Source organism: Ceratotherium simum, chromosome 34 (assembly GCF_057802395.1).
Source record: "Ceratotherium simum simum isolate JZ-2026a chromosome 34, ASM5780239v1, whole genome shotgun sequence".
NCBI classification, from domain to species: domain Eukaryota; kingdom Metazoa; phylum Chordata; class Mammalia; order Perissodactyla; family Rhinocerotidae; genus Ceratotherium; species Ceratotherium simum.
Genome location: NC_141933.1, coordinates 10,949,971 through 11,022,059, shown reverse-complemented (window position 1 = coordinate 11,022,059; position 72,089 = coordinate 10,949,971). Strand labels below are relative to the sequence as shown.

Genomic DNA, 72,089 nt, shown 5'->3' with positions numbered 1-72,089 from the left:
AAGCTATTTGCAGGTGCTCAGGTCCAGTTCCTTCCACCTGGATGCCTGGGTTCCTTGAAACCATGTGCAAGAATCCTCTCTGGAAGTGGCCTCAAAATGTCTTTAGGGATTCCTTATTCCATTCCTTTTTTGTCTCCCTTCCCTGGAAAGGAGAAGCAGAGATCAGAGCCCCAGTTCTTACTGAAGTGGGAAAATGAAGAGTCAGTGAGAAAGACAAACATTTACCATTAGAAAATGCAACTTCTCCATGTCTCCAGCACAACTAATGACTCTGCAATTTTATTCTGTTAATTTACCATTGATTGAGCACATAAACTCTACTTGCACAGGGCAACAAGGAAAGGAATAAAAATATTAAGTTTGCTGTTCTCAAGATGTGCAGAGTGGAGAAGACTTAAAGCAATTCAAAAGAGGTGAACTGGTTAATATTAGATACCTTGTAGTAAAGTAAATGAGGTCTAAGCCAACACTTTACCATTTGTTTGGAAAGGAGGGGTGACAGTGTCTTTAACAAAATAGGTCCCATTCAGCCAGGCAAACATACTTGAAATGGAAGAGAATGTCCAATAAATGCTTTCTGAGGTTCAAATATGTTGATAATTAGGAGTGGTTTCTTTAGTCCATTCAGATCACCCAAGTCTCAGCATTGTGCATGGGGCCAGACCCTGAGACTCCCAGGGCAGATCCTGAGGAGATCCACAGGTTGTCTTAGAGCAGTGCTTCTCAAAATATATTCCCCCACACGAGCAACATCAGCATCATCTGGGAACTTGTTTGAAATGCAACTTCTTAGACTTCACCACAGATCTACTGATAGGAAACTCAAGAGGTGGGCCCAACAATCTCTGTTTCATCAAGACCTCTAGGTAATTCTGATGCATGCTATATCTCAGAATCTCAGCCGTGGAGTGTCTCTCATATGTTGACCAACAGAACCTTAATTTGCTGTTTCCTGGAATATTGGTCCCTAGAATAATTTAAGACAACATGTATTGATGTCAAATCTAAAGAGAGCTCTGTGACCAGATCCTGGAGTGTCCCCCCACCTGGAATGTTCATCTCCCAGATGCCTCAGGCTGTCTCCCTCACCTCCTTCAGATGTAGGCTTAAACATTACCTCTTCAGTGAGGTCATTCCTGTACATCCTAATTAAAACTGCAACCCCACCCTACCTCCTGCCTTTGTTTTTCTCTATGGTATGTATCACCTTCTGATATACTTTATATTTTACCTCTTTATTTGGTTTTTTATTTCTCTCCTCTCGCTAAAATTAAGCTTCATGAGGGCAGGGATTTTTATCTGTTTTCTTCATTGACGTATCCCCAGTGCCAAGAATAGTGTTTGACAGAAAATGTGTTTTCAACAAGAGGTTTAGGACTGAATGACCATGATTGTAAGAAGTGGTCACTGGGAGGACCCTGTCAAAGGACAACCAATTAGGGAACTGGGTTCCTGGGCAAATCCAGGTCAGAGATGATGAAGTGGCAATGGAATTGAAGAGAAGATGGATGCCAGAGTCCAGGTTCAAGAAAGAACCATCAGCAAAACAAAGGGAGCTGCAGTGCGATCTGACTTGCATTGCATCATATTTTTACCCTCCAGGGTACTACAGTTTACTGTGCAATGTGGGAGAAAAAAGCAGAAGCACTGGGTGCTGGAAGCAAGTGAATGATTCCCTTCAATGGAGGAGCAAAGCCTTCTCTATGAGGGGACCCAAAAATCCCACTGACCCTGAGGTTCAAAGCAATATCACTCCCAGAAGAACCTGCATTCCACTGAGGATGGAGAGTCTATTTGGTGTATGAGAATGGAAGGAGACCATAATTATGAAATATCACTTAGCCAACAAGGGAAGGAGAAGAGATGGATCTGGTGGAGGGGGTTGTCAACAGGATGAAACAGATGTGTCTAAATCATGTTCATTGGTTTGCACATAAATGGCCACACTCATGGGAGCCCAGACAAGCAAGCATTTTACTAAGGTTTAGGGATATGGGCACAGAGGAGTAGGGAGGACATGGAAGGGATGCTCAGCTTCTGTGGACCAGATGGAGGTACCAGAAGAGGATCAGATGATGCCTACATCCCTTCCAGCAGTTACAGAGAGGCTCCAAACCCTTCCTGAAGCACAGTTGGGTGGAGTCAGCAGCTTCGGGCAGGATGCTCAGGCTTAGGGACACAGCAGAGTTTCCAAGACTGAGTTCCCACTGATGTATCAGCTAAATCTGAATTTGGGAGAAGGAAATGTGTGAGCCATGGTGATGAGGAGAGATGATGATACTCTGTCCTGGATCCCAGGCCCAATGTGATCCAGCCCCAGGGACTTTTTCCAACCTTGCGTAACTAATACTCAGTGCTCACCACGTGTATTAGATTCCCATTGCTGCTGTAATAGATTGTCACAAACTAAGTAGATTAACAACATGAAATTCTTATCTTACTACAGTTCTGGAGGTCAGAATTCTAAAATCAGTTTCACTGGTCTAAAATCAAGGTGTCAGTAAACCAGCATTCCTTCTGGAGTCTCTTGGGGAAAATCCATTTCCTTGCCTTTTCTAGCTTCTCGAAATGCCTGCAGTCCTTGGCTCTGGGCCCCTTCCTCCATCTTCAAAGCCAGCAACATAGCCACTTCTCACCTCTCTGACCTCTGCTTAAGTCCTTACATCTGTCACTGACCATGGTGTTGCTGGATCCCCCTTATAAGAACCTTTGTGACCCATCGGGTACCCAGATAATCCAAAATAGTCTCCCATCCCAAGATCCTTAACAGAATCACATCTGCAAAGTCCCTTTACCATGTAAGGTAACATTTTCACAGGTTCCAGGGATTAGGATGTGGATATCTTGGGGACCATTATTCAGCCTACCACACTCCATAACAAATTCCATTTGAATGTGAGGACTTAAAAAAATTGCAATTCCTTGACCCACCAAACAAGTTCAGGTATCCTGTTGAACACCTTTTGCTCAGATAGTAGAAACAAATGAACTAATGGATGAGAGTCAAGCTACGGCAAATAAACAGAGCACAGCATATGTTTTTCGATCAGTCAGTCAACAAGTCTCTGTTGAGGGTCTGGTGCAATCTCAGAGGAGAAATCTGCAGTTTCTCTGAGGCACACAGGAGAGTGGGAAGTTATAAGAAGAGGTCAGCTACGTACTGGCTCAGACATACACACCCATGTTGAACTAGGATGGATAACATTGACTGAGTCCTCACCTGAAGCCTCACCTGAGCCCTCTTCTGAGTCCTTGCTTGGTCACTCCCAGTCAGGAAGAGAAATATACCTGACCTGCCCTGAACCAGGGGAATGGCTCTAAGAACCTAGTTTCCCTTTCCCTCAACCCCAGGCTGACCACCTAAAATATAAGGGGAAACAGATTCATCTGATTCCCCCTCCGGCCCAGCATTCTGTATTTAAAGGACCAGAAAACAGAACTTACCTGGTGGACCCTAAATCTCTCTTTCTCATCTTCTGGGAAGCCCTCCTCAGCACCTGCAGACAGAGCAGGGCAATCCTCATGGTCTTATCAGGCAGAAAAGGATTGAAGAACTTCAACATCAGGTTGGATGAGTCCAGAGCAAATGAGCTGGCAAAGGGCAGCAGGTGGCCACACTTTGTCCCTTCTGAAGGGAAATCTGAGAGTAGATTGGGCAGAAGATTAGCTAGAAGCCCCCTTCTCACACACACACACACACACACACACACACACACGCACACACAGAGTCAGCTTCATGCATTCAGTTGAGGGATGGAACAATCAGGGCTCTGTAGAGTTTACATTTGAAAGAACCACTACAGACCATCTCATTCCACACCCTCAGGAGATGAGAAGTAGAGAAGCGACTTGCCAAGGCCACACAGCCATTTGGTGAAAAAAGTGGGACTTGGAGGAGGATTCCTGGTTCCTGGTTCTATGCCCTTTCTACAGCGACATCCCACAGTGAGTGTTGTCGCAGAAGCCCTGAGTCAAGACACACTCTCTCCCTGTGTCCTCATCTCCCAACAGCCCCCAGTGCACACGAAATCCAATGGTCCATCATGAACACAGCCCTGCCATGGGGCCTCTGCACTACTTCAGCACAGACTCAGCCCTGAGATGACTCCTGTGGTAGCCTGGTAAGCAAGTGTTCCTTTCAGAGGAGCAGGATTTACCAACAAAAGAGCTGCCAGAAGCCAGCAGAGGAGCCAGCACCAGAGACACAGTCCACTTCATTAGAGGGTGGGTGGCACTTTCTCCCTGCTTCCTGGGCCAGCTGCAAAGGACACTGAAGTGGAATGTAGACACAGACTGAATTAAACTCTTAGAGCTTCCCTGGCGCTCCTCCCTGAGGAGCAGGTGAAGGGGCCTTCCCTGAGAGGGGCTAGGAGTCAGGTCCTGTACTTGTTTCATGTTGAAAGACTGAGTGTGTGTGTGTATCTGTGTGTGTCTTGGTCTGTGTCTACATGTGTGCTTGTGTGTCTGTCTGGCGTGTCTGTGTGTATGTCTGTGCATGTCTGTGTCTACATGCGTGTTTGTGTGTTTTTGTGTGTCTGTCTGTCTTATGTGTCTCTGTGTGTGTGTCTACATGTGTGTCTATTTGTGTCTGTGTCTGTGTGTGTGTCTGTGTGTATTTATGTGCCTCTGTGTCTATGTCTACATGTGTGTTTGTGAGTGTCTGTGTGCCCGAGTGTATATGTCTGTGTTTCTGTGTGTATTTGAGTGTGTGTGTACTCACACAGGAGGGAGGTGCTCTCAGTTTGCTAAGCAAATGGGGTGTGGTTCAAGAAGGTCAATGTGGCTGGGTGCCTGTCAGCAGAGGGTGAAAACTGGGGGGAGATTGGTCAGAGACCATAACTACAGCAACCTGTGTGCTCATGGGCTGGTACCTGCCATGGCTGCAGGATTTCGGGGTTTTTCTGAGCCTCAGCCCTAAACTCTGGAGCTGAGATACCCCAGTGAATCAGACTCCTCTTGAGCCAGGTGGCTTTCCCACACTGAAGGAGGAACATGGTACAGCTCATCAGAAACTGAAGCCCCAAGGTCCCAGAAAGCAGAGAATGGTGGAGAATAAATGCTAGTGAGAACACACCTTCCAGGTCCTGACCACCAAGAGTCCTGTGGTTCTGGGGAAGGTGGCCGGGTCAGCCAGGGCAGCTCTGCTGAGGGACCTCTGGGCTCGTGGCTTCCTATATGGATGATTTCTAGGTGAGTACAGTGTGCCCCATGGAGGCCTAAGAATGAGAATCTTGAGTAAGCATTTGCTGTGGTGGCCAAGCCCAAGGGGGTCACCCTGCTCCCCGTCCCCTGGACTCAAGAGGGGCTGACACAGATGCTGTCCTGCTTCTCTAAACAGCTTCCCCTGGGTCTGTGACCCAGAATGCACAGCCAGGACAAAGGGAATCCATCAGCTCCAACTCTCCATGTCTCTTCTGCTTTCTCAGCACGGGCTCTCTCTTCCGCAGTGTCCTCTGACCCTGGCAGATGCCTGCAGTGGCGGCTTCACCTCTGGCAGCTTTATATCCAACAGGAAAGACTTGCCCAGGAACTGAAACAAAATGCCACAAACGAGTCCCATCGATTCTGATTGTCCCAACTTTATCATGCGTAGTTCCAAGTGACAATATGGTGCTCTGATTGGCCAGGCCTGGGCCAAGTGCCTCTGACCCCACCCAGAAGCCAGTTTTGGACCCAGGTGCAGGAGAACCATAGGACTGAGAGCGGAGGGTGGGGCAAGCGGTAAGGATAGCCGGGGGCCACGGGGAAATGGTGTGACCTGTCTTAATGCAGCAGCATCTTTGGATGGCCGCCTGCCTTGTGTCTCATCCCACTCTGATCCATTCTGTGCCTGTATTCTTTGATTCATCCAGGAGGTATACCTGAGAACTTTCCTTGGGCCAGCCCCAGTGGGGCTCCTGAGGATACAGAGATGAACAAACCAGACCTGATCTTCATCAAACCCAAATACCTCCACCCGGCCTTCAGACCACCATAAACCACAGATACCACATGTGACCAGGTTTCCCACTCCCTCCAGCCCCTCAGCCAGTCCACCTTCCTCCCTGACCCCCGCTTTCTATGCCCACACCATCTCTATGTCTTGCTTATCCCACTCACCCACGCTAAATGCCTCATTTCTGTCACAGACAGAATTCCTATCCCGGCAACCATACCAATATTGGCACATTATAGTGAGTAGGAGCCAGAATTCAGAGCCAACCCACACAAGGTGTGTGACCTTGGCATGTTATTTAACTTTTCTGGGCCTCAGTTTCCTCACCTCTAAAACAGAAGATTATACCAGAATCTACCTCAGAGGAGTAACTGTGATGACGTGGTGTGTTATTGTCTGAAATGTGTCCCCAGAAAAAGAGCTGCTGGAGTCCTAACCTCCAGTACCTCAGAATGTGACCTTATTTGGACAGAGGGTCTTTACGGAGGTAATCAGGTTAAAATGAGATCATTAGGATGGGCCCTAATCACTATTCCTTCATTCCTTCTCAGCAAACCATCAGAAGCTGAGAGAGAGGCCTGCAACAGATTCTCCCTCACAGCCTCGAAGGAACGAACCCTGCTGACACCTTGATCTCAAACTTCTGGCCTCCAGAACTGTGTGACAATAAATTTATCTTGTTTAAGCCAACCGGTTAGTGGTCCTTTGTTACAGAGCCCCAGAAAATTAATAAACAGTCATAGCACAGTGTACATGCTCACAAAGCACGTGCTCAATAAACACCTATGTTGCCATTGTACGGGAGGGAGATAAATCCTCTACTCTCTAGATTCTTCTGGCTGGGATACAAATTAAATTGACATGAGGCAGAATAACAGGAGAAAATAAAACAAACCTTTATAACATGCATACATGGGAGATACTCAGGAAAACTGAGCAACTAGCCAAAATGGTGGAGGCTCTCTTCTTAAATACCATCTTCAGCTAAAGACAAAGGAGGATGTTGGGGGTGGGGGGAGTCAGTTATGGGAGATTACCAGAAAAGCACAGTAAACAAGAGTAAGATTATTGTGCAAATTTAAGTCCTCATCTTCCACATTGAAAAGAGTTTTTAGAAATAAGGTCATCCCCACTTCTTCCTGGTATGGAGAGGGAGATACCTTTACAAATAGAGATTTCCCTTACAAATGTAAATGTCTCTTACACAGGGTAAATTCTACTACTCAGAAATTCTCCCATGTCTGCAGTTTTTAAAAGTAACCAGCACAAAATAATCCTCATGCCAAAGAGACACATTTTAGGGTGGCCAATTCTGATCCCCCATATTATTAACACAGAGAAAGCAAAACTCACTGTGTCCAGGACTGTGACATAATCAACTATTTGCACACAAATCCAACTCATATGAGATCTCTTGAGCCAGTTCAAAGTCAATGTTGATAATCTGTTGGAATTTGCAAGTTAAGCAAGCCTCAGAGTGGAGGCAGAATTGTCCAGGAATTGCAGTTTGGAGATTTAAACAAAGGACAAGCTCATGGGTGAAAACTATTTCCTAAATAATACTAAAATGTTATTTGTACTTTTCACTGTGTTGACATTTGCACTTTGGTGCAAAAGCAATGATGGATATAACTGCTGATGCCTTTGATTTCAGGTTTTAACTAACCTTTAAGAAACTACTAGTCACATTTGAGAGAAGTACCAAAGAAGACTATCTACAATTGCTTGGAAAAGGCTATTAAAATACTTCTCCCTGTTCCAGCTGCATATCTGTGTGAGTACAGATGTTCCTCATATATGTGATCAAAACAACTTATCACAACAGATTGCAGAAGCAGATATAAGCCTTCAGCTGCTGTCATTAAGTCAGAAATTTAAAATATTTGCAAAAATATAAAGCAATGACACCTTTCTCACTATTTATTGTTTTGGAAAATATATTGATTTTCATGAAAATGTTTTTATGTTAACATATAATCATTAACTTGCTTTTCTAATGAATTAATAAGTAGATATTTAATTTCTAATGTGGTAAATATTGATAACTATAACCCACGCAAAAGCTCTTTGGGGCTCACAATAAATTTTAAGAACGTACAGTCCTGAGACCAAAAGTTTGAGAATTACTGAGATAAATCCGAAAGTCGGCCTAAGGTCCTTGTCTTTTAGATGGAGAAAGGGAATCCCAGAGTGACATGAGTCCATATGTGCTGCCCACAACCTGGAGAATCCTGATACTAGTCCTGGGACCTTCACATTAACGGTGCACAAGACGGTTTGGAGCCATGTGACTAACCGGGACTATCTGCCAGCCTCAAGGACCTCTCCAGAAAGATCCATCTCCTGACACATTGGCTCCTGCCCCTGCACCTTCATTTTCCCTGCCTCTGCCACCCCAGATCTCCCATCCAGAACAGCTGAAAGCAACCCCTACCTGACTACAAGCTCAATCCATCTCACAATCTGGGCTGGTCTCTCCCAAGGCAGGAATTTGACCTACAGCCTCCGTCCTCATCATCAGTTCAGCCTTAAAACCTGACCCTGTCATGCGTGTGGTGCCTCCTGGTCTCCGTCCCTGGCAGACTGGAGTTCTGTGCATGCTGGGCCCAGGTTGGTCAATGTTCCCAGCATCCTCAGGAAGTCTTTTTGCCTTCAGGACCTCATGCTGATTCACAACACACACATCCTCATGTCAGGGACTCACCTGTGTTCCTCTAATTCTGTGCCCCTCACACGACCGCAGCATTTCAGAGAAGGGGCTGCATCCTGATGTCATCCCTCCCTTCCCAAGCTTCATCTGTTCCCAAGTCTGTGCTCCCGCTGTGAGTAGGCTGAGGCATCATCCACCTACGTCAGGCCCCCTAGTTTTCTCTATGTTGAGCATGATATGAGAGACTGTGTGGATTCAGTTTCCCCCAAGGCAAGGAGAGAAGGATGAGACTTGCTGGGAAGTGGATTGGGGTTGTTACCTTCAGCAGGTGCCCAAGACTGAGATGTTGGTACAGCTGGTGCCCTCAATAGTGGAGTGGAGCTTAACCACCACCAGTCAGACATTAACAAAAAATAAAGGCTCTATTCTCAAATGTTTCCTGTGGTCTCACAGACTGAATTCATGAAGCCAGGGGAAGCAACATGTTTATACCAAGAAATGGTGAGGCCAGAATCCTGTCCTCGATGCCCTGGAGGCAGAGCCAAACCATACTGCTCTGGAGCTTGATAGGTGTTTGTTGACTGCCTGAAATAACCTTAATATCCCTCAAGGGTGTTATGTGATATTTACAGACCTTTTTTCACACCTGATATACCAGTCAGGGTACTTGATTACACACAAGAGAAATCAACTCCAGCTAACATAGACCAAAAAGAAATAAATTGGAAGGATAGAAGAGTGTTCAAGACATTATGATGATATAAGGAACTGTTACAATGCAATAATAAAAATACAAATAACCCAACCAGAAAATGAGCAAAGGATCTGAATAGACATTTCTCCAAAGATGATATACAAATGGCAAAAAAAAAAAACATGAAAAGATGATCAATATCATTAGTCCTCAAGGAAATGCAAATCAAAACCACAATGAGATTCCACCTCACAAACACTAGGATGGCTATAATCAAGAAGACAGAAAATATCAAGTGTTGGTGAAGATATAGAGAAATGGGAACACTCATACATTGTTTATGGGAATGTAAAATGGTGCAGTCTCTTTGGAAAACAGTCTGGCAGCTCCTCAAAACGTTTAACATAGAGTTACTATATGACTCAGCAATTGCACACCTAGGTATTTACTCAAGAGAATTGAAAACACATGTCCACACAAAAACTTGTACACAAACGTTCATAGCAGCATTATTCACAACAGCCCCAAAGTGGAAACAACACAATTGTCCATCAACTGATGAACAGATTAAAAATATGCTATGTCCATATAATGGAATATTATTGTTCCATTAAAAAAATGAAATACTGATACATGCTATGTCACGGACAAACCTTGAAAACATCATGCTAAGTGAAAGAAGTTGGACCCAAGAGGCCATGTATTGTATGATTCCACTTATATGAAATGTCCAGAATAGCCAAATTCATACAGCCAGAAAGCAAATTAGTGGTTGCCAGAGCCTAAGGGGAGAGGGAAATGGAGAGTGACTACTTAATGAGTACAAGGTTTCTTTTCAGAGTGATGAAAATGTTCTGAAACTAGATAGTGGTGATGCTTGCACAACAACATAACTGTACAAAAGCCACTGAATTGCACAATTTAAGTGGGTGAATTGTGTGGTATGTGATTTGTATCCCTAAAAAAGTTGTTTAAAAAGAAAGAAAGAGGGAAATCATGAAGAGGAGGGAGGACTAGGTTTACAACACGTCAGAACAAGTGAGGCTGGACAGAGCCAGGATCTAGCCATGAGAACGATCTTCTTAGGATGTGCCCCTGGTGCTGGCACCATCAGACGCTCATGGCAACACCACTGGAGTTCATGGGCACTGGATTCCCATGTTCACCACGGCTACTGGGAATATTCACGATTGTTCTGGAATGTTCTTCTCATTCCCTCAAAATTGAAAATCTTGGACAAGAACACACAGTTGGCAAACTTGGGCTGTGTGCTGCACGTCCCAGCACTCTATGCTAGAGAGCTGGAAAGGTGACTCTGGCCCCTCTCAGCTTCCATAATGGGAGGAAGTGCACTGCCTCCCACCTGTCTTCAGATTCCCACCATATAAAGGTCCAGATGTTGAGCAGCCAAAAAGTGACAGTTGTCTACTATATCTCAGAAAAGACAGTCCTTCTGAGAACCTGGAGGTGCCCACACCCAGAAAGCCAGAGGCCCTGCTCCTCAGATCATCACAGTTACAGATCCATAAGCATTTAACGAGCAGACTCCTCAATGCCGACCTCTGTATGAAGCATGGTGACTTGAGATCTCACTTAATTCTCACTGTGAGGGCTCAATTCTTATCCCCATTCTACAGATCAAGCCCACTGAAGTTCCTTGAGGGGCAAAGAACCATTCCCATATCCTTCACCTAAGCAGGTTTAGCAGCCATTCCTCCAGCTCACAATGCAGGTTGGAGACCATGTGAACACACATGCTGCTCCCCACCTCGCCTACCTGACGAACCTCCATGCATTCTTCAAGCCTCCGCTCAAGTAGCTCCCAGAGCTTGCCTTGATGGAGGGTAGGACTGGCCAGTCCCACCTTTGTATCCCCACTGAAACCGGCGGCAGGACAGAGTACTCCCTGTCACCCTGGAACTTGCCTTTGTGCTCCCTGTCCCCAGGACATGCCCAGGCTCCCAGCAGGAGCCCAGGGAGAGATGTGTCAGGTGAGATCAGGGCAGGAGGGGTGCCAGGATATAAGCAGCGGGCACCAGAGTTTCCGCTGGCCTTTAAACATTGTCCACTGCTAGCTCAGCCGTGAAGGTAACCTTGGCTTTTCTGATCCTTGCACTGAGACTCTTCACCTCTCCTGAGTGTCCTCTACGGTCAGATGTCTCTCACAGCCAGAACACAGGTCACTTTGACCTTCACAGCTCCATTTGACCTCTCGAACAAATTCTTGAGACATCCTGATGAGGCCTTTCTCTGTTACACAAAAGAAATCCCCAATATTGATATAGAGGGGCATGGAAGACCAAATAGTAACCATGTGCCTGGGCTTTGGGGACAGAGACTGAACTGGAAGATGAGTACACCATCTATGTGCTGTATGATTTTTGTCCCTAAGCCTCTATTTCCTACTCTGTAAAATGGAGACGACTGCCCTGCAGGACTTTGAGAGGATGAACGTGGACAATGCCGATGAAGTGCTCATCATAATGCTTGGTGCATCTTAAGTTTTTAGTTAATGGAGCTACTAATGATATTATTCTTGATGATTTTTGTCATGCTTTATAATTAAAGTATGCTTGCTTCTACATACATCAGTGGCTCCCAAATTAGAATCCCCTGGGGAGATTTTCAAGTTCCTATGCCCAGGCTGCACCCCATACTGATGACATCAGAATACCTGGGGTACCACCAGGCAGCAGAGTTTGGGAACCTCTGGCATATAGCATCTGGCCTGGTGTCCCTATAAGGTTGGCAGGATGGGTGTGCTCACAGCAACATAGCAGATGAGGAACCTGGGGGTCAAAGAAGGAATTGTCATCCCGCAGGATGATGGCCAGGCTGAGGCAGGATGGGCCCTCAGAGCACTGGAACTCCCACACACAGTGGACACGTTCCTGTGTGGATGAGCTCTGCTCTGAGCCTCAGATCTGCATCAAGCTTCCACACTTGGCCACCGTCCCCCAGCACAGGCTCTTTCCTCCCAGAGAGACTCCCACAGAGGAGAGGGGAGTGACCACCAGCCTCCTAATGTCACAGACACAGTGACCAGTGGCCATCAGGAAAATATCTGTGACTTCTGTCCAGAAGGATCGAAGACCACACAAAAATCCTCAGATGTCTCAGTAAACGGGGATATGGTCCTAAAGAAACAGACTTACTTCAGATAGCAACTGTCTTGTTAATGATTTTTGATACAGATATAGAGATAGAGACAGATACAGATATAGAAGTAGTAGATATAAAAGTAGATATATATACCTTCATGGTTAAAGTACTATAATTTTTGTCTCACTTGAGTACAAGATAAGTGTGAGCCCTGTGGAATAAAATGAAATTTAAAAAAGACCCCTGAGAACAAGATGGACTCTGTGTGGCTAACCAGGACCTAAAAAGAAAATGGAGTCAAGTGGCCATGGTGGGACCAGGACGCGATCACATACTCTGTTCTCCGAAAACCCACAGAACATACTCGTAAGCTTTTGACTCTGCCAAAGCTCCTGATTTTACAAAAGTCCCTGACAGCCACCTGGACCTAACCCATAAAGCTGTGACCTGCATCAACCAATCAGGACTAAGCAGGCTTGCATCCCTCATTTGCATAAGTGGACCTGAGTGGGAACCTGGCAGGGAACTTTTTCTATAATAACAGCCTCCTTCCTTTGTTCTCCTGGAGGTACTTTGGGTTTGCTGCTGAAGGATACACCTCCCTGGTTTGCAAACCATATAAGCACTTAAGCTTTCCTAACTAAATTCTTGTATTTCAGAGATTTTCGTAGACAGCCTCAAAAGGACTGAGAAATTGGTGAAGAAATTGTGTGGAAATAACAACAACAAGACTGAGTACAACATACCTTTATTGCAATACCTGTATGTACAAACTGCATTTTTGCTTTCAAGCTGTCATGTATTACGTATACAAACTTCTTTTCATTGTTCCATTGATGTGTTTTTCTATCTGTGAAAATAATTTGGGAATGTTGGGTTGCAACGAATCACATCATAAGTTTTCCCCTTAAAAGTATAGAAATGGTTTTTCATGTAACAGCTTTTCGTTTAGTGGGCAGGGTTTTTAGGAACAAATTAAAGTGGTTATGCAAGACATTGCATCATGGAGATACCATTCTTTAGAAATTTTGAAAAATAAAGAACAGCCCATGGAAGACAATGGAAGTCACCCAGATATAGTCAATGTTAACTTGTAGGACACATAACGTCGAGTCTTTTCCCATCCATCCATCCACACACAGGCATCTGTACACTGGTGTCTTGCTGCACAAGTGTGGTCATACTATGTGTGCACTGTTCCCTTGACAAGGCATGATGGCCCTGTTGCCATCATGATGAATGGGCCTAACTCTTTTCCCCCAGCCTCTATGTGCAAAAAGTTGAATGAGTATATCAGAGCTTTCTCTGAGAGCTCGTTTGCTGACTTCCTGGCTGCCACTGGTTCTTTTGAGTCCTCCTCAATAATTTTGTGGCTCCTGAAGATGTTCAAAGAGGAGGCAGAATTCCCTTCCAGCTGAGCAGAAAGCAGCGGTAGCCAACATGGTGGTAAGCCCATCGCTCTGTATCCCTCTGCTCTCCTTTCTCACAGCAACAACTGAATCAGGGCTCAGTGCTGGGGAGGATGACCCCAAAGGGAACTGGTCTAGAGAACCAAAGAGGAACTTGTCAACTTCGCTGTATATCATCAACATGCAGCTGGTGCTAGGTGTGAGAATCTGACCGTTACGTTCTTCCCCTGACCAATGGTGATCCCAACACCCAAAGTTACAGGAGCCCCGAAATGTCCCCGGCTGCATGGAGTCACTTAGAAAAAAACAAAAATAGTATAAATCTGTGTTTGGCCCTGATAAATTCTATAGCTTCTTTTGCCACTCCCTGTCACTGCCAAATCGCAGGACACCATGCCGTGAATACCTGCTTGCCCCCGCCTCACCACTAGAACCTGGAACAAGGGAAGTGAGCCAAAGAAAGATGTGAGGCAAATGTGCAGTGGTAGTTACTGCACTGGCTCCCACTCCACAGGGAGCCACAAAGAGACATAGTTTGCTCGGCAACTGGGACTTCTCCAGATAGGCAGTGAGGAGAAACTATGCCTCGGAGTCCAAAGTGGGAGAGAGGAAGGTGCAGAATTCATCTGCCCAGCTCCCTCTTACTTCCAGTTTCCCATGAGTCAAAATTCACCCATAGAAGACTTCAATTGTCCACACTTCTGGGATTTGTCATCTGTCCGGCTCCGTCGGTGATACCAGATACCATGCCCTGCAGCTAGGGGGAGTCGGAAAACTCTAGGTGAGCCACAGCAGTCTGGGGCACAGTACCATCAGGGCAAGGACTGGATAGTCCCCAGGGATTTTAGAAAAGTCTGGATACCTTCAGCCAACAAGAGGCAATGGAGGGAATCCTCTGATGTTCCTCATGTCTGGACAGGCATTGCAGCAGAGTTGACTTAGAGCAACACCTTTGGAGTCAGGGATTCCTACCTGATTGCACACTCTATACGACCTTGGGCAGGTGACTTCAACTTTTGGAGTCACTTCCCATAAGCTTAAAACGAAGATGAAAATAATACCACCCCAACTTGGAGAGCAGATATGATTGAAGAACACAGCCAAGGCAAACAGCTTGCACAGTGCTGCGCACACAGTAGGTGACTTGTAATTGACAATTATCCCTATTCCAAACTGTTTCCCAGGAAGCAGTTAGATGGGTCTGGATGACAAACCCCACGTCCTTGGCCCTGACGAGAGTTTACTGCTGTGTTGTGTTCTCTGCCTGAGTCGCTCTTCTCAATCTGTTTCAGCAAAACATGAGGCAAAACTGTTGAAGGGCCAGAGGCATCTGGTCCTGAGGATGGTAGCATAAAAGAGATTGCTCTTCCCACCTGAGCCCCTCAGGTCCCCTGAGTGGGAACACGTTCCTACTCCCGGGAGTGCCACCATCTTAATCTGGACCCACCTCACCATTACATTTCTTGGCTTCTCTCAATAAAAACACTGCAATTGCATTCATGGTGAGTCTCCTTCCCTCTGGGGTCTCCTTCAGAGGTGGACGCTGTAGAGGTGGACCCAGCTAGGGCTGGGTGCTGTGGATGGAAGGGGATGGCATGGTGGCTGAGGAGAATAAGGGGCATTGGAGTAAGAGGGAGAGATTTGAGGGCCACACAAGTTGTCCCTCCAGGGAATGTGGTGGTCACCTAGATGAAGCCAGGCTACCCAAGTGGCTACTAAGTCAAGTCCTTTTTAGCCCTTGAGGGGATCTCTGATGAAACGCTGACCAGATGAAGCTACCACCACTCTCTGAGCTTATAATTCCATGCATCGTCTCAAATCTATCCATCTCTCTTGCATGCATGTGGCCATAGTGCTGCTCTCAATTAATTTAGTCCAATGGGATTGCAAAAATGCAAATACCAACAGGACACGATCCCTGGGGCAGGAGCCTTCTAAGCTGGAGTGTTTCCCTGCCATTCCTGCAGTGCCAACTGCTCCCTTCCAGCCCTTTCTGCCGCTCCCAGCACCTCCATGAGGTTTCTGAGTTGAAGCAGTGACAGGAGCCTCAGAGGAGGTAATCCCGTACTTATTCTGTCACAGAACCCCAGGGGCAAGCGTGATAGGAGCCCTCAGAGGGCCCTGCCTCTGTTAGTCTCAAATCACAATTCAAAGACACATATACACTCGAGTTGCCTGCTCTGATGCTCTGGGACGGATTCCCCACCCCCACCGATCCCTCCAGGGACAAGAGACAGAGATCCAAAGAAATATCACAGCACCCCTGTGTCATCGCCGCCTCTTCCTTGACATGTAGCCCCAGAATGGCTATCCTGAAATTAATGTGATATGATCAACTTTCCTACATCTTAATAGCAGAGGAATGGGGAATATTTAAAGAACAAAGTAACGTAGGCAGGTGTGTATGTGCGCGCACCTGTGGGCAAATAAGATTAAAAGTTCATGGATTTAGGCAACTAAATCTGAATGAAAGTGTCAGCCTTCATGTCCACTTTTTCAGGTTTATTAAATTGCAATCAAGGCAACTACGAAATGAAAGTGTGACTATTTTAAAGCAGTTTAAAAGCTCCCCATTACAAGAAAATGAGTTCCCATCCTCCTTCCAGCACGCTGGGGAGATTGCTTTGGAAAGTTGGGATTTGTTTGGGGTTGGCCATGTAAGTTATTTTGTACTTTGCTGGTTGGGGGCAAATGAGGTTGTATTCCTCACTAAGGAACACAAAGCTGGTGCCTCAGGCCTCGAGGAGCTGAGATTCTATAGTTCTAGGAGCTGCCATTCAGTCCTACAGATGCCCAAGGGAACCTCAGAGTTGAGCTCCAAGCGGCTCAGACAGGACAATGACCTGAGATCTGGGTAGAGTTTGCAAAGCTTTTTAATACAGGTGACAGCTGGCTTCCCTTCTCACACCTGCTCTTCCTTCTTTCCTAAACCTTCTGGAGGAACGCTTGCATCATGGAAGCCCAGAGGAGCAGAGGCTGCATGGCTCTTGCCCAAGCAGAGCTTACCCAGCATTCACTGTTGCTCAGAAGACTAAGCTGCAGGGGATGCCCATGGCTCCTGGCTTGGGCACAAGCCCAGATGGAGCACAAGCCCAGATGGATCCAGAAAGCAGCTGTGCCTTAGTCTACCCGAGGGAGACAGGAGAGCCTCATGGGGCAGGTAAGGCTGACAAGGGCCTGACAAGAGGAAAAGTGTCAGGTAGGCAAGGGTGTGGGGTTGGCATTCATGGATGGGTCACACCGAAGCAAGAGAGGGCCTAGAGGAACCTGTTTCATTCATCTTCACTCCAACCAGGTGGTGGGGATCATTCCCAGTTCTCTTCCTGGGAACATGGTAAGATAGGTTATCTGTACCATCCCACTCTTGGCTGAGGGGAAAGGGAGAAGATGCTGAATTACAGTGACTTTTAAAAAGCAAAAAGTTTTAAATTTTGATTGACTTTTTCTTTTATACCAATCCAACTGATTGACTTTTTCTTTTATAGTTCATACTTTTCATGCCATGTGTAAGAAATCTGTGCCAAACACAGAGACGCTAAGATTTTGTCTCACTTTCTTCTAGAAGTTTTATATTTTTAGCTTTTACATTTAGGCCTATGATCCATCATGAATTAATCTGATATATGGTGTGAGGAAGGATCAGAGATTTTTTAATATATCCAATTGTTCCAAGACGATTTATTGAAAAAATTATCCTTCCTATACGAAATTGCCTTTCCACTTTTGTCAAAAACCTAGTGACTATATATATGTAGTCCTTTTCCAGACTCTATATAGTTCCACAGATCTATCTGTCTGTCTTTACACCAATACCATACTATCCTGGCTTCTGTAGCTTTGTAATAAGGCTTGAAGTTGTGTAGCATAGCCGCTCCAAATTTGTTCTTATTTTTCAAAGTTGTTTTGGCTATAGTAGGTCCTTTGCAGTTATATTTTGAAACCAGGTTTTTCATAAACTTCTACCAAAACAAGTCTTTTTGGACTTTGGTTGCAATTGTAATGTATCTACAGACCAGTTTGGAGGAAATGGACATCTTAAGAATATTGAGTTTCTACTCCATGAACACTGAACATATCCCAGTTAGGTCTTCATTAACTTAATTTCTCTCAGCAATGTTTTATAGGTTTTACTGCACAGATCCTTCACATCTTTTGTCAAACTTACTCCTAAGACTTTTATAATTTTGGACATTATTGTAAATTGCACTGTTTTTTGATTTCGATTTCTGATTGTGCAAATGGTCCTGGAACAACTGGACATCCATCCATATGCCCCCAAAACCAAATAAACAAAAAATGTAAACCTCACACTTTAAAAGCAATTAACTCAAAATAGATCATAAATCTAAATATAATATGTAAATATAATATGTAAAACTGTAAAACATTTAGAAGAAAATATAGGAGAAAAATCTTTGAGACCTGGGGCTAGACAAAGATCTCTTAGACATGACACCAAAAAGCATAATCCATAAAAGAAAAAAACCTGATAAATTGGACTTCACCAAAATTTAAATGTTGCTCTATGAAAAACACTCAAGTGAATGAAGAGACAAGCTGTAGACAAGGAGAACACACTGCAAAGGACGTATCTGACAACAGATTTGTGTCCATCATACATACAGATTCTTAAGCTCAACAGTAAGAAAACAAACAACCCAATTTAAAAATAAACAAAAGATTTGAACAGACACTTCACCAAAGATACACAGATGGCAAATGAGTACACACAAAGATGTTCACCATCACCAGCCATTCGGGAAACGAAAATTAAAATCATGAGGTTTCACTACACATCTATTAGAATGGCTAAAATTAGAAATGCTGACAATACCAAGTGCTGACAAAGATGCAGAGCAACTGTACTTTTATGCTGAATAACAACTTTTTCTCACACTATATTAATATGCTTACAAGAAGTAATATTTTGACATTGTGGCTTTAGGCAAAGACACCAGTTGACTCAACAGTTTCTAGTCAGAGAACATACAGAATAAATTTGAATTGTGCACCATATTAGAATGAACTGTATAAAATGTTTTTCTTTGCATGGGTGGAATCCTCTAGATTTCAACCTATTGTGTGTGTCACTATTTCCCCATTTTTTAAAGCCCTCTTATATTTAGCCTTTATTTTGTCCTAAAGCAGGGGTCAGCAAACCTTCTGTAAAGGGCCATAATAAGTATTTTCAGCGTGGTGGGCCATAAGGCCTCTGTTGCAACTTCTCAGCTCTGCCCCCAGCAGAGCAGCTAGAGACAACAGGCATTTGTTTCTATTGGGTGGGTTCCAATAAAATTTGACAAAATACTGACTGCAGTTTGATTTGGTCCACAGGCCCTAGTTTGCCAACCCCTGTTCCAGGGGCTGGAGCAGCAGATAAGGAGCCAGCCGTCGCACATTTGGACCACAGCTGGCAGCTAGCGGGCAGGACCAGGGCCAGCTTCCACTGGCACTAAGCATTTCTTTAGCAGCTGCCTGGTTTTGATGGAGAAACATCTCGACTGCTTCAAGCACTGGCCCCAAGGCAGTTTCAAGAGACATTCGCTTTCTAATCAGACCTCCCACGTCAACACATCTCATTCTCAAGTCCTTTCACGGTCCCTGCAGCAAGGGTGGAGCCTGAGGCGCAGAGGAGCTGAGGGACTGTCTTAAGTGGCAGAGCTGTGCCAAGAGCCCAGGCCTCCTGACTTCAATCCCAGGTCTTTCCCAGTAAACAAGCGCCCCTTTACAAACAGGGAGCTCCCCAGAGAAAAGGAAGTATCTTCACCTGCCCCATCGTGAAAGGAACTGAAGTGCTTCTCAGGCATCAGAATCACCCACTGCATCAGATCTCTGGGGGTGGGACTCAGGTGACCTTGGAGCACACCCAGGAGGAGGAACAGTGCCTTGGTCCTCCAGCCCATGCAGGGGCCCGAGACACATGGCTGCAGGGCCAGGGTCCGGAGCATCTGCTGAGGCCCCTAGTCTTCACGATACCCACAGCAGGTTTGAAGGAATAGACTTTATTAATCTACCTCTCAAACACTAGAGGCTAAAATTCAGCTGAATTATAACCATCTATTTACAGAGTGCTGCCTGCGGGCCAGGCGGGGCTGGGCCTGGTTCTCCCACAAACCCCCACCAAATGCAGCCTCCGAACAGGCCTGGGCCACTTTCCACTGCAGCACACAGAGGACATTTATACACATGACCAAACCCTTGGCAATAGAAGACCAGGCAGGAGGGCACCAGACCAACAGAGAGACGGACAGACAGACACAGACGGGCTGAGACTGCCGAGAAGGCTGGTGGGCCAGCCTCAGTGCTTCTTCAGGCTGTAGGCCAGGCTGCTGGGGACCCTGGTGCCCTGCAGGGGTGGCGAGTTCCAGACGGTAGAGCTTGTGCGCTTGTGGTAGCGGGGCTTGCTCTTCTTGAAGATGTCTTCCAAGTCCAGCGGGAGAATGGTTCCAAAGAGCTCGAGAAGGTTCGGGGGGTTGTAGTACTGGTGGATGATGGCCTGGCTGAGCTGGGTGCCTGCAGGGGAACACGGAGGGCGGGGTCACTGCCTTGGGGCTCTTCATGAGCCTCCCCAGACCCCACCCCACCCACAGAGCCCTTGTCACCCTCTCCACCCCAGCATGCCCCACCTCCTGCCACATCAGCTCCTCTCAGAGCCCTCCTCCTCCCACCCCAGCACCAAACACTGACAATGCTCTTACTGCCCAGTCCTACTGCCATCCTCTGGCAGCCTAGCCTGAACACAGGTCCTCAGGAGCTCACATGGGCCAGGCACTCGGCTGAGCCCTCGCTGCACGACCTCAACCACCCGGGAGGCAGGTCCTTTATTCTCCCCGTTTTATAAGCGCTGAGATTTGCCCAAAGGCACACACTAGTAACGGCAGAGCCGGGGTGTGAAGACAAGTCTAGCGCCAGAACTCAACTGATGAGGTTGGCCTCAACTGCTCGGTCAGCTGTTTATCTCCTCAGCCCACAGCCCCCACGGGGCAGGGTGCAGGCTGAGGCGGCCTCTGGGCTGAGGCTGTGGGTGGGGCACAGCCTGGCCGACGAGGCTGAGGAGGACCCTCAGGGATCAGGAGGCAGAACGTGCACACAGCGCTCACTCTGCACCAGGCGTTCCTACACTAACTCACTTCATCCTCAATGACCCTTCTCAGCTGGGTCCTATTGTCACCCCATTTCACAGATGAGACAACAGAGAGAGTTTAAGTAAGCTGGCGAAGGTCAACCACAATTAAGGTGGCTTGCCGGCCGTCTGGCTCCCTGGCCATGCTGACCTCTGCCTGCTGCCACCTCCCAAATGACTTGATGCAGGTAGTTAAGGAGACTAAGTCAGATTCCGGTTACTGTGGGTTCAAATGAGGAGAAACTCACAAGAGCAAGTTGTCTTCTGTGGAGAGGTGAGCCCCTGTGGGGTTCTGGGCCTTCCCTCTGGGGAGTGAGCCTGCACCCCACCCTGACCCCTGTCTCAGCAAACTCTGTGAAGCACCCACTGCGTGCACTGGCCCCTGCTCGGGCAGGCTTTGCACCCAGGCCTTAGGCAGCACGGTCACGCTCACCCTGTTTAAATGCTGGGGTCCGTAGACCCCAGGGTCAAATCCTGCTCAAGAGCCCCCACCCAGGCCTCAGGGCTTTCCTGCCTTCCCCACTGGCTGGAACCCCCAGCTCCAGCTCTCCCAGCTGCCTGAACCCCATTACCACTCTTAGCTCTATTCCCACCCCAGGGCGTTTTGGGTCCGAGTCTCATCTGGCCTGTTGGGCGGGACTCCAAGGAGGGGCCCAGAGCCTGAGCCAGAACACCCAGCACCACGCCTGCCCGCGGCCAGCCGCAATTGAATACGTTTGTTGAGAACAAAGGCGCCCAACCTCATAGACCTGGTCCTCAGATGAGCCCCCTGGCCACTGGGTGCCCAAACATCCCTGGGCACATCCAAGGCACAATGCAGCCTTGTTGGGCCAGCACGTCAAGCTGACAGCCCACAGGTACCACAGCCTCCCGACACCTGCAGCGACTGGGCCACTCCCTCCAGGACCCAAGAAATCAAAGGTGAGGACCCAAGTCTTCTGGAGGGCTCTGGGCCCTGTTTACCTCTGGCCCAGGTAGGGATGGGCTTCCAGGGATGAGCCTCATCATCAGTGGAGTCATCGCTGTTCAGATCCATCCTGTAGTTATCTGGGTTGATCTTGGGGGGCGCCCTGTGCCCTTGTGGAGTCATTTGATACGAGGTACAAGCTGGAGACTGGAAAACACAAACATGGCCGTCAGCTCCCCCTCTCCTGCACTCCTCACCTCTTACCACTGAAGAGTGCTGGGGCTCTGGTCACCTCCCTCATTTCACGGGAAAAATAAAATAGTTCATAGGTCACTTTTTTTTTTTTTTTGTGAGGAGGACCAGCCCTGAGCTAACATCCAATGCCAATCCTCCTCTTTTTTGCTGAGGAAGACTGGCCCTGGGCTAACATCCATGCCCATCTTCCTCTACTTTTTATATGGGACGCCACCACAGCATGGCTTAACAAGCGGTGCGTCGGTGCGCACCCGGGATCCGAACCGGCAAACCCCGGGCCGCCGCAGCGGAACGTGCGCACTTAACCGCTTGCGCCACCGGGCTGGCCCCCATAGGTCACTTTTTAATGTAAAAAAGTCACACCACATACACGACTCTGTATCTTCCCTTCTCATGGTAAAGTATGCTGCAAACATTCCTCCAGGTCAGTGTATCAGTGTCTCCTTTGAACAGCTCAAGGGTTCTGGGTACTCCACGATTGTAATTTAAACATCTGTTATAGATGAACCTTCAGCTCACTTCCAAGCTTTCAACATCTTAATCTACGGTGCAGTGAAAACCCTTCCTCACACTCACGCACCACGTAACCATGTTTCGGTCAACAACGGACCACACATGTGATGGTGGTCTCATAAGATCAGTACCATACAGCCTACGTGTGTAGCAGGCTGTACCATCTAAGCACGTGTAAGTAAACTCTATGACGTTCACACAACAACAAAATCGCCAAACGACCATTTCTCAGAACACATCCTGTCGTTAAGCAACACAAGACTGTCCTACACTCTGTAACAGCATTAAACTGGAAATAGTCCAAATGCTTGTCGACAGGGACTGGTTAAAGAACTTCTGGTACAAGTAACTGTACACAGCAGTCAAAAATAGAGATCTACAAGTGCTGAGACACACAGATGTCTACCATATACTAAATGAAAGCAAAAAAAGGGAGGAAAAAAACCAAGCTGCCAAATGGTATGCGTTATGGTATATAAATGTTTGTATCCCGCCAAAATGTGGAGGTGAGGCCTTCGGGAGGTGCTTAGGTCACGGGGGCGGAGCCCTCATGAATGGGACTAGTGCCCTCAGAAAAGAGACCCCAGGGAGCTCCCTCTCCTGTTCCAACACGTGAGAACACACGGACATCTATGGAATCTGGAAGATGGCTCTCGACAGGCACTGAATCTGCTGGCGCCTTGATCTTGGACTTCCCAGACTCCAGACTGTGAGAAAATAAGTGTTGTTTAAGCCACCCAGTCTGTGGTAGTTTGTCATAGCGGCCCGAACAGACAAAGACAGTACGTAGAGTCTGTGCCCATTTAAAACTATGTGTGTGTGTGTATAAAACGTTTACGTGTGTAAAAATATAGAAAGCTATACACCGGATTTAGAGTTTTCCTCTGAGGGTACCTTTCTATTACTTTATACTCTTTCGTAAAGTTTTGGGTTTGTTTTTTACAACAAATTCTTTTAGAATAAGAAAGAATATACATATCAAAAATAGTAAAAACAATTGGACCAACTGAACCCTTCCTTTTCTTGTAATATATATGGTCCTATACACACAAACACATATACACATATATATACCCTGTGCCTCCAGCTACTGGGAGGAGAACAATCAGCGCTGGGGGGCCCCCTCCGCTCTGGTGCCTGGGTCTCACCTGCACGTCCACGGTCACGTTCAGGCTTTTGCTGGCCGCCGCCGCCGCCTCCTTGGCTTTCTTCTCCCGCTCCTCCTGCAGCCGCTGCTCAGCCAGGCGCTGCTGCTCCTCCTGGGACCCCACAGCCAGCATGGGTGTTAGAGACCCTGTGTGTATGCTCTCCCTTCCCCTACGCCAGCCCCACTCATCAAAGCAGCTCCTGCACCAGATCAGGCCTCCCCAGCTCGAAGCTCAGCTCAGACCCCGTACAAGGGCGTGGACTCCCCACGCAGGAAAGGGCAGCTTGCTGGACCTCTCGGTCATCCCCATGAGCCCTGCAAGGCTCCTATCAGTCCGGGTGGGGCATGGGAGTTCTCTGTAGGAGGAACAAATCGGAGTCTGCTTCTTTGCTGCAGGCCCAGTTGCCTAGCAGGGACCTGGCACGAAAACAGGCACGTAAAGCCACACAGCCTGCTTGCTGGCATATTGGAAGGCATGCCGTCACCTCATCCACCCCGAGGGGACCAGCCTCCTTGCAGGAGAGACAAGTTCAGGGTCCACCTGTCTGGCTGCTGGGAACCCCTTGACCTGCCAAGCCCCGTGGCAGTGCTACTCAGGCCCTAGACTGGATACAGAAGCCCTCCTAGAAGGAGGCCCTTCAAAGCGGCAACGGGGACCAAAGGAATGAAGGGGCTGCAGCCTTAGAACCCTGGAGACCCCAGCTCTCCGGGGCTCCTTGCTCACGGCTGGTGGCCCAGCTCAGCTCTGAGGTATCTGAGAAGAGAACAGCTTCTGTGGCCTTCTTTCCAGAGGCCGCCATTGACAGTTCCACCACCACCCGGCAAGACTCAGCCTTCACCCACGGTTTCCCCCATTGCTCCGCCCGCTCAAGGCAGGAGCTCAGGTCTGTGACACAATAAATCTCAGTGGCTCTGGGGAATGGAGACAACTTGTCTGTTCTCTTTGCAGCCTCAGACCCTGAGGGGGAGCCCGATCCTGGGGAGCAGGGAGGGAGGTGGCTGTGGGGAACACCTCACACTGTGGCCCTGGTGACCAGCTGTAGGTCATAGCCTCTTTGCTTGGCTTCCTCCTGCCTCAGGGAGGCTCTGCGACTCATCCTCTTAGGAGCAGAGTCAAGGGCAGAGAGGGCTGGCTCTGCAGAGGGAGGAGGCCCGGCTCCAGGACTTCTGGACGCCTCCAGCCAGCCACTCAGTGCCCCTGGCTCACCTCTCACCTCCCATCCCCCTTAACACTCCTGCTGACGAGGTTAGTGCTTCTACAGGTGTCAGTTTTGCAGGGACAGGGCGACAGCAGGGAAGTGCTAGGTGGAGCTGGGTTACCGGGACAGGAAAAGGCTTTACTCACAACGAAGCTGCACTGTGGAAGAGTGAGACAAGGAAAAAGCCAAGAGTTAATGCCAGGCCAGGGGACGTCCAGGAAAGCAGGCCAGGCTCCCGGCTCTGCCCGAGTCTGCTTGGAGCCTGCACCCTCTCCCACAGCACCACCATCTACGCTCAGCTCACCCAGCCCTCAACCCCAAAGAGTGAATGAATCCACATGCGTTCCTCACCTTAACCACTCAAACCACGGGGAGTGTGGGGAGGGACAGGCAGGGTGGTGGCCAGCTAGACCAACTCTGCAACCTCCCAGCCCAGGGCCCAAGACCCAGGGGTCACAGTGTGCCGGCAGAGCCTCTAGGCTGCAGTGTAGAGCCCAAGAGGTCAAGACAGTCCCCAAATGTCACGGCTGACCACACTGTAGACAGACCTGATTCAGTTGTGGGAAGGACCCCACAGCACTGGACAGTATGAGAACTTATTAAGTCACGGTGTCATCTCTACATGGATCTTCCAGCCCTGTCACAGGAGTCGTGAGCCCCGTTGCTCACTATGATGACCCAGAGGCCCCGTGGCAGGTGGAGGCTCCGGTCAGCTGTCCCGGCTGGTGGGAAGACAGTAGGTTGGCCAACTCATGTGTGAGCCCAGGAAAACCCTCAGACTTGAAGAGGTGCCACAGAGTCTCCACTGTGGCCCTTCATCTCCAGTCTAGGGAGCTACAGGTTACCAGAGGGTCCTTTTAAAGTGTCTGTAAACATGTCCATGTTAGTAAGTCAGAGAAGATCTGAACTTCCTTAGAAAAGTCCGTTTACCCTCTCACAGATTCTTTCACCTGATGTCTGACTCTAAATGAACTCTGCGACGCACTGCGGTTCACCTGGACTTCTCTATTAGCTCTGGGGCTGCTCCTGTCTCACTTGTACAGACCTCCACCAGGCCCTTCCCTCCTCCTTGCCCCTTCCCTGGTCCTGGGGGGAAGTCTCAACCAAGAGAGCCCGGGCAGTCGGTCTCCTCCGGATCCCCCACGGCTTTCAGGCTGCAGCTTCTGTCGCCGCTGTGGGTCTCCCACTTCCAAAGGCTCCCCGCACTGAGGCCATTCCTGTCGTGTTAGCATCAGGTTGTTTCTTCTTCCTAACCTAAGATAAGGGGACTGTTCACGAGGAAGGCTCAGCAGGGTTTGTCACCCTCACTAGTCTTACTTTGACCTTAATACAGGCATTTCCCTCATCAGTTCAGAATCCGCCCCTCAACCAAACACTCAGATACTTATTTTTGTTTAATTTTATTTTATTGGGGTCATATTGGCTTACATTATGTAAATTTCAGGAGTACATCATTATATTTCAGTTTCTGTATAAACTGCATCATGTTCACCACCAACAGTCCAGTATTTATCCATCACCATACATATGCGCCCCTTTACCCCTTTCGCCCTCCCCCCACCCCCTTCTCCTCCGGCAACCACTAATCTATTCTCCTTATCCATGCGTTTGTTTATCTTCCACATATACTTATTGATCAAGGCAACAAAAGGAGTGACAGACTGCAGAATTTTTCCATTTCTAGATCTAATTGATTAAGCTAAGTCTCCGCACCAGGCAACTGTACTTTACCTCCAAGCTAGCATCTAGAATACAATCTTCCAGGGGCTTAGGGCAGGTCAGTGATACAGGTGTCATCAAGATCAATTCCGCAGTGCAGCTTGCCATCCTTGACAGCCGCCCAGGGCATGGATGCAGAAGTCCACTTTACTGCCCAGTCTCCTGCTTTGCTGACTAAGATGACGCCCCCTAAACCTTTGAGCCTTGACTTCATATAACCCAAGGAAATGTCAGCAGCCTCTTCTAATGTCTTTCCTGAAAACAAGGAAAGGGGGAGAAACAACACGTTATTGAAAGGAATCTGATGGGAAAACCATTTGCAGTATGAAAAACCAAAGTGAATAATAAAGATCATGGTAAATAATTTCTGTTTGAATGCTTCAAAGAAGGAAGTTCAGCATAACAGGCCCTCCTTGCACTGAGATGGAGCCCTAACACCAGCCTGAGCAGAGCTGCCCTGTCTCCCAGACCCAGGCTCACAGCTTCTCTACTGATCCTTCTCCCAAGACACACAAGACAAACGGTATTCTATTTGCATCCTCTGCCCATTTGTTGATTGGATTGTTGTTTTTTTGTTGTTGAGTTGTATGAGTTCTTCATATATTTTGGATATTAACCCCTTATCAGATATATGATTTGCAAATATCTTCTCCCAGTTGGTGGGCTGACAAACGGTATTGTAAATGCTCTTCTTTCCAGATCCTAACAGAAGATGGGAAGGAGTCAGAACAGTGTTAACCTGAAAATAGTGTTAACCTGAAAGCAACATCTACAGCAAACAAGAAAGGGCTTCATATACTTCTCCATCTATTTACAAACAGCTTCTCTTTACACATCTTCAGACCGTATGAACTTCTTCTACGTACCTTGTTCTACGTGGAAGAGAGCAAGTCTGGCCAGATTCACCTTCATGATGCTTTCCCCATGCCCCGTCGTTGAAATGGCTCCAATGTCATTGTCAGCATAACCTCCAGATCCTGCTCAAAGAAGGTGACTGGTTCTAACTGAGCATCAACAGTCAAGAAATTCAAACACATACCACAATCTAATGCTACATCCCTATTAAATCCCAAAGAGTGCCAAAGTGTAGATGAAGATGAGATTAGCAGCCATCACTTGCAATGCACAGGGGGACCAGTAAGCGCCATGTGACTACCCTGCAATCAGGATGAAGGGAACCTCGGGGGTGGGAGGCCTGACCTTTCATGCAGCAACTACAGCAGGACAGCTCTTCCTTTGCCCCAAAGCATATCTACCCAGCCGGCACAGGGTGGAACACATACACCCCCCACTCACCCACTCCTGGGAATTAGATAATGTGCTTCAATGTTAATGCAAAGAACACTGCGATCTGTAATATCTCTATAATATCAGTATGTCACTTTCATGGCACTCAAATATAAAAACTGCAATTTAAATTCTCAGTTTTCTTCGTTCATTAATTTGAGCTCAGGCCTGGGAAGAGGTTTTGCGTACTTACTTAGTCCTTTGGGAATAAGTCTGCAGATGCTGACACAGGGACTAGAGAGAAGAAAGGGGCACTATGGGGTAGTGTGGGGGTGATTTTAGCATTCCCCATCTCCATCTCCCTCCCAGGCCATCCCAAAGACATGCAATCTAGGAGAAACAGAGAGCCAACTACAAATGCCCTCTCAAAGGAGAGCCCTGAACAACTCCTTCCAGCCCAATTGCCACTCCCAGAAATTCTGAAGCTGCCACCAAGAGGAGGAGGGAAATGAAGAAAGAAAAGGAGAGGGGGCGGAGAACAGAGGATGAGAACTTGAGGGCGGGGGAAGGAAGAGGGGGCAGTAGTCATCCATGAAGCCCACCTATACATGGTGTGTCCCCTACTCGGCCAGCCATTTTATTAACGATGCCCCCTGTAGAGGTTGCATAAGCCACGTCTCCTTTGCAGTCCAAGGCCACAGCACCCACAGTTCCCAAGTTTCTGGCAAAAATAAACAGAGATAAGAAACACTCCCACAGATAACAATGTAGCTTAACACCACTCAAATTCCCACATTGTATGTTAATGGAAAATGGGACACATTTTGATTCCAACATTCCCGACTCACAGAAATGGCAAAGCAAGTCTGTTTGCTTTCTACTCCACGTCAGTGAGATTGCTAGACACTCTGTCAGGCCCCGACTTCAAGAGTACATCCATTCCCAGCACCATCATTTTCCAGCTGTGTAACTGACTCAAGTTTTATTCTCTGTCTCACTTTCCCCGTCTATAAAATGGTGAGAAAATAATTGAGCACACCTCAACCTTGAGTGTGCATGAGAACCCCCTGGCTCCCCGGCCTCCCCCAGAGGTCCTGAGTCGGTAGGTACAGGGTGGGACCCAAGACCCTGCATTCCTGACAACCTCCCAGGAGACGCCGATGCTGCCTGTCCACAGACCCCCCCTTTGACTGTTTCACGGGGCTTGCTGTAAAGATGAAATGTTCATTTTTTCTGTAACATTTTATTATAAATTTTCAAGTGAAAAAGTAGAAGAAATTGTACACTAACAGTCATATACCCCCAACCTGGATTCTATAATGAGCTATATTCCAGGCACCGTTGTAAGTGCAGGGACACAGCAGTGAACTCAATGGACAAAGTCCCTTCTCCTGTGCAGCTTGCATTTGGGGCAGAGGATAACAGGGCAATAAAAATTTCAGGTTTAATCAAATAGCAATAAAAACTAAAAGACTACAGCAGATTATGGGGAGAGTCATGGTGGGGAGGTGCTGTTTTATATAGGGCCTCTCTGAAGGAAGTGAGGGGCAAGCCATGCCGACTGCCAGGGAAGAATGTTCCCAAAGCAGGAACATGCTTGCCAAGTTCATGGAATTTCAAGAAGGCCACCGTGGGTGGAGAAATAAGGCGAGGGAGAGTGTAGGAGGGTCAGATGGGCAGTGAGCAGCCAGATCACTGCTAGAAGGCTCTGACAGGTGGGTGACCATCCATCCTGGTTACCCAGGACAGTCCTGATTTATGCCTGTTGTCCTGGCTTAATTAATAATGTCCCTTTCATTCTCAAAATTAAATTCCAGTTTCTGTTCTTAAGTTCCAGTTCCTTCTAACAGAAACATGGAGATATGTTCACCCAAAAATGTTCACAGCAGTACTATTGGTAAATAACAGCAAACTAAAAATAACACAAATGTTCACCAAAGGTTGAGTAAATAAATTGCAAGATATTCATGAAATGGGATACAGTGCAATGAGAATGAACCATTGCTATGTGCAACAAACGGATGAATCTCAGAAATATAATGATGAGAAAAGGGACCCCAAAAAAGCACAGACTATGATTCCATTTAAATCAAGTTAACAAACAGGCAACACCAATCCACGGTGTTAGCAGTCAGGTAAGTGGTTACTTGGGGGGAGGCTAGTGAATGGAAGGGGGCATGACGGGCAGCTTCTGGCAATGTTCTATTTCTTGATCTGGGTGCTGATTACATGGGTGTGTCCACTGTGAAAACTCATCAAGGAGTACACACATGATTTATGCATTTCTGCATATATGCTGTACTTCTACAAAAAATTTATCGTAAGATAATTATTCTCACTATTGTGTTGACTGAAGGAGACAACAGTGGAGATAGAGATGTTACGAGGCTTGAAGAGACGGTGGTTTGTGTTAGGGTGGACCCAGTGGAGAGGGTGAGAAGTAGGCTGGACTTGGGACATTTTGAAGGTCAAGTTGACAGAATTTGCAGGTGGACTGGATGTGAGAGAGAGAAATCACGAACAACTCTAAGGCTTCTGACCTCAGGAACTGAAAGGATGCAAGGACCATTTACTGAAATGCAGAAGACTACTAGGAACAGATTTTTGTTTTGTTCTTGGTGTGCGTGGAGGGGAACAGGTGGAGAAAGAGTTCAGTTTGGGACAGAAGCCTGAGGTACCTTTCAGGCAATCACACAGAGAAACTGAATCGCAGCTAGAGGTAGCCTGGCATTCAAGGGGCTAGAAAGAGAAATCTGGCATTCTGTTTAGAAGGAACAGGAACCCTATCTTCCATCATACACAAAAATCAACTCCCAATAGCTAACGACCTAATTATAAAACATAGAACAAAATTCTTCAAGAAAATGTAGGTGACTATATGTCTCAGGGTGGGGGCTACCTTCTAAGTTTCTGGTCTTACAAACTCTACAAGAAGAGGTAGGCTATGTATTTGATTTAAAAAAATTAAAACTTTTATATGGCAAAAATACCACAAGCAAGACTAAAAACAACAGATTTCGAAAAATTTCTTAACAGAGAAGATAGCTTTAGGACTGACAGGGAATGAAACAACTAAAGAGAAAAAATGATCATAGGACAAAAATAGGCAAATTCATAGAAAGCAATGGGCCATAAATGGAAAATGCTCAAACTTGTTAGTAGTCAGGGAAAAGCAAATTAAAGTGATAACGACATCCTTCTCGTGTGTCAGATAAGGAAAGGGGTCCACCCCTAACATTTCCAAAGGGTTAAAAATGGAGACCCACACACCAAATGTTTTATATTGAGAAGTTATAAATATGTTCTATCCTCTTAGTGTGATAAACGTACTATAGTGTTCATATGACTGAAAGCTGACAAACTACCAATGATGACAATTTAATTACTATGATAAATTACCTTAGATGATATTACTAATTATTTTAATTTGATTATGTAAGTCACAATTGCTTATTATAGTCACTTTCATCATCTCTTAAGCAGTATTTAGATCCATGCAGAATATCTTAGGTTCTCCTTTCAAATTTCAATGCTGGTATATTATAAAGAAAACTGAAAATAGCACTTGTTGGATTTTGTTCAAATCTCTCTTCAAACGGCACTATGCTTTGATTTATAATGAAGAGAAAAACAGCCTCTACCAGAAATTGGTTTCGTAATTATTTGTACATGAATCTTCTCCTTCAGATTAGGCAAATATTTGTTTTCTTGTTTCAATTTCCTTATATTTTACTGGAATGTCATTTTTCTTGTGTATTTCACATGCATTTTTGCTTTTGTTTTTCTAAACTTTAAAAAGAATATTAATCTGGGCCTGCCCCATGGCTTAGTGGTTAAGTGCGCGCACTCCACTACTGGCAGCCCGTGTTCGGACCCCGGGCACGCACCGACGCACCACTTCTCCAGCCATGCTGAGGCTGCGTCCCACATACAGCAACTAGAAGGATGCAACTATGACATACAACTATCTACTGGGGCTTTGGGAGAAAAAAAGGAGGAGGATTGGCAATAGATGTTAGCGCAGAGCCGTCTTCCTCAGCAAATAGAGGAGGATTAGCATGCATATTAGCTCAGGGCTGATCTTCCTCACAAAAAAAAAAAGAATATTAATCCTTTAAAAAGTGAAATAGCCAAACACACTTTTTCAAAGCTTTTGTTAAGCTTATCAACAGAAATTAACAGTTCATACTACATTACTGCAGATAGCGCAAATTCAAAATTACTTTCACTTCCTGTTAAAGCCCATGACTGCTCTTTGAGGATATTCTGTGGTTTTGCTTAACTCTTTGTATCTAAATTCAATTTAAGTACTTGAACAGCATTTAGTTGGTACTCCCACCACAGGTCTGAGATTTGTTATAAGGTCCGGTATGAGTTTAATCAAGCTGTTCCATACTTGGGCGTATCTAGAAAATCGTGTACCGGATCCTCTACTGTCCCACAACATCATCACTGTTGGCACAGCGGAGGGCCTGTGTCCTAGAAACAAATTCAAACTGTGAGCTGTTCATCACACAGAACACTTCTGGATTCTTGGCCAAACTTCGTGCTTGTATGCCTTTTATTTACCAACCACGTTAGCTCCATTATCACAGGCTTGCCTTCGACAGTCTTTTAAATGTTAGTTTTTCAACATGCCTTCTGACCATGGTACATTCTAGCTGAACTGAGTATTTTTTTAAAAGAATTTTATATATGATTTCATCTCTCGCTTTATTATCCATTAAATTAATCTGTTTGAATTCTCTATCCTAGATAGTGGTCATTAGCTTCAATATTTTTTGTCCTAATTACATGTTCGGCATTTTACCAAATTTTGAAATACTTTTTACTAAACCTAGAAATTTTCCATTGTTTTTTGTAAACATTGTGTTGGTAGTGCCATGAAAAGCATCATTAGGCTTGCCCAACCATCGGAAATATTATATTATTCTTTCAAGAACAGTACATCGATGTTTTCCAGCTTTGTCTTTTTCTGGTATTATCATTTGCTGTTTATTCAGTCTTTCCCCCAATTCTAGTAACTGCGTGTGTGATTCCTTGTGACTCGCAATGAAATCTTCCTTTACTAAAGAACATGAAGTTGCAGAGATTTCATCTGAACTGTTCAAGTTGTGGATTTGGCAAGAGTAATATTCTCACCAATTTTCACTGTTGTGATAAATAATTAAATCTTCACTGAACAAGTAATTTGTAATATCCTGTTTGTGAATTTTATGTGAGTCATCCTGGAAGGAGACTGCTTACTTTTACTGTTTTGTTTTTAAAAATGCAAGAAGACCATTTCTTTGAAGATTTTTTGCTTCTTTTTTCCTTTCAGTGTTTTTTTCCTTTCATGAGTTCCTCTTAAGTATTCTTTTTCTACCAAAATCTTGACTTACACTCATTTTCAATAATCTAGGGATTAAAAAGTAAAATGTAATTATATTGAAAGTGTACAAACTTAGAATATATTTTCATCAAAATTAAGAGCAAATCCAAAAAAAGGTAATTTGCAGATATAATTTCAAAGTTAGTTTTTTCTAAAATATACAAAATTATTAATATTAAAGTCAAAATATGAATTATAATTAATGAACACAATATTTTAAATCAAAATTATTTAAAGTCTGAAAATGTTAACATATTTTTGAAAATTTCAATCTTCTAAATATTTTTGTAAGAATAAAACCATTCATAATTCTAATATTCAGTGTCCATTTAGTTGCCGACATGGCGAGTTGGTTCTTCATGCCGGTTCCGTCTAGACCTGTGCTGTCCAATACAGCAGCCACTAACTACATGTGGCTACTGAGCACTGGAAAAGTGGGCAGTCCACAGTGAGGTGTGCTATAAGTATAAAATACTTATCTGATTTTTAATATTTAGTATCAAAGAAAGTAAAATATGTAATAATTTTTTATATTGATTACATGTTGAAATGATATTTTGGGTATATTGGGTTAAACACATTATTAATTTCCCTTGTTTGTTTATTTATTTATATATTTATTTTGCAAGGAAGACCAGCCCTGAGCTAACATCTGTGGCCAATCCGCCTCTTTCTGCTAAGGAAGATTGGCCCTGAGGTAACATCGGTGCCCATCTTCCTCTATTTTATGTGGGACGCCTGCCACAGCATAGCTTAATGAGCGCTGCACAGGTCTGACCCTGGGATCCGAACCTGCGACTCCTGGGTCGCCAAAGCAGACTGCGGGAACTTAACTGCTATGCCACTGGGCCAGCACCTGTTTATTTTTTTTTTAACGTGGCAATTAGAAAATTTTTAAATTACCTATGTGGCTCTCGTATTTCTATTGGACAGTGCTGGTCTAGACCAACATACATACAAATTTAAGAGTAGGAGGAATCAGCCCTCACATGCAAGTCTTGCAGATACTATACTAATTCACAAATACCTCCAGAAGCACAAATTGAAACGTACAGAAAATGGACACTGGGCACTACTGGGAGACAATACTTAGTCATGCAAGAATTTATTTGACAAGTTATTAATTTGTCTTTTTCTCTTCCCTAAGTCCTTCTGCTGTTCGATTCTTCCCCACACTCCAAAGCAGCGTCCATTTCTGACGTCAGCAGGAGCACAATCCATGAACCTTTAGACTCAGGTGCCCTTTGCTTCCCAGACATAGAGCAGGAGATGCAGAGAAGCATTTTGCTGGGGGCTGAATGATGTTAGTCACAAGAGCGGATGGTGAGGGTTACAGGTCATGCTGCGCCACTGCTGAGTGACAGAGGTGCCCCATGTGTCTGTAATAAACCAACTGTTTTGTGATATGAGGGTCCTCTTAAGTGCAAGGCTCAGGGCAGCAGCCCCTCTTGCTCATATCTAAAAGCAGTACTGGCTGGTGGAGATGCGTGTTTTTGCAGAACTTTTGGAAAGCAATGTGGCAAGATCTATAAAAGTGTACATGAACCATTGACAAAGCAACCCCATTCCTGTGACTCTAGCCTATAGGCACAATAGCACACTTGGTAAGGTTATCAACAGCTATCAACATATGGCCAATCTTATAAAACAGATTCTTAACCTGGGGACACATCAGTATTACCTGGGAAACTTTTTCCTAATACACCTGCCTGGCCTCTCTACCTCAGATCTATTAAATTAGATTCCTTAGGGAAGGGGCTCAGATAGGTATATTTTGAAAAAGCTCCCTAGGAGCTTTTTAGATATTACAAATCTAAAAAAGTATGCAGAGTCAATAGATTATATGCCATTATAAACTCCCAGGCCATATTCAAATTTTATTTTTTAAATTTTGCTTTAAATAAGGGGGGCTTTTATTTGGGATTTTGAAATCTGTAACAAAGAAAACCATAATTCAAACTTATAAGAGTTGTACTGATTTCTCTGCGCTATGAAAGAGTGCTTAAGTAAGTTCACAGGGTACACTAGATCACAGAGAACCTGTTTAGCCTACAGTAGCTCCCCCTTATCTGTGGGGGATACGGTCCAAGACCCCAGTGTATATCTGAAACTGCAAATAGTACTGAACCCTATATGCTATGTTTTTTCCTACACAAACATACCTATGATAAAGTTTAATTTATAAAATTAGTTATAGTAAGAGATCAACAACAATAATTAGTAATAAGGTTGGCTTTGGCGCCATTATTAAAATGAAGATTACTTGAACACAAGCACTGCAATATCATGATTGTCATTCTGATAACCGAGACAGCTACTAAGAGGCTAACGGGTGGATAGTGTACACAGGGTAGAGATAATGAACAAAGGGATGAATCACCTCTGCGGCAGGACAGAGTGGGATGCCAAGAGATTTCCTCACACTACTCAGAACAGAGAGCAAGTTAAACCTACAAATTGTTTATTTCTTGAATTTTCCATTTGATATTTTCAGACTTTGGTTGACTGGGGGTGGCTGACACTACGGATAGCGAAATTGTAGATAATGGGGGACTCCTGTACTTAAGATAACAAACTGATCTAGAAGCATCCAGATAGTTAATACATTAAGACAAGGCATTCTCCTATTAAATCATACTGGAGAAGGAACGAAGCCTAATCTGAGTTACTATTCATAGGAATAATAAATGAGGTTAAATTTGAGAATCAAAAGAGTAGTTTTTCACTATTTAGAGTGAATTATTTTGTATGAAAACTGAAACTACCAAGTGATATTAGACTTATTTCTTGTGTATAATCAGATATTTGTCGAACTTTCACACTTGAATGAATCCCAAAAAACATGAGCCACAGATGACACTTACTTGTGAGAGTCTAATTTCTGAGCATCTTTCTCATGCTTCTCCTTTTCTAGGAGTTTTATGTTTCTCTCTGTTACCAGCTGCTTTCCAGGAACCTCTGGAATCCCCATGGCTGCTGCAAACTTTGCTGCCCCTTGGTCAGTGAGAAAGCAATGCGGTGTCTTGAGACAGAAAGAAATGGAAAAATGGTTAGTTTTTTGAAAACGTTAAAATCTTGTTAACTGGTCTAACCGTGTAGAAATAATTACTTCTCTCTGACCACAATGCCTCAAAAATGCAAATTTCACTGGCTTGCTTTTCTGGATGTTGAAAAGAGCCTGGCTCTCTGAGTTTTTGTATTTTCAAAAGAACTCAAAAATGATAGACTATTACTAGGAATGCGACTAACATATGATCTTGAAGTTAGGGAACTTAACCCATTTTTATTTAGCACATGCTATTCGAGAATGGGTCTGTTCAGTTTGTATGTGTTATATGTGTTGAGAGAAGGCTGAAGAAAATACAGCAAGATAACATGAAAAAGTAATCACTGGTTAAACAATTACTAGTCAAATTACACTGTCAACAAAGTTAGAATCTTAGTTTATTTGAGAAACTTAAATAACATTGCTTCCGTTCTTGTATATAATTTTAGGAGAACAGTGATCTCAAGTATTTCCCTATAGTCAGACCCCTTGTAGTCACTGAAGTACACAAGTAACATTCCTTAGGAAAAGGATGCTTTATTACCACATATACCTTTTCCATAACGAGCCGTGCAAGTTTAATGGGATTTGCTACACAGCGGACTGCAGACACGGCTCCTGCAGACAGGTCTTTTCCATTCATGATACTAGCATCCATTTCAACTTCACCATTTATGTTCAACACAGATCCACAACCTAAAACCAAAAAGAAGTTGAAAAACAAGAACTAAGAATTTAGAAATGGGTTCAGTTTCCTCTAAGCTGCCTACTTTAATTCATCCTCTACTCCATCACCAGAGGAATAAATTTTAAAACACAAATCTGACTTGGCACCCCATGACCTACAAAATAAAAAGTATGAAGCCCTTCCTGGTCTGGCCTCTGACTTACTTTCCAGCTTCATCTCCTCTCCTTGGCCACACTTTACTGAAATATCAGCTTTCTCTGCAAGTACCATAAGCTCTCATTACTCTGTGATTACTCTTTTACTCCTGCAGATTCTGTTATCTTTATCACTAGCACACTTTCTCCAAATTTCTCTGCCTAGATAATGCCTAGAAGTCTAGCTATTCTTAACTTCTTTGTGCCTGTTTTCTCATCTGTAAAGTGGGATAAGAACAAAGCTCAAGAATATTTGAAGGATTATAAACATATCCAGCACTAACACGGTAAAATTCACCGTATGTGGTATCCAATAAGAAACTACCAGGCACACAAAGAAACAGGAAAATGTGACCCATAATGAAGAGAAAAAAACCCAATCAATAATAACAGACCCAGAAATGACACAGATGATAGAATCAGTAGACAAGGATGTTAAAACAACTGTTATAACGATATTCCATATGTACCAGAATGTGGAGGAAAATATAAAAGGACCTAAATAGAACTTCTAGAGATGAAAAAAAAGTCTGAAATGAAAAATACACTGGATGGTACTATCACCAGATTAGACACTGCAGCAGAAAAGATTTATAAACTTGAAGACACAGCAATAGAAACTATCCAAAATGAAAACCAAAAAAGACTTAAAAAAGAAAAAAAAAAAAAAGAACAGAGCATGACTGAGCTCAGGGACAATTTCAAGAAGCCCAATGTAAGTATAATTGGAGGCCCCAAAACGAGAGGTGAGACAGAGGAACAAAAAATATATTTAAGGAAATAATGGATAAAAAATTTTCAAATTTGATGAAAACTATAAATTCACAGATCTGAGAAGCTCAATAAACTCCAAGCAAAAGAAAGATGGAGACAAATACATGCAGGCACACCATTAGGTAGAGAGGCAAAAAGATAAGATTGATAGCATATTTCTGTCAGAAATGAGGTAAGCCAGAAGACAGTGGGGCAACATCTTTAAAGCCCTGAAAGAAAAAAACTTGTCACGTTGTAATTCTATACCCAGTGAAAGTATCCTTCAAAAAACGAAAACAAAGACTTTTTTAGACATACAAAACCTGAAAGAATTCATCAACACCAGATGTACAATACAAGAAATGTTAAAGGGATGTTTTTCAGGCAGAAGGACAATGACAGCAGATAGTAATCAGGATCCACACAAAGGAATGAAGAGCACTGGAAATGGCTAACATGTGGATAAGCAGAAATATTTTTCCCTTTATTTTTACAATATCTTTAAAATATAACTGCTTAAAGGAAAAATAATAACAATGTATTGAGTAATTTATAACATACACAGAAATAAAATATATGACAACAATAGCACAAAGGCCAGGAAAGGAGAAACACAGGTATGCTGTTACTGTGTTATAGCACTATGCACGAAGTGCTGTATTACTCGAAGGTAGACTCTGACAAGTGAAAGATGTATACTATATACTCTAAACCCTTAAAAATAGAAGTCTAGCTACTAGGCCAACAAAGGAGGTAAGACAGAATCATAAACGACATTCAATTATTACAAATGAAGGCAGAAAAAGAGGAAAATTGAACAACGAATTGATTGGACAAATAGAAAGATGACAGATTTATACCTGCCCTACTAGTAATCACATTAAATACAAATGGTCTAAACATCCCAATAAAAACCAGAGATTGTCAAATTGTATAAAAAGATAAAACACAATCATATGTTGCCTATAAGAAATCCAATTTAAATGTAAAGACACAAATAGGTTAAAAGTAAAAGAACGGAAAAGTTATACCATGCTACAATGAATCAAATGAAAGCTGGAGCAGCCATATTAATATTGGGCAAAGCACACTTCAGAACAAGGAACATTAAATAATACTAAGGACATTAAGTATTAATAAAGGGACCAATTTACCAAGAAGACAAAAATCTATGCACTGAACAACAGTTTCAGAATACATGCAGCAAAAACTGATAGAACTCAAAGGAAAAATAGACAAATCCACAATTACAATTAAAGATGTCAACACTGCTTTCTCAGTAATCAATAGAAATAGACAGAAAATCAAGATATAGAAGATATGAAGAATGTTATCCACCAACTTGACCTTACTGAGATTTACAGAACTTTCCATCCAACAACAGCAGAGTACACATTCTTTTTAAGTGCCAACAGGATATTTACCAAGATAGACCACCTTCTGGGCCAAAAAACAAAGCTTACAAAGTTTAAAAGAATGTAAATCACACAAAGTAGGTCCTTTGTTCATAACAGAATTAAATTAAAAATTAGCAATATTTGGAAAACCCACAAATATTTGGAAATTAAGTATTAGACTTCTAAATAACCCATCGTTTAAAGAGGAAGTCACAAGGGACATTAAAACACATTTTGAACAGAATGAAAATGAAAAGACAACTTGTAAAAACCTGTAGGATGCAATCAAAGCGTACTCAAGAGTAAAATTTAAAGGACTAAATGCTTGAATTCGAAAAGAACGATCTCAAATTAACAACCTAAGAGGAAAAAGAAAGGCAAATTACTCCCAAAGCAAGCTGAAGAAAGGAGAGAATAACGATAAATCAGTGAGATTCAGAACAGAAAAACAGCAAAAGAAAAAACAAGAAAATCCACAAAACTCTCCCCAAACCAAAAGCTAGTTCCCTGAAGCTCTCTCAAAGAAAGAGATAAGCTGAACAGTCCCATGCCTATTAAAGAAAATGATTTTACATAAAAACTTTCCTTCAAAATGAAACAAAAAACAAACTTCAGCCCCAGATGGCTTCACTGGCAAATTCTACCAAATATTTACAAAGGAATAATACCAATTTTATACAAAATCTTCAAGAAAAACAGAAAAGGACGGAACAGATCCCAATTCATATGAAGCCAGCATTACCCTCTTATTAAAACTAGACAGATATTATAAGAAAAATTACAGACCAGTATTCCTCATGAATACAGATGCAAAATCCTCAAGAAAACACTATCAAATCAAACCCAGCAATATAGGAAAAAGATAACGCAATACAACAAAGTGGTGTTAATCCCAGGGATGCACACTTGCTTCAAACCTCAAAAATGAATGAATCAATGGAAAGATATTCCGTGCTCTTGGATTGGAAGAATTAACATAGTTAAGATGTCCATACTTCCTAAAGCCATCTATAGATTCAATGCAATCCCTATCAAAGTTCCAACAACATTTTTCACAGAAATAGAACAAAGAATCCTAAAATTTATATGGAACAACAAAAGACCCCAAATAGCTAAAGGAATCCTGAGAAAAAAGAACAAAGCTGGAGGTATCACACTCCCTGATTTCAAAATATACTACAAAGCTATAGCAACCAAAACAGCATGGTACTGGCACAAAAACAGACACACAGATCAATGGAATAGAATCGAAAGCCCAGAAATAAACCCACACATCTATGGACAGCTAATCTTTGACAAAGGAGCCAAGAACATACAATGGGGAAAAGAAAGTCTCTTTAACAAATGGTGTTGGGAAAACTGGATAGCCACGTGCAAAAAAATGAAAGTAGACCCTCACCTTACACCATACACAAAAATTAACTCCAAATGGATTAAAGACTTGAATGTAAGACCTGAAACTGTGAAACTTCTAGAAGAAAACATAGGCAGTACGCTCTTCGACATTGGTCTTAGCAACATCTTTTCAAACACCATGTCTGACCGGGCAAGAGAAACAATAGAAAAAATAAACAAATGGGACTACATCAAACTAAAAAGCTTCTGCACAGCAAAGGAAACCATCAACTAAATGAAAAGACAACCTAACAATTGGGAGAAGATATTTGCAAACCATGCATCTGATAAGGGCTTAATCTCCAAAATATATAAAGAACTCATGCATCTCAACAACAAAAAAAACTAACAACCCAATTAAAAAATGGGCAAAAGACCTGAACAGACATTTCTCCAAAGAAGATATACCGATGGCCAACAGACACATGAAAAGATGTTCAAAATCACTAACTATCAGGGAAATGCAAATCAAAACTACAATGAGATATCACCTCACGCCCGTCAGAATGGTTATAATTAACAAGACAGGAAACAACATGTGTTGGAGAGGATGTGGAGAGAAGGGAACTCTCATACACTGCTGGTGGGAGTGCAAACTGGTGCAGCCACTATGGAAAACAGTATGGAGATTCCTCAAAAAATCAACGATAGAACTACCATATGATCCAGCTATTCCACTGTTGGGTATTTATCCAAAGAACTTGAAAACACCAATTTGTAAAGGTACATGCACCCCTGTGTTCATTGCAGCATTATTCACAATAGCCAAGACTTGGAAGCAACCTAAGTGCCCATCAAGGGACCAATGGATAAAGAAGCTGTGGTATATATACACAATGGAATACTACTCAGCCATAAGAAACGATGAAATCCAGCCATTTGTGACAACGTGGATGGACATTGAGGGTATAATGCAAAGTGAAATAAGTCAGAAGGAGAAGGTCAAATACCGTATGATTTCCCTCATTAGTAGTAGATAATAACAACAATAAACAAACACATAGGGACAGAGATTGGATTGGTGGTTACCAGAGGGGAAGGGGGGAGGGAGAAGGGTGAAAGGGATAATTCAGTACATGTGTGTGGTGATGGGTTGTAATTAGTATTTTGGTGGTGAACATGATGTAATCTATGCAGAAATAGAAGTATAATGATGTACACCTGAAATTTATACAATGTTATAAACCAATGTTACTGCAATAAACAAAAAATTAAAAAAAAAAATGAATCAATATTCCCCTATCAAAAGACAAAAGAAAAACCATATGGTTATCTCAATAGATGCAGAACAAGGATTTGATAAAATTCAACATCCATTCATGACAGAAAAAATCTCAGGAAACTAAGAATAATGGAAGCTCCTCAACCTGAAGAAGGGCATCTGTAAAATCCTACAACCAACATCATACTTAATGGTGCGAGACAGAGCTTTCCCTCTAAGGTTGGAAAAAATGCAATGATGTTTGCTCTCTCACTTCTATTCAACGTAATACTGGATGGTCTAGCCAGTGCAATAAGGCAAGGAAAAGAAACAAAAGGCATAAAGATTGCAGATGACACTTATTACATAGTTACAATAATCAAGACAGTGTGGTGCCAGCAAAAAAAAACAGACAAACAGACCAACTGAACAGAACAGAGAGCCCAGAAACAGACCCACATAAACATAGAGTAAACTGATCTCTGACAAAGGAGCTGGGATACTGTGATTTATAATAAATGTATAGTTCGGTCTTTGTCCACTGTTCCTGGCTCACAGCTCCCCAAACTTTGGAATTTCCTAAGTGACAAGAGCAATGGGAGCATCTTTTGTTATAATATTTGGTTTTTTGTCCTCAGTTCCTGAAATCACTTCAGAGCCATAAAGGTGAAATGGGTGTCTTGTTATTCATAACAAGCCCCTTTCCACCACAACTGGGTTTATGTTAATGAGGTGACTTTTGGGAATCCCCTAAAGATGGGGGGCTGGTTGCCATGGGAACCAATTATGATTTAAGGGTTGGAACTCTGAGCCCCACTCCCTGATTTCCAGGGAGGGAAGAGAGGCTGGAGGTTGAATCAACCACCAATTGCCAATGATTTAATCAATCGTGCCTAAGTAATGAGGCCTCCCTAAAACCCAAAAGGATCAGGTTCAGAGAGCTTCCAGGGTGGTGAACCAGAACACTTCCATGTGCCACCATGCCAGGGCCCAAACTCCACAGGGAAAGAGGACCTCGCCCTGTGTATCTCTTCATCTGGCTGTTGATTCGTATCCTTTAATACCCTCTGTAATACTGTCAACCAGTAATCTAGTGAGTTAACTGGTTTCCTGAGTTCTGTGAGCTGCTCTAGTAAATTAATCAAACCCGAGAAGAGGGTCATGGGAACCTCTGATCTATAGCTAGTCTGTTAGAAGCACAGGTTATAACCTGGACTTGCAGTTGGCATCTGAAGTGGAGGGCAGTCTTGTGGGACTGAGCCCTTAACCTGTGGAATCGGATGCTATCTCTGGGTAAACAGTGTCAGAACTGAGCTGAATTACAGGACACCCAGCTGGTGTCTGAGAACTGCTTGTGGGTATGGAAAAGCCCACACACAACTGGGTGCAGAATCTTAGGAACAAAGGCAATACAATGGAGCAAAGATAAGTCTTTTCAACAAATGGTGCTGGAACAACTGGACATCCGTATGCAAAAAAACAGAAGTAGATACAGAGCTTATACCCTTCCCAAAAATTAACTCAAAATGGATCAAGGACCTAAATGTAAAACACAAAACGATAAAACTAGATGATAACAGAGGAGAAAAATCTAGACGACCTTGGGTTTGGTTTTTTAGATGCAACACCAAAGGCATGAACCACGAAAGAAAAAATTAAGGTGAACTTTGTTAAAATGAAAAATTTCTGCCCTACGAAAGACACCATCAAGAGAATGAAAAGACAAGCCATAGATGGGGAGAAAGTATTTGTAAAAGACATATCTGATAAAAGACTGCTATCCAAAATGTGCAAAGAACTGCTAACACTTAACAATAAGAAAACAAATGACCTGAGTAGAAAATGAGTCAAAGACCTTAAGAGACACCACCAAAGACGGCAAATGAGTGTACAAAAAAAATTCAATTGTATATTCATATACTAGCAATAAACAATTGGTAAATGAAATTTTAAAAAGTACTATTTACAATAGCACCAAAACACATGAAATAATTAGGTATAAATCAAACAAAATATAAGATTTATCTGCTGAAAACTACAAAACACTGATGAAAGAAACCAAAGACCTAAATAAATGGAAGTATATACTGCGTTCGTGGATTAGAAGGCTCAGCATTGTTAAGATTCCAATTCTCTCCAAACTGATCTATAGATTCAATACAATCCCAATAAAAATTCTAGCAGAATCGTTTTGTAGAAATTGACAAGGTGATTCTCAAATTTGTGGGAAAGGCAAAGGGACTAGAATAGCCAAAACAATCATGGAAAAAAATAGAGTTGAAAGATTCTTTACTACTTGATTTTAAGACAAAACACAAAAAACTATGGTAATCAAGACAGTGTAGTATTGGAGAAAGAATACACACATAGATGAATGGAACAGAACAGAGTCCAGAAATAGACCCATAAAGTCAACTGATTATCAACAAAGGTCAAAGGGCAAGTCAATTGAGAAAGGATTGCCTTTTCAACAATTGGTGCTGGAACACTTACCTAAAAACTGAACCTTGGAACTGTTCACTAAAAAAGGGAAATTTTACTATATACAAATGGCACTTAAAAATATCCGTTAAAGTGGTATGGTATTAGGCTAGTGGATTCTAAACCTGGTTGTACTCAGAACCACCTGGAAATCTTCAAAACAACCAAAAAATTCCTAGACTCCATCACAGATTTTTATCTTAACAGATGTTACATTATAAGGAGTTCAGGAAAAAGGTGGATAAATTAAAATCCTATTATCTCAAAGACTCTTTGAACAGCTTATAAAGTTGTTAGTAGGGACAATAAATTAACTATTTAAAGTTCTGTGTAAACATTGCTCAATTCCAGTGAAAGCAAAGGGTCATCATTTGGTTCCCAATCTAAGCAAGTCTTTAAAGAATATTTCTAGCATTCAAACCTAGAAGTTCAATTTTTACAGTACTGGTTTCTAATAAACAAACTACTTTTTAACAAACTAAGTATTATGAAACAAGCTTTAAACATAAAGTGAAATCCATACTGAAATGTGAATACAATGTAAACAATGTTATTACAAACACTCATATAAGCTGTGTTATGAATACTAATTATTGCCACTTAATAACTATCGGGAGTCAGCTTTTTGTATGAAGTTCCCAAATAGTTCTTCTAGAGGATTACTGCAGAGGCTGCCGGAAATACTGTTTGCTTGTATTGATCTCAGCTGGGAAAAGCAAATGGAAAACAGAGCTAAACTTAGACAGTAAGCTGTTAAAAGTCCCACTTTTCCCCCCAAATCTTTGATATCCTTCTTTTCAGCCCTACTTTCTTCTTCCTCAACGGGTGAATAGCAGACATCTGGGAAATCAGAAGGGAGGCGCTCAGAAGGCTCTGGGGACAGAGCAAAGAAACGAGACTTAGCTGCTCAGTTCCCTAATCCATACTTCCCAATTCATGCAGATGACTGATCTGTTAGAGAAGGTAGGAGACCAGAAGGACCTGGCCAAACGAAGGTCCTGAGTGAAAAAGAGGGGGGTTGTCATCCAAAAGGCCCCAACTTATAACAGGCAAACTGTTTAATCAGCCCCGACTGAAACAGCGGGCTGCTCCCCCTGCTGGCAGGGGAGAGCATGTAGTAAATTCTGGCTCAACAAACAGCCACAAAAATGCAGTTATGCCGCACTCTACCGTCAGACACACTTATGCAATTTTTCTTAAGTGTTAAAGAATGCTTAGCAGAGGCAAGGGGACAGAAAAATACTCCGTAAATATCTGATGACTAATAAGTTAAGATTTCCTGAAATTCTTTTCCCTGACAGATGTTGGGTGGGCGGTGTAATTCCAAGAAGTACTTTAATCCCTAGGTTTTAGGTTTTCTATTTTACAATAAAAAGGAACTGAGTGTCTTTCAGCAAGTTCCTTAACCCTTTTGTGCCTTAGTTTTCTCATCTGAGAAACGAGCATGATAATTATACCTAACTGACAGGACTACAGTGCAGATTAAATGAGTTAATCACACAAATTTCTTAGACCGCTGTGTAGTACACGGTACACAGAAGACGCTCATAGTAGTTACGATGATTATTACTCTAAAAAAGGATTGACTGAGTGAAACAAGCCAAACACAAAAGAATACACTCTCATGACTGCATTTATATGAAATTCTAGAGAATGCAAATTAATCTATAGTGACAGAAGCAGATCAGTGGATGCCTGGTGCTGGGGATGAATGGGGGATTAACTGCAAAGTCCCACGAAGGAACTTTTGGGGGTGATGGAAATGTTTTACATCTTGGTTGCAGTGTGGTTACACAGGTATATACATTTTTCAAAACTTAAAATGGGTACACTTTATGGTATGTAGTCTATCCCATCTCCCACAAAAAGATGTAATAAAAGAGCCTCTTAGTATGTGAATTCTAGGAAGCAGGTTAAAGAAAAAAGGGTGAATTAATGGGCTTTAAAATTCTTTAAAACAACTTGGTCAACAAGCAAAAGGAGAAAAATCAGATCTCTTCAGCATATTAAGTTTTACCACAAAGCTGATTAGATTCATTGACACTTTAGAAAAGTTCTATTTATTTTTCAGGGAGAAGCTTAAGCTGATTAGGCATCATTTACTAGTTGCAGGGCAAATTTACCCGCGTTGAACTCCGGATCATCTTCCAGGACGGTCACGGCTCCTTCCACGGCGTCAACTGCGCTCCCTCCCCCCTTGAGGATGTTGTAACCAACGGTGGCGGCTCTGACGATGCCCTGGCGCACCTGCTCTGTCCGGTCCTTGTCGACAAGGTCGATTGCACCACCGTGGACCACGAGCACAGGATTCATGCCAACGGATCCTAGGGATCAGGAAGATGAAAGCGTCATTGCAAACCGATCCAAGAAAATCGCACCGGGCATCATCTCCTTGGGACACTCCCTTGGGGACAAGGTCCAGTTTCTGCTCCGCGAGACCGAGGGGGTAGGCAGGGGAAGAGATGGCTGGGTTTGAAGTTTGCAAGAAAATCCCAGAGTGCCTCCCTGGCGTCTCATGTGTCGTCGTCGTCGTCGTCCCCCCCCCCCCCCCCCCCGCCTCAAGGAGGTGGTGGGGGCTCCGGGATCCAGAGCCCATGCCCCCTCCTCCAGGCTGCCATCTAGCCTCAGTTTCCCCTGAGAACCCTGGCTCCTGTCTGGCGCTGAGCCACTGGCCAGGAAACCGAGAACGAAAGAGTGAAAAATGGTCCCTAGAGCAAAAACTTGGAGTGAGAAAAGCTTTGCTAACTGCAGCTGTGCATACTCAACACAATCAACTGATGTTTAAAACTAACCCGGTCTTTCCGTCCCCTGTTAGTATACATGAGGGAGCTGTTTTTCCCAGGAAGTTAAGGTCCAGAGTCAAGATACAGTCTCACAAGGCCAAAGGTAGGCTGAAGATAAAAAACTAACCAGAAAAGTCCAGACAGGCAAGGGAAAAGAAATTCAGTCTTCAAAGCCGAACGCAGGCTAGTGGGAAGGCGCCAACCAGCAAGGTCACATGGCTCTTCCTCCCCTACCTAAAACCTCAAATAAAAACCCCTACCGTTTTCCCTTCGAGGAGGTGGATTTAAGTTTTAACTTCCTCTACATGTCTGGCTGCCTTTCGATAATAACGCTCGTTCCTTCCCACAAGCCTGAGTTCCCGTTATCTACCCTCCTGCACCGTGGTTAAATGAACCTGTGTTTGAGTTCGACAACAGCTTCTGCTCCATCCGCTCAAGGAAAGAGGCAGAATTCACAGCCTCAAGCAGTCTCCGGAGACGGAGGGGATGGAGAGAAAGCGGTGACTGTGTTTGAACTTCGCTCGAAAAGCCCAGAGCGGTCCCCTGGTGTCTCGCGTGCTCCCCGCCTCCTCCGGGACCCGGAGCCCATGCCCCCTCCTCCGGGCTGCCATCCGGCCTCAGTTTCCCCGGAGAACCCTGGCTCCCGCCCCGTGCTGATCCACCGGCCGAGGGGGAGCGGGGAGGGAGCTCGGAGACAGCGCTCCAGCCCTCGTCCCGGGCTCCACGTCCGGCCTCGGTTTCCCCGGAGACGTGTCCCCCGCTCCCATCCCCGCCGAGGGGCCCGGGGCGGTCTGAGGGCTGGACCTCGTCAGCACCCCCCGGCACCGGGGCGGGTGCTTCCCGGGTCTCGGGCGGCTGCTCCGGCAGGGCCGTCCACTTACCGACGACGCCGCGGAAGGCGGACTCCCAGCTGGTATCCTAACCCGCACAGCCCACACGCTCGGCGAGGCAGTCCCGGAACCCGCTTGGCTCGCAACAGCTCGGTTCTCAATGGCTCTGCGCCTGCGCACGAGGGCGCGGCCGCCGCGCGGAATTACCGTAAAGCCCGCCGAATGGCCTCCGCACAGAATTACCGTAAAGCCCCGCCGCTCGGCCGCCGCGCAACTTCTAGCACGTCTGCCGGGGTGTGCACTCCTGGCCTGACACTAGCTGTCTACCTCCCAGAACAGGGGCTGGGCTGGCCCTCCACCCACGCGAGCATCGTAGTGGGGTGAGGGGAACCCCTGTTCCTCCTTATGAGGCTGGGCGGGTTGGTGGTGTTGGTGGCAAGATGGGTAATTCCATGTGCCACGGTTTTGTAACTGAAAAATTGAAAAGCAACGCTGCACGAACTAAAATCCTTACTCTTCCCGAGATGCTTTGCAGGCTTGCTAGCGTGGGGGATCAGAATTTGCCGCCCCAAAATGTGTCTCTTTGGCTTGATTATTTTTAAGCACAAAAGACTCTGAAAGAAACTTTGACCTTTCCCCTAACTACCTAAAAGAATTTAAGGTAAAAGTCCTCTCATAAGTTAGGCCATAAGTTAGGCGCAACAAAGTCCTTTACTTTCTTAGACTATTTTTGGGAGTGAACTTTCTGGATCTTGTGAGAGCTGCTGCTTTTGCACTCTTTTTTGGACATGATAGACTGGGGGGATCCTTGCTAAGCACATTTTTATATCAAAGTTCTCTCTCTCAGGTGGCTTTGTCCATAGGCAGCCAAGCAAATATTTTATCAAACATTTGCTTTTCGATCTCCATGTAAATTGCTTTCCTCCCCTTTGAACTCCCAAACCACTACTCCCAACATACCCATTTGTCTTTAGCAGAAGATGGTATTGAAGGTAGTGGTTTCCACTATTTTGGCAAGTTACTCAGTTTTCTTGGGTTTCTCCCACGGGGACATGTCATTAGCTTTGTTGGATTTTCTCCTGTTATTCTGTCTCACATAAATTTAATTGTTAGATCAGCCAGAAGGACCCAGAGACTAAAGGAATTGTCTTCCTCTGCTACAGTTTGGCAAGGAGGATGGGAGAAAACTCAACTGGCTAGACACGGCTGGTTGTGGTGTGGGACTACTGCAGCTGAGAGATCCTGGACCCCTGACAAGAGCCAGCAGGAGATAATAGTTCTTACCACGTCAGTCTCCCGGATCTTTGCCTGCAGGGTCCAATGGAAGCGAGAGTGGTGATTATTTTTTCCTTTTCTAAATTTAGATTAGCAGGAGAAAATATTGGTGACGCTAGCTCCTTGGCCTCAGTGCCTCTGGGAAATTTGGTTTGAGTACTCATTGGTTTATTGATCCTTGTCCTCCAAGGGATGATCACTATTTTTCCTTGTCTCTGTCTTTTTGTCATTTGTCATGAGGTTTTTCCTATTGTCTTGTTCTATGTCTTGACAGCTTGGCTTTGTGACCTCTCTGGTCTCCACCATCTGGAGGATGCATGTACAGGCATGCATCTTGGCGGCCAGTCAAATGGACTGTGGTTCCAAGATGCACTCTCTTTGTCTGGCTGTGTCACCTCTCAGGGGACATAAGGGGTCCCAGTCCATGGGGCCTTTATCATCTCAACCTTCATTGCTTGTTAGTGCACTCTGCCTGCGCAACAAAGTCCTTTACTTTCTTAGACTATTTTTGGGAGTGAACTTTCTGGATCTTGTGAGAGCTGCTGCTTTTGCACTCTTTTTTGGGGATGCTTCTTGCATCCATGGGTAAGCCATACAAGGCTTATTGGTTTGAGTTGCTATTAAGATCCTACTCATCAATGGCCAGACAATGAATCATTTAAATTAGAAAAACTTCTAAATTGGAAAAAATTTTTAGAGAGCTCACATCATAATTGTTTTATTGGTACCTATAAGAAGAGCAAATTAAAAAGAAAATACAAAAAAATAATAACTAGCTTTAAGACCATGACTCAGGCTACAATTATATTGAAAAAACCTTAAATGTATAATGGTTGATAGGATTATAAAGGTTGGAATATTTGAGCTAATATTATATGAAGAGGTTATATCCACTTTGCCTGAGTGTTTTTTGTTGTTGTTGTTAATCTGGCTGGGAATGCTTTCCCTACCCAATATTATAAGATGGAGACTTGTCGATGAAGTCCTAATGAAAGCTATGTTTAGAGGTATAAGAGCTGATGGAATTAAGTATTACATTTCTTTTGCATGATTGTATTATAAATTGTATTTGGAAATAGACATTGTGTCTCACTAGGGGAACGTTCCCCCAGTATTGATATTGTAAAACAGCATATAAATCTGCTCTTCAGACAATGTTAATTAAACATACTAAAGGAAGTCAATAGGGTTGTCTGAGCCCATACAATGTGAGATATTTTTCTACCTTTGGATGGTATGGTCAAAATTAAGAGCTCTATTTAATTGACTTAAAGTAAGCACTTATATAAATTATTTCCAAATGTAATAGAAACGAACTCAAATGTCTTTCAAGTTAATGTGATATAAAATAATCTTTGGTAAATGGGAGCTTAAGTTGTTGGTTTGATTAAAATAGGCATGTCCTCAGAGTTATCAGCATTGAATATGGTGCAGACATGCAGCTTAGGTTTACTAGTAAGATAAGCTCATGTTGTCTCTGTTACAAATTTGTCAGCAAAATAATAACTTAAAATGATAAACTAATTTTGTCTAATGTCTTGTGAAGTTTTTGTGAGTAATCTGAACATAATTATTAGAAAAAAGTAACCTAAATAGATGTAAATAAGATGAAAGTCTTGGGGTGAACTTTTTAACAATAATTATGTGTTATGGTATATGTACTTAAAATAACTCCAAAACCTTTTGGTGACTTGAAACCTTCGAGTTTTGTTAAATTAAGTTAAATAATAGAAGTTTATTAAGTATCTAGGTCATTTCCAAATAAGGTAAAACATTAGATGTTAATCACTAAATATAGGTTTATCTACTTTTGGCTTCTTATTACAGAGAAACCAAAAGATATCTGGGTCTATTAATAAACATGTCTTTTGTTTTATTGAAAAGATTGTACTATGAAGTAGCATGTTTCTAGAAATTAGAAAAAGTATTTATAAACTTGCCAATCCACAGACTGCTAATGTAAAAGACAGTGCATAATTGCTTACTTCTTAGTTTTCACTTAAAAATAAGATTTCTAAGGGTTAAAATTCTAATTAATATATGTTATTAAAGCTACTAAAAATTAATAAGGAAAACATATTTGCATTTGAGGAAAGTAACATGTATGTTTTCAGTAAAGAAAATATAAGAAATAAAGATATTTTGGGGGCCGGCCTGGTGGCACAAGCAGTTAAGTGCACGCGCTCCGCTGCGATGGCCTGGGGTTCACCGGTTCGGATCCCAGGCACACGCCGACACACCACTTGGCAAGCCATGCTGTGGCTGCGTCCCATATAAAGTGGAGGAAGATGGGCACGGATGTTAGCCCAGGGCCAGTCTTCCTCAGCAAAAAAGAGGAGGATTGGCAGATATTAGCACAGGGCTGATCTTCCTCACAAAAAAAAAAAAGAAAGAAAGATATTTTTTTTAAAAAGTTTACAGAAGGTTTATCAAAGAAAAACTCTAAGAAAAGAGTGTTGTGCATGCTCAAGTTGGCTAAGATTAAAATCAATTTAATTAAGTGAGTTTTAATATCAAAAGTAAGCTGGTGCAAAATTAGAATTTGGTTTTCTCTCTCTCTTAAAGGGATAATTTTCATGGACTTTAGTCTGCTCTTGATAAAGAAATAAAAGGTTTGCCTATGCCTTTGAGTAAATCTACATAAAAGAAAAAGAGTCTATGTTTTGTCAAAATAATTTCCTATGTTCAAATAGGAAATAGAGTTAATAATTGATCGTACCTACATAAGGACGCCTCCTTAAAATCCCAATAGTATGGGGTTCAGAGAGCTTCCAGGTTGATGAACACATCCACATACTGGGAGAGTGACATGCCCCAGCTCCATGGGGACAGAATGTCCTGTGTTCAGGACCCTCCCAGGCCCCAACCTATGTATCTCTTCATCTGGTTGTTCATCTGTATCCTTTGTCATTTCCTTCAATAAACTGGTAAATGTAAGTAAGCATTCCCCTGAATTCTGTGAGCCACTCTAGAAAATTAATTGAACTTGAGGAGGGGGTCGTGGGAACCTCAGGTTTGCAGCCAAGTCGGACAGATGTTGTGGATAACCTGGAGACCTACTGCTTGTGATGGGCATCTGAAATGGGGAAGGGGAAGTCTCATGGGACTGAGCCCTTACCTGTGGGATCTGACATTGTCTCCAGGTAGATAGTGTGAGAATTGAGTTAAATTGTAGGACATCCAGCTGGTGTCATGGAGAATTGCTTGGTGTGCCTGTGTTTGTAGGAGAACCCCACACATTTGGTGTCAGAAGTATTGTGAATGTGTAGAGTAAAAGAGATATACAGGAAAGAAAGACAGTAGTAAGACTAGTTTTTTTTTTTCAATATAAAGTTGAAAAAAGATTTATTAAAGAATATTAAGAATTTCTGGGTGCTCTGAATCCACAGAGATGGGAATAATATCCAACCATGCAATGGGGCTTACTCTAGACTCTAGAGAAAATGCCTTCTCCACCTTCACTGGGCACCTTCCCTTGGGACTGGACACCTGTCTCTCCAGCCCTGCCTCTCCTGACCACCAGGCACCTTTGCGACTGTGCTTGCTGGAGGATCAGTCCCCTGTGCCACTTTTTCTCTCTGCTCACTTCTGAATCCAAGACCCATGTGGAAGCCTCTGATTGGTGCAACCGAGGTCACATGCCCCCTTAGCTGCAAGGAAGTATAGGAATGCAACTTTTGGAGTTTCTACTGTGGAAAGGCAGGATTAATATAAAAATATTGCCAAAATATAGGGAGAATGTCAAACGAATGTTGGGTGGCTACAAATGACAGATACCCACTACCTAACATATGAAAACTACCGGTAAAAATAAAAAAGCAACAAAGTCAAAGGTGAGATATTGTGGCATAAATTATTTGAGTGTTAGAGGATTTCAGAGAAGGGAAAGGAACTTGTGATTGATGGTTTGGCAGAGGCAACTTGAAGTAGACAAATCTTGAATTTGCTATGAAGGAAATCAAGGATTTGAGTTGGGAGAGGAGAAGTAAACAGAGGAGGGCGTTTCAGGTGGGAGACTTAGCATGAACAAAGGTGTGGGGAGGGAGGGTGCCATATAATTTGTTGCCTAAACCAGCACACTTGAGGGTGAAGGAAGCACTCTGAAAACTTATAGTCAGACAATAGTCATCAACTGGATTTGATCCAGGCAAACTGGTGCTGACCCCTGTGGAAAGGAGAACCCCTAGCCTTCTACCCCTATCCACAAGTAATTGAACGTATTTCATTACTCTTGGGAATTCCCTTCACTCTTGGCTTAACTTCTCTCCCTACTTTAAGACTCAGTTTAGGGGCTGCCCCCGTGGTGTAGTGGTTAAGTTTGTCACACTCCACTTTGGTGGCCCAGGTTTGCAGGTTTGGACCCAGGGCGTGGACGGACCTACACCACTTGTCAGCCATGCTGTGGCAGCGACCCACATATAAAATGGAGGAAGATTGGCACAGATATTAGCTCAGGCTAATCTTCCTCAAGCAAAAAAAGAGGAAGATTGGCAACAGATGTTAGCTCAGGGTGAGACTCAGTTTAAATGAACCCCCTCTGTGAAGCCCTCCCCTTGTACCCCCCCACAGGATCAATCATTCCCCCACTATTTTAGTTTTCTATGGCTGCTGTAACAAATTACCACAATTTTAGTGGCTTAAGACAACACAAATCTATTATCTTACAATTCTGGAGGTCAGATGTACCAAATGGGCTGCAGGGTTGTGTTTCTTCTGAAGGTTCTAGATAGGAATCCATTTCCTTGCCTTTTCTAGCTTCTAGAGGCTACCTTTATTCCTTGGCTCATGGCCTCTTTCTCCAATTTAAAAGCTAGTTGTCTAGCATCTCTAAATCTCTCTCTTCCTCTGACCTCTGCTTCTATTGTCACATTGCCTTCTCTGATTCTGACCCTTCTGTCTGCTTCTTATAAAATCCATTGTGATTAAATTGGCCCCTCCTGGATAATCCAGGATAATCTCCCCTTCTCAAAATCCTTAATCTCTTCTGCAAATTCCCTTTTGCCATGTAAGGTAACATGCACAGGGATTAGGACATGGACGTCTTTGGGGAGGCCATTATTCTGTCTACCACACCCACTGCTTTGAATGTGATTATTTTAGCACGTCTCAGTTGTTGTGTGCTTGTTTCATCATAACACAGCTCATGACCACTTGAGTTCAGCTAGATGGGGATGGGCACCAAATTCTAGGCAAGCAGGTTATAAAAAGTCACACAAAAGTTTGAAGCGAGAGAGCCAGGACTTGAATTCCATCCTTCCGTCTCCAGGTCTTGTGCTCTCTCTGTCCTAAATGGTTTAGCATTTCCCTGTACTCTAATATTGTAACTCACTTAAATTTTGGGGGGGAAGAACTAAGATGTAAATAATAAATAAAATCCTGTGTGTTCTACTAATCTATTACTAAATGTATGTTTTGAATTTGTATATATCTATATCTTTTTATCTATCTATCTAGTTCTCTATATATCATTTTCTCATCCTAGACTGTGGGTTCTCCTGGGGCAGAGGTTGTGTCTGGAACGCACCTGGCCTCTTTGGCACAGGCTTTTTGCCAAGCAGGTTCTCAATACATTTGTGCCATGGCTGATGAAGATGAGGAACACGTGATAGCAGAGTATGACTCTCAACTCTTTTCTGATAGGATGAACAAAACAGTCCTTTGGCTGGGAATTTATAGACTAAAAAGAGTGGCAGCGTCTCTTATTGTCCTTACCAGCGGTAGATGAACTCAATCAGGTGTCCTCCAGGGCAGCCTCAGCCATCCGTTCCAGTCCAGAGGTCGGGGATGCAGTTAACATCGCTCTGGCCACAAAGAGGCGATGTTCTCTTAAGGATCGCCTGGTGGAGGACTTGGTGATTATAATGTTGGCCACTGATGGGAGCCTTCTTGGTCTCGGGTCACTCTTGTTTGATACAAATAAGATCACGCCCCGTGTCGAGTTTTGTAACTCTCTCTTCTCATTCAGTAATACATCTTGGACACCGTTCTATGTCAGTGCACGTATACCTGTAGGTGGTTATTTAGATTGTTTACAATTCTTGGCAATTGTAAACATAATTGTGATGATCATTATGATACCTACACTGCTTAGAGTGGGGCTGCTTGTAACCCACCCTTCCCCTTTCCATCGAAGAAGGGTCTTCCTCTTCTCTGAAGGAAGATTGGCTTACCTGACTGTGAAATTGGGCAATGGATTATTGGGCATGTGAAACAATACCCCTCCTTGGCTCTCTCAGGAGCGAACCTACCTGCAGGTTAAGTCTTTTCTCCTCTCTGCTCCTTCCTTCTCCAGGAAGTTATCCTGTGGTATTAATTGTCAGTTGACAATCTTTATAACACTCTCGAATGTAGGTAAGTCTGTCATCATGCTCATTTTCCACATTCGCATATTACTGCCCTGCTCCTGCTTCCTCCACGTCTTTAAGCTCCCTGGGGCAGGCCTGGAGATGGAGGCCAGTGGATGTTAACTGTTCAGCTGTGCTTGGGAAAGTTCCTTTTGGCCTAATTCAGCTTTATGGAGCTGATCTTTTTTTTTTTTATTTATTGATGTTTTAATGGTTTTTAACATTGTGAAATTTTGGGTTGTACATTTTTGTTTGTCCATCACCATATATATGACTCCCTTCACCCCTTGTGCCCATCCCCCACCCCCTTGCCCCTGGTAACCACAATATAGTTTTCTCTGTCCATGTGTTGGTTTATATTCCACATATGGGTGAGATCATACAGTGTTTGTCTTTCTCTTTCTGGCTTATTTCACTTAACATAATACGCTCCAGGCCCATCCATGTTGTTGCAAATGGGATGATTTTGTCTTTTTTTATGGCTGAGTAGTATTCCATTGTATATATATACAACATTTTCTTAATCCAATTGTCAGTCGAAGGACACTTGGGTTCCTTCCACTTCTTGGCTATGGTGAATAATGCTGCAATGAACATAGGGGTGCATAAGCCTCTTTGGATTGTTGATTTCAGGTTCGTTGGATAGATTCCCGGTAGTGGTATGGCTGGGTCATAGGGCATCTCTATTTTTAATTCTTTGAGGAATCTCCATACCGTTTCCATAGATGCTGCACCAGTTTGCATTCCCACCAGCTGTGTATGAGGGTTCCTGTTTCCCCACATCCTCTCCAACACTTGTTGTTTTTTGTCTTGGTGATTATAGCCATTCTAATGGGCATGAGGTGATATCTTAGTGTTGTTTTGATTTGCATTTCTCTGATGATTAGTGATGTTGAACATCTTTTCATGTGCCTATTGGCCATCTGTATATCTTCTTTGGAGAAGTGTCTGTTCATTTCCTCTGCCCATTTTTTGATTGGGTTGTTTGTTTTTTTGTTGTTCAGTTGTGTGAGTTCTTTATATACTATGGAGATCAACCCCTTGTCAGATGTATGTTTTGCAAATATTCTCTCCTAGCTTGTGGGTTGTCTGTTTATCTTGATTCTGGTTTGGTTTGTCTTATAGAAGCTCTTTAATCTGATAAAGTCCCACTTGTTTATTTTTTCTTTAGTTTCCCTAGTTTGGGTAGGCATATCATCCAAAAAGATTCCTTTATGACCAATGTCAAATAGTGTCTTGCCTATATTTTCTTCTATGAGTTTTATAGTTTCAGGTCTCACCTTCAGGTCTTTGATCCATTTTGAGTTAATTTTTGTGAATGGCGATAGCAGATGGTCCACTTTCATTCTTTTGCATGTGGCTGTCCAGTTTTCCCAACACCATTTATTGAAGAGACTTTCCTTTCTCCATTGTATGTTCTTAGCACCTTTGTCGAAAATTAGCTGTCCGTATATGTGTGGTTTTATTTCTGGGCTTGCAATTCTGTTCCATTGATCTGTGTGTCTGTTTTTGTACCAGTACCATGCTGTTTTGATTACTATTGCTTTGTAGTATATTTTGAAGTCAGGGATTGTGATGCCTCCTGCTTTGTTCTTTTTTCTTAGGATTGCTTTAGCTATTCGGAGTCTTTTGTTGCCCCATATAAATTTTAGTATTCTTTTTTCTATTTCTGTGAAGAATGTCATTGGGATTCTGATTGGGATTGCATTGAATCTGTAGATTGCTTTAGGTAATATAGACATTTTAACTATGTTTATTCTTCCAATCCACGTGCATGGGATATCTTTCCATTTCTTCATGTCATCATGGATTTCTTTCAATAATGTCTTGTAGTTCTCATTGTATAGGTCCTTCACCTCCTTGGTAAGATTTATTCCTAGGTGTTTTATTCTTTTTGATGCAATTGTAAATGGTATTATCTTTTTGAGCTCTCTTTCTGTTAGTTCATTATTAGCATACAGAAATGCGACTGATTTTTGTAGATTGATTTTGTACCCTGCAACTTTGCTCTAGTTGTTGATTATTTCTAATGGTTTTCCAACAGATTCTTTAGGGTTTTCTATATATAAAATCATGTCATCTGCAAATAGTGAGAGTTTCACTTCTTTGTTACCTACTTGGATTCCTTTTATTCCTTTTTCTTGCCTAATTGCTCTGGCCAAAACCTCCAGTACTATGTTGAACAGGAGTGGTGAGAGTGGGCAGCCCTGCCTCGTTCCTCTTCTCAGAGGAATGGCTTTCAGTCTTTCCCCGTTGAGTATGATGTTGGCTGTGGGTTTGTCATAAATAGCCTTTATTATGTTGAGGTACTTTCCTACTATTCCCATTTTGTTGAGAGTTTTTATCATAAATGGATGTATCTTGTCAAATGCCTTCTCTGCATCTATTGAGATGACCATGTGGTTTTTAATCTTTGTTTTGTTGATGTGATGTATCACGTTGATTGATTTGTGGATGTAGAACCATCCCTGCATCCCTGGTATAAATCCCACTTGATCATGGTGTATGATCTTTTTAATGTATTGTTGTATTCGGTTTGCCAATATTTTGTTGAGGATTTTTGCATCTATGTTCGTCAGCGATATTGGCCTGTAATTTTCTTTTTTTGTGTTGTCTTTGTCTGGCTTTGGTATCAGGGTGATGTTGGCCTAGTAGAATGATTTAGGAAGTGTTCCATCTTCCTCTATTTTTTGGAATAGTTTGAGAAGGATGGGTATTAAATCTTCTTTGAATGTTTGGTAAAATTCACCAGAGAAGCCATCTGGTCCTGGACTTTTATTTTTTGGGAGGTTTTTGATTACTATTTCAATCTCTTTACTTGTGATTGGTCTATTCAGATTCTCCATTTCTTCTTGGTTCAGTTTTGGGAGGTTGTATGAGTCTAAGAATTTATCCATTTCTTCTAGATTGTCCAATTTGTTGGCATATAATTTCTCATAGTATTCTCTTATAATCCTCTATATTTCCGTGGTATCCGTTGTAATTTCTCCTCTTTCATTTCTAATTTTATTTACTTGAGACTTTTCTCATTTTTTCCTAGTAAGTCTGGCTAAGGGTTTGTCAATTTTGTTTATTTTCTCAAAGAACCAACTCTTTGTTTCATTAATCCTTTCTACTGTTTTTTTTTTTTGGTCTCAATTTCATTCATTTCTGCTCTGATTTTTATTATTTCTCTCCTTCTGCTGACTTTGGGCTTTGTTTGTTCTTCTTTTTCTAGTTCTGTTAAGTGTAATTTAAGGTTGCTTATTTGGGCTTTTTCTTGTTTGTTAAGGAGGGTTGGATCGCTATGAGTTTCCCTCTCAGGACCGATTTTGCTGCATCCCATATGGTTTGGTATGGCATATTTTCATTTTCGTTTTTTCCAGATAGTTTTTGATTTCTCCTTTAATTTCATCAATGATCCATTGGTTGTTCAGTAGCATGTTGTTTAATCTCCACATTTTTGTCACTTTCCCAGTTTTTTTTTTTATGGTTCATTTCCAGTTTCATAGCATTATGGTCTGAAAAGATGCTTGTTATGATTTCAATCTTCTTAAATTTATTGAGGCTTGCTTTGTTTCCCAACATATGGTCTATCTTTGAGAATGTTCCATGCGTCCTTGAGAAGAATGTGTAGTCAGCTGTTTTTGGATGGAGTGCTCTGTATATGTCTACTAGGTCCATCTCGTCCAGTTTTTCATTTAAGTCTACTATTTCTTTATTGACTTTTTGTCTGGATGATCTATCCATTGATGTAAGTGGGGTATTAAGATCCCCTACTATTATTGTGTTGTTGTTAATGTCTCCTTTTAGGTTTGTTAATAGTTGCTTTATGTACATTGGTGCTCCTATGTTGGGTGCATATATATTTATAGGTGATATGTCTTCTTGGTGGAGTGTCCCTTTTATCATTATATATTTCCCTTCTTTGTCTTTCTTAACTTGTTTTATCTTGAAGTCTACTTTGTCTGATATGAGTATGGCAACACCTGCTTTCTTTTGTTTGCCATTAGCTTGGAGTATTTTCTTCCATCCTTTCACTCTGAGCCTGTGCTTGTCTTTAGTGCTGAGATGTGTTTCCTGGAGGCAGCATATTGTTGGGTCTTGCTTTTTAATCCATCCTGCCACTCTGTATCTTTTGATTGGAGAGTTCAATCCATTTACATTTAGGGTAATTATTGATATATGAGGGCTTAGTGTTGCTGTTTTGTCACTTATTTTCTGGTTCTTTTGCCTTTCCTTTGTTTCTTGTCCCATTTGTTTCGGACTGCGAATTCAGTCTGGTTGTTCTGTCTTATGACTCTTCTAGTTTTCTCTTCATTTATCATATGTGGTTTTGTTTTGCTTATTTGTTTAGTGGTTACCTTGAGGTTTGTGTAAAAAATCTTGTGTATGAGATAGTCCATTATCTGATGGCCTCCTATTTCCTTATACTAAGTCGATTCAATCACTTTCCTCTTCCCCTTCTAAGTCGTTCTTGTTATACCTTATTCTATCTTGTGTTGTGGCTGTGTGACTACAGTGATGAGGTCAAATTTATTTTTGGTGAATTCCATCCTTTGGTCTTTGATTTTAGTATTTAAGTGGTTGCTAACCTATTCCGGTAAAGATCTACTATTTTTCTGAGTTTATCTACCTATTTTTCTCCTTGCTCCAAGCTTTGTATTCCCTTTCTCTTCTTTTTTTCAGGGCTGAGGGCCTTCTTGAGTATTTCTTGTAGTGGGGGTCTCGTGGCCATGAACTCCCTTAGCTTTTGTTTATCTGGGGGAGTTACTATTTATCCATCATATTTGAAGGATATTTTTGCTGGATAGAGTATTCTTGGCTGAAAATTTTTGTCTTTCAGTATTTTGAGTATATCATTCCAGTCTCTCCTAGCCTGTAAAGTTTCTGTTGAGAAATCCGCTGAGAGCCTGATGGGAGTTCCTTTGTACGTTATTTTTTGTTTTTGTCTAGCTGCCCTTAATATCGTTTCTTTGTCATTGACTCTGGCTAGCCTTGCCACTAGGTATCATGGAGAGGGCCTTTGCCTGTTGACATATTTAGGTGATCTGTTGGCTTCGCTTACTGGTATTTCCTGCTCCTTTCCCAGATTTGGGAAACTCTCAGCTATTATTTCCTTGAATAGGCTCTCTGTTCCTCTTTCCCTCTCTTCTCCCTCAGGGATACCTATAATTCTTATGTTACATTTCCTAATAGAGTCAGATATTTCTCGGAGACTTTCTTCATTTCTTTTTAGTCTTAGTTCTCTCTCCTCTTCCATCTGGTGCATATCTGTATTCCTATCCTCTAAAATGCTAATTCTTTCCTCCATATTGTCAGCTCTGTTCTTTAAAGATTCCAGATTCTCCTATATCTCCTCCATTGTGTTCTTCATCTCCATCAGCACTGATTGGTTTTTCTTTATGATTTCAATCTCTTTTGTGAAGAAACTCCTAATCTCATTGAATTGTTTGTCTGTGTTGTCTCGTATTTCATTGAGTGTTTTTATGATAGCTATTTTGAAATCTCTGTTGTTTAGGTTATGGATTTCTGTGTCTTCAGGGTTGGTTTCTGGGTGCTTGTCATTTTCTTTCTGGTCTGGTGATTTCATGTATCTTTGCATTGTGGTTCCTGTGTTGGCTTTGTTTTTCCTCATCCTGGAAATCTCTGGTTGCAATTTCCATCTGCCGCCACTGTGTGGTGGTAAAGGGCTGTGTAATCTAAGGACCCTGTGCTCTGCAGCGGTTTTTCTGCTGTGATCCGTGGTTTTTCCACTTCGATCCGCCGTTGGATCGCTTGGTCTGGTCTGTTCGGCTGAGCTGCAGGGTCCAGTTTGTGGGGAGGGGGTGGCTCTCTCCTTTGCCCTCCGGGTCCCTGGCATGGGGGGCTTCTCGTTCACCCCTCGTTATCCGCTCTCTAGGGTGCTCAGATGTTGATGGTAGCCCTGTGGCTCTTCTGAGTCCTCTGTGCCCGAGTTTCCCACTGGCTGAGAGAGCCTGAAGAGCTGCGGGTTCTCCGCCGAGGGCCGCCCCTCCCCCCTCCCTGGGAGCCCCAGGCACCGGGATCACTGATCTGATGGGGAGGGAGAGGAGTTCTCCTTACCTCTCCCCACTTCTTCCGGGGGCCCAGCAGGTTCCACTCTCAGATGTGCAGGAGTGTGGATCTTTCCAATCTAGCTTTTCACTGTCTTGGATTCCATTGTTGGTCTGTGACTGTTCCTTTTGTTGTATCTTATCACAGGAAGAGTTCACGGGAAAGCTCACACTGCCATGACCCTGACGTCACTCTCCTGGAGCTGATCTTTTGACCGCCATTTTGCTCCCATGTATATTTTTCACTTGATTCAGAGTTCAGAGGGAAGAGATGAGATTACTTAACATCCTCAAAACAACAATGTGGATTCTGGAGGCAGAAGATGCAGGTTCAAATCCCAGTCCTTTCCTTTACTAGCTTTGTGACCTTTGGCAAATTACCCTCTCTGAGCCTCAGTTTATGCATCTGGAACAAGGGGATCATGATAATTAGCCACCTTCAGAGCTATTTAAGTAATGGGTACAATAAATTTAACACATTTCTTGACTCATACTAAATGTTCAACAAATGTTAGTTATCATTATTTTGACCTGTGCTCTGAAATAGTTAAAGTGGCTTAGGAATTATCTGATCCTTGAAGGTTTGTGAAAATAGTTAGTAAATCCATCTGAGCTGGGGGCTTTTGGTGAGATAGATCAGAGATCAACAAACCATGGCCATCACCAAATATGACACTACATCTGTTTTATTACAGCCTGAAAGGTAAGAATGGATTTTACAATTTTAAATGTTGAAAAAAGAGATCAAAAACAGAATATTATTTATCTGATAAAATTATTTTTTATTAAAATATATTTGACATACAACATTGTGTGAATTAAAGGTATACAACATGTCAACTTGTTACATTTATATATTGTAATATAACCATTGTAGCGATAGTTAGCACCTTTATCATGTTACATAATTATCATTTCTTGATGATGATAATACAGTATTGTTGTCTATATTGTCTATTCTGTGCACTATATCTCTAGGGCTTATTTTCTACACAATGCAAGTTTGTGTCCTTAAACAACATAACAGATGCTGAGACCACGAGACACTGTTCAACTGCAGCCTCTTCCTCACTATCTTAGGTGGATTGTTCAACTGCAGTCTCTTCCTCATTATCTTAGATGGTTGGACACTTAACCTTGACAGAGGCATGGAAGGTACGGTGTCTGAGCCAGGTGTTCCTCCTGTGAGTCTTGGAACAAGCAGCACCCTGGGGCTGATGGTGAGGTTTTCCTATTCCTGTTTATTTCCTGAGTTCCTTAGTGATTCGGAGGTCTGACTGGTTGGAAGTGGATTTTAAAAGTCATGTGGCTGCTGTGTGAGCCCATCATTTGGAATTCTACTAACTGGAACAGAAGAAGGAACAATGCGTATGCCCAGGGGAAGTTAGTGGGATATTCTCTAGGGATTTTGGCGGACATTCGTGAAAGAAGAGGATGGGGTGGGAAGCATTGCTGAGAAATAACAAAGCCCCAATTTACTTTATAGAAACTGCCATGAGAGCTTATTGCTCATTTTCCTTTTTTTATTTCCATTTTTATTTGATATTTCCAAATATTAAAATTTAAAATTTAGAAAAATTCTTACACCAATTATCTCAACAAGGCCATGCAAAGCGGTTTAAAATGTAGACAACGATCATCCCCTCTGCAGTTTTGCTGCTTTATACAACTCTGTGATTGACGGAAAATTGAATGGCACGTGCCTGGTTGGAAAATTTCACCTGTTTACAAAACCAAAACCCAACAACAAACATGCAGGATAGTTGCTACTTTCTGTCGGGAAGTCAATTTAGAAACTAGTTTTTTTTTTAATTTAGGAGGCACATGGGACTGAAAATTTTAGCTGCCCAATTTTATGCAAACACCCCACACAAATGACAGTCCCAACACTCTGTAAACTTTGGAGGGTTGAGATAGTAGACCCTATTTGTTGTCTGTAGTAGATTCAACCGGCTCATTTCCCTTAGTATCAAAAGTACCACTGAATGATTATCTCCTCCCTTATGAAGTCTCATTCATTTTAATTTTTGGAGGGGAAATGAATGAGTAACCAGCTGGTTCACAAAAGCTGTGCCATTTAGCAAACCACTGAATTTAGGAACCTAAAGATTTGGAAATGCTAAACATCAGTTTCTTCTGTTCCCTCAGCACTCTTTCTGCCTCACCTCTCATTGACCAGTCATTGTACTTGGCCCAGTGTCACTGGATCATCCTTTTAATTTACACAAACTCAGGAGGAGGGTGAACTAGAGGCAGAAGCCTCTGTGGATTAGACAGGGCTTGCCCCAGAGGTGGCTTCAATGAGGGAATGAAACCAATGAGCTCAGCAGGCCCATATGGAAGACATAGGGGTGGGATGGGCAGTCACATAGAAGCAGCCTGAACCTTAACAGAAATGGCCAGACAGAGGAGAGAGCAAGGCATGGCTGGGGTGAGAATGGGGCAGGGAGGACTGGGACATTGAGGGAAGGAGGAAAAAAGCAATGTTACATCTTGAGTCCAGCTGCTAGGCTGGTCCAGGCATTGCTGAAATGCAAATTATGCCCCAACACACTCAGCCAGGGCTGCAAATGTCGGTCTGGAGATGCTGCCAGGGTGCCGGAGATGAGCAGTTTATCAGAGATGGGTGTGTTGGGATGATGGAAGCATTAGACTGGTCCTAGCTTTATTCCTTCTCCCCCACAGTGATATAGGACTCTCTATAATAAATCCCTAGCCCTAGCCCGGATACTGTTCTCAGAAGAGGGTATTGTTGGCTGAGTGATTCTCTTTCTAGAAGGTCGTGGGAAGGGAAGAACAGCAAAACAATGGCCCAAGAGACACCTTGGGCTCAGTGGCTAGTGCAGACTTTTTTATTTCTTGTGTATGTAGATATGAAGGTGGTAACACAAAATTCTTTAGATGTGGACGTGGGCTGAATGGAGTTGCCTCTGGGTGATTCCCTCACCTGTGCAGTGGCTACCTGGATGTCTATAGAAATAGTCTTCTTGATATTTAATTTCAAGACAAAAACATCTGTGGAATAAAATGATTTTATTGATGACCTTTTTTTCCCAAAGGTAAACGAGGCAGGTAATGAATCTGAAAACGTTTCTGGGAAGCAATGAAATTTAGACCCAAGATAGAACACCATATTACATGATGATTATTTGGCAAGGTTTAGAGAGAGGTGATTACATTCTACAGGAGACAAGATTACTCTATTGGACTCTTGAAGGTCCGCAAGAAAATTCTTAGAACTAATATCAAGAGACACTTTCATGACTACAGGAAAAGAACAGGAGGAATTTTTGTCTGGACATATGACCATCCTCTCTTCAACTCTAGGCAGTCGTTCCTCTTACTAGGGAGTATAACTAGGACTGTGCGGGAAGGACAACTAGAAGGAACATTTCCACAGGGTCTTTTGCCCCATCCTCTTCTTGCCGTAAACTATAGACACTACACTAATGATTTTAGCCTCCTCATGGTCTGTCTCATTCCAGTTTCTTTCCACCATAATTTGTTACCAGTGTACTTAATCCTTGGGTACCCATCATCCACTCTCAATTCCCTGTTCTCTGAATGCTGACATTATGTGTTAGGTAATGAGGATCTTGAGTGAACAAGATCACTATTACACGCCAGCACAGACCTACATCCCAGTGCTGGAGACAGACACTTTCAAAATGATTTTTAAAAGTATTTGATGATTTAATGATTTTTCAGGAGTGTGGTGTTTTTTTACCAAGTGATTAGAGATTTTCCTGTTATCAATCTTTTATTGATTTTTTGTTTGATTCCACTACAGTCAGAGAACATACTTTGTATGATTTCAATTGTTTTGATATTGTTGAGGTTGGTTGTATGATTCTAGCTGGTCAGAGTCCTGGGCCTGAACACTCTCATTCAGTGGTTTGTAGACCAGAAACTGACGACTGAAGCTAAGGGTCAGTCCCTGGAGTGATACTCTTGTCAGTGTTCGTGCTCTCCATGGATCTCCTCCCACAATCAGTGCTGGGTGCAGGATCCATTGTCCACCAGTGTCCCTTGAGCTGAGGCACTGCTCCAGACCTCTGACCCCACAATGCTTCATCCAGTCTTGATTAAGATCCTCAGATCCATCCATGCCTGTGACAGGGAATTTCATCTCACTGGGGAATTCCCAATGGGATATATGTTCCCCTAAACAATGCACAGAGATAATCTCCTCCATCAGCCAAGAAACTGAGCGTTGTGGTGAATATTCACTTTTTCTCCTTCTAGGTCTTGACCAAATTGGGCTTTCCCCTGAGAAAGTCAAAAGTCATCCATGAAGTCTCCTCTAGATCAAATGGTGTCCCATCTGTTCTCCGCACCTGAGCCACCTTGGAGTCATGTGCTCCCCACTGAGCCAACACACCAATGGTCAGTAATGAGTTCCCTGATGGTCTTCAGGCAGGTGCTGGAATGGGCACCCTGTGCCTCAAAGACCCTTTTCATACCTTCTCATCACCTCAAGCTACTTTGAACCCTTTCTCTGGAATGTTCATTCCTTGGGCAGATTGGGGAGCATTCAGCTACAGTGTCCTACGTGCTTCCAGGGTCCCTTTTCAGCTCCACAGATCTGACATACTTGGCTATTGGCTCTTCCTTGGGAGCCAACCTTCTGTTCTTGGGTGCTCAGCTGTCTGCTACTTGGCGAGGGCATTCTGAAGCTGATGCTTCCCTTTCCACCCGTCTCCAATATTTCTTTCAACACTCCGATCTGCCTGACAGTCTGGTAGTTGCTCTGTCAAAACATTCCACCATCATTCACTTCAACTCTGCATAGTAATACAGGCACAAATCACCTCTGACTGACACTCTCCACCTATATCATCAGATGGGTGGTGCACCCAGGAAACACATGACCATGTAAACAGGTGCCGTCGCTCCCCTGGGGCAGCTCAGTGATGTACCGAGGCAGACAGAGGGTAAAGTGGTCAAAGAACTGAGACTAAGGAGTTGGGGGAGGGGGAATTCATGGGCCTCCCAGATGTAGAGGTTTACATCCAGTTCTGCACTCCTGGGAAGGTACCTCCTTGGAGCTGCCATTGACCAGAATGCTGAAAACTTCCTCCCTGCCAAGCTGGTGACCAGTCTACTAGAGAATGGGCATTTCAGTGACTGCTGTTATGTTTCTCCTTCTGACTCCCCACTACAGGATCTTCTGCTGCTCCCTCAAAACATCCACTCCTTGGGGGCCGGCCCGGTGGTGTAGTGGTTAAGTTCATGTGCTCTGCTTTGGCAGCCCATGGTTCACAGTTTCCGATCCCAGATGCGGACCTATGCAAGGCTTGTCAAGCCACGCTATGGCGGCACCCCACATATAAAGTAGAGGAAGATTATCACAGATGTTAGCTCAGGGCTAATCTTCTTCAGCAAAAAAGTGGAGGATTGGCAGCAGATGTTAGCTCTGGGATAATCTTCCTCACCAAAAAAAAAAAAAAAAAAGAACTCCACTCCTCACTGGAAAAATATACACACCCTTCATCACATGGGCCAGGACCCATCTCTGAGCAGGTGTGAACTTCTGCATATGCTATTGTCCATCTCCAGTTCCTACATCCAAATCTCTTCCTTTTCCTCTCCTCTTGGGGTCCCAGAGAGAGAGAGTGAACTGATGTCTTCATTTCTGGGGAGTAGAGAGCCAGCACCAAAAGTACCTCCACAGTGGGGATGCATCAAAAGTACCAGGAACTGAGCATGGCCCATGAGTTCTTAGTAAATATTTATGTGTGTGTGTGTGTGTGTGTGTGTGTGTGTGTGTAATATGGGGGATCTTCTAAGGCATGGGTCCCAGGAAAAGGTCCATTTGCCTGGTCTAATGGTCTCACAGACACTGAGGTGTTTTGGAAAAGGGGAAGGAGAGGGCTTCATTATGACTTTTGTGAGTCTTAGGTAATATTGGCCACTTCTCCATAAAATGTATTAAATATTATACCTTACAACTGCATTGGTATAAAGACAAATATACCCCACACTGATTCATTCGTATATATTTATTATTACTATAGTCACTTTTGGTTAATATTTTTAAAGAAATTATAACGCTTTGTGGAACACTGAAAGTATTGTGTGCCTAATATGTTATGCCTGGGGGAAGAGCCAGCCCTGGTGGGAGCTGAATTGTCCTGAGAAAGGGTCAGGGGTCTTCCTGGGTGAGATGACAGCCCAGGAAGAAAGAGAGTCCTGCTAAGATGTGAGCAGAAGGGGTGGCACTAACTTATCACTGGTGACAGGATTGTGGGGACTGATAAAGAAAGGAGAGCTCAGGTTCAATGACATCCTGCTTGCTTTGCTTTATTCCTACAGAACACACACTTTTCCCTCAACCTTCATTGCTTTGTGGGTCACTGCGGGAATGAGTGAATGGACCACATTGCCACTTGCAGGGACAGGACTAGGGGGCATCACGCAAGATAAGGAGGCACCAAAAATCTCAGTAATTAGGGTACATAACATTTTAATAAAATATTTTTAAAAATAAAAATTAATGCCATATATCAAATTTTCAAATCAGTACAGGATTCACCCCTGCTTTGCATGAGTCCCCTCCCTGGCTGGCTCTGTTCCCGGCCCTGCACCCTTGGGTCATGGACAGAGAGAGCCGGGAGAGGAGCCTCGCCATGGCACGCAGGGCTCAGAGTGGAGATGAAGCCTGCGGTGGATCAGGAACCTGAGCAGAACCCAACCAGCAGAACCTCAGCGCCTGAGGACATCAGAGACAGTCCTGGGGGAGACGGGGTGATGAGGGAGGAAAGTCACTTTTCCAGAGAGAGGATCAAGGTCGGGCTACAGATGGGAAGGAGCAAGGGCTTTTCAGATTCTTCAGTCCCTCACCCATGAGTTCTTAATGAATAAATGAGTACACACAGGTGTGATATATGAGGCTCTCTAAATATTTTAATTAGATAAAAAAAGAACTTTAGGTTTTGCAGATGCTTTATTGAAATGAAAATGTAAATGAGGTTTCAACAATTGTCTTGCAGTTTGTAGATCAAATGAGCAAAAAGAAAGAAAAGTTGTGGTTTACAGCAATCAGCAGTCAGTTTCTGCCCATTCTCTGTAGTCCTCTGAGCCAAGGGTCTTGTGGACAGTTAATACAGAGCACACCAAGGACTGTTGTAAATTATGTGCTGGAAAACAAACACAGAGACATCACTTAGATTTTCAATTCTCTCTTACAAGGTAAAATTCTGAAAAACAAACATTTCTTCTCACTCTTTTCCTGGGTTTGTCTGCACACATCTGACATCCAAGAAAGTTACTGCTGGAAGTAGCACTAACTATGAAGAAGGAGATCTTTTTTGCTGATCTCTCCTACAAGTGAAGGGCTTCTTGGGAATCAGATGTTTTTGCTTTGATAAAAGATGTCTGTGTGTGTGTTTGTGTGTGTGCACATGTACATGGGCATGTGTGTGTAAGGGGAGCTGAGAGTTAGATAAGAGTTTTCCTGAGCCATCTTTTCCATCTTTTATCTTTTTCATTTATCATTCACTAAAGATTCCACAAAGTGAAGAGGAGAATCAGCACTGGGGCCTTGATGACTTTTTTTTGATGTCAAAGTCATCAAACTCACCAAGAATTAAATTCACTGAGATAAAATAAGGTATATTCACTGTTGATTTGGCATAATTAGTGACAAACTTAGAGCCTGCTTCTCCCTGTCCAGTGGTTTAAAGCTCATAAAAAATAATGAAGTTATCATCATCTCTCTGAAATTGGTCAGAGTTTCATTTGACTGGTTGAGAAAACGTTGGTTGAATTCCTCTGCAGCCTTTGCAGTGGCATCATCTGATATGAGCTCTTGAAGAGCTGTTAGATATTCACTCTTGGACAGTTCAGGATTAATTGCCTTTTCAACCACATCCTTGACAAGTTGGCAGCTGCAACCTGCAAGGAAATCATGCAAAAGTGGGCTCAATTATGGAAGTATGGACCCCTTTTGGAGCATAACAATGATGTTTGTCATCTTCTTACATCCAGTAGAGATGTGCATTCAGAAAGATTATAGTGAATGGCCTTGAGTTCTCAATCCTAGGAGAGTAAACTCAGGATCTGGGATTTCCTTTAAGCCTTAAAACATCTGCCCTCCCCCAGCTTCCTGCCTCCACAGCCCAGAGAAGCCCAACATTATATAACCACAATTAAGGAGACTGCTGAAGAAATGAGATGCTCTGAGTTAGTGCAACATATTAAACATTATCTGGTCTTTCTTTGTTTAGAGTCATGTGATGCTTCACTATTATCATTCAGATCATCAAGTAGGATTTCCCAGTGTTGTAGATGTATTGGGTCTAGAATATTGTCCATTAGCTCTGTTGACACTAATTATTTTCTGCAACAAAAAAATAGTGCACAAATAAAATTCTTGTTCATAAAGTGATCTGTTGTGGCCATTTGAGGTGTGTAGGGAAAAGGGTCTGGAATTGGATTCAGGAGAGCAGGAATTTTATTCTTGACTCTGAGATTTTCTATTTAATTGACCTTGAGGATATCACCTTTAACATATCTGCATGTACTTCAGAAACAAATGAGGTGGGATATTAAAAGAGCTTGGTAAATTGAACGAAACACACTATGTAGATGATTGATTATTGAAGATCAGATTCTGGCTGCCAGGGCATTTTCCTCCCTCTGGATCTTCACTGCTGGAAGGAGACCTCCAGCAGGTGTGAGTTCTCCCAGTCAGGGTTGATCATGAAGAGACTGGGAGCTAAGGGGTATCCCAGTAGGCTCAAATCAACTTCTCAAATGTGTGAAAAGTAGACCCCCACTTGATTCAGGACACTGGGTCACACCGGTAGCATGAGCCTTTTCTCCTGAGAGGTTTCCCATTTCCTTCCACATTTAAGGAAACTCTATGAGTGCGTCTTTCAGGAAACCCAGCTAGAGCAAATGTCAGGGGGCCATCAAAGCATATCTGATACCTAGCAGGGGTTGATCTGCTCACTGCAAGATGAAAGACCTAGCTGACAGTGGTAGAGAAAGAACTTTAATAAACAATAAGCTAGCAAATTGGAAGATGGTGGACTATCATCCTAAAAAAAACACCCGTCTTAACGGGAACTGATTTGGAAATGACTTATAAAGGCAAACAGGGTTGGAGAGGGGGCTCAGAAATGTCAGGTGATGGATGATGGCAGAACATTGGGCACCTCTCCATAGTGGATCTGCTGAATGCAACATTCCTGAGGAATCTAAGAAAACCTCAGTTCTTTCTTTACACAGGACAGAAGGAACAGTTTGGGCAGAGGACATAAATTTTCTGCTAACAAGTTATTCTTTCTACTAGTTACAGATTGGCTTGCATGTGTGCAGTTCTAAGCATCTTTCCAAAGCACATCGTGAGAATAAGACGGGGAGGGGAGCATGTGGCCTTGGGGGCTGAAGTTCTAAGAGTCCTCTGCGCAGGGGCGATTGTCTCTCATGTTTCTTCATGGGCCGCATGTGCAAATTCAGGGGGATTCTATGTGTTGCATGCAGTGGATCTTTAGTCTATGAAGCGTGAGGCTTACAATCGGTCATTTTAGCTTCTCAATGCTCCTGTGTGACGCTTAGTCAGGCGGAGGGCTGGCGGCAAGCTACTCTCTTATCAGTGGTCCTCCTGCTGTTCTGCAAGGCAAGCTCAGAAACTTTGGTTACTTTGTTTCCCATGTTAACCTTGTGCGTACAGGCACCTTTCATCCTAATCCAGGGAAATTTGAACTCCTTCATCCTCAGTTTCACATCTTTCCCTTGTCCCACTGAAATATCTAATTCCAATATTCAATCCCCAAACCCCTCCTGGTTTTCATGGTACCTGTGATGATGGTGATCTGTCCTGAATGGCATGAGATGCTACATGCAGCTCCGTGGCGGAGGCACAGCCCATGAGGAAACTACCTTAATTTTCTAGAGTTAATGATAATCCTTTGGGCTATTACACCCAGACACTTTATACTGGGGCTGTCCTGTACCGGGGTTTGGGGAACAGGAATTCTTCCACAGGAGCCCTGACAACAACCTTTAGCCCAAGGCCTGCCCTCCCTGTCATTGCTCACCTGCATAGCAGTAGAGGGGGAGGGCCACCAGCATGAGGACTGTCACCAGCTTCATGGTGGAGGCAGCCATTGTTGGCTGGTCTCTGATGTGGCAGGGATGAAGAGACTCACTCTGGAGGGGAGTGCCAAGAACTCCTCCTTTTGTTCTTAAGGTCACCACCTTAATCCCTCCCATTAATGAGGGAATGAGTCACGTGGTGAACCTGACACTGGACCAGGAAAGGACAGCGAGACTCAGCCAGAACCCAGCCAGCCTGAGCTCTGTTTGTAGAAACCAAAGAAGCAGAGCCTTTTGGACCCCAAACAATTTTGGAAATGCGATAATGATACAAAACTTAGATGAAATTAATGC

General features: G+C 43.3%; 2 protein-coding genes across 3 annotated transcripts; both read right to left on the bottom strand.

The window, feature by feature from the left end:
- Positions 1-21,903: 21,903 nt before the first annotated feature.
- Positions 21,904-48,167, bottom strand: LOC101396922 (isoaspartyl peptidase/L-asparaginase-like). Of its 2 annotated transcripts, XR_015549723.1 has the most exons (9): positions 48,071-48,167; positions 46,530-46,730; positions 36,851-36,993; positions 36,116-36,273; positions 28,483-28,601; positions 27,520-27,630; positions 26,666-26,908; positions 23,737-26,188; positions 21,904-22,027 (listed from the first exon to the last, which is right to left on the bottom strand). XR_015549723.1 is itself a non-coding variant. In XM_004437473.3 (7 exons), exons 2-7 carry the CDS (start codon positions 46,717-46,719, stop codon positions 26,703-26,705), a joined length of 927 nt encoding a protein of 308 aa, XP_004437530.1. In that variant the 5' UTR covers positions 46,720-46,730; positions 48,071-48,167; the 3' UTR covers positions 26,470-26,702. The 2 variants fall into 2 exon arrangements, 1 of the variants encoding a protein (XP_004437530.1); XM_004437473.3 differs by lacking the exons at positions 21,904-22,027; positions 23,737-26,188 and having other exon boundaries at positions 26,470-26,908.
- A 20,624-nt stretch (positions 48,168-68,791) lies between these two features.
- Positions 68,792-71,792, bottom strand: LOC147912560 (mammaglobin-A-like). The gene is made up of 3 exons (XM_087423231.1): positions 71,738-71,792; positions 69,399-69,587; positions 68,792-68,829 (listed from the first exon to the last, which is right to left on the bottom strand). The coding sequence occupies exons 1-3, from the start codon at positions 71,790-71,792 to the stop codon at positions 68,792-68,794; spliced, it is 282 nt and encodes a 93-aa protein (XP_087279357.1).
- Between the last annotated feature and the right edge of the window lie 297 nt (positions 71,793-72,089).

Excerpts from the sequence above, each read along its gene's own strand:
- LOC147912560 (XM_087423231.1), bottom strand. The coding sequence starts at position 71,792 with ATGAAGCTGGTGACAGTCCTCATGCTGGTGGCCCTCCCCCTCTACTGC. Across the intron at positions 69,588-71,737 it reads CCCCCTCTACTGCTATGCAG|GTTGCAGCTGCCAACTTGTC; the intron begins GTGAGCAATGAC and ends ATTTCCTTGCAG. Across the intron at positions 68,830-69,398 it reads CAATTTCAGAGAGATGATGA|ACATAATTTACAACAGTCCT; the intron begins TAACTTCATTAT and ends TTGTTTTCCAGC.
- LOC101396922 (XM_004437473.3), bottom strand. The coding sequence starts at position 46,719 with ATGAATCCTGTGCTCGTGGTCCACGGTGGTGCAATCGACCTTGTCGAC. Across the intron at positions 36,994-46,529 it reads TGATCCGGAGTTCAACGCGG|GTTGTGGATCTGTGTTGAAC; the intron begins GTAAATTTGCCC and ends TTTTGGTTTTAG. Across the intron at positions 36,274-36,850 it reads CACGGCTCGTTATGGAAAAG|ACACCGCATTGCTTTCTCAC; the intron begins GTATATGTGGTA and ends TTCTGTCTCAAG.